Here is a 72,089-nt window from a genome sequence, read left to right as displayed (position 1 = left end):
TACAGAACACGTCAAACGTGCTGTTTATTAAACCGTATAGATTCAGATTCTGAAGACACTGCTGATATAGAAGAATTTACATAACCTCATGCTCTTCTCTGTATTTACTGGTGTTTGAGTTGGATGTAATGAATGGAAAGTAGATGATATGCAGGAAGTAGATTTCAGGCTGATAAAGATGTGAAGCTCATTGGAGATGAGCTGCGATTCTGCACCAATTAACTGTTAGATCAGCTGAGAGCATGGCGTTTACCCAGCATGCCCCTGGGTCTCGCAGTCGGTGGAGAGCGAAGCTCTAAAACTCTCGTGAGGTCATCGTTGCCCCACGGTGCATGACTTCAGAGTGCGTTGGGATCAAGTCGGACTCAAATCTACCCAGCATGCATTGGGCGGTTGATCGCCGGGGATTGACTCTGCGCAGGCCTTGCACATCTGGAACGAGCCTACTCATGTAATCCGGTTTCTTCTTCTCTTCCTCCTCAGTTGGGTTTCTTTAATCGTGTCCGGCCCCCCCAGGAGGACTGCACCGAGAAGGAGCAGCTGCAGCCGGAGGAGAACGGAAACACCGACGCCTAGACGTCCAACTGTCGGTTCAGACAGGATGCATTCAGGGTACAACGGGCGCGCAGAGGGCTTCACTGTGTTCACTGTAGAGAGGCAGATTATGGTACTGGCTTACATTTCTATAAGGGTTGTTTTGTTTTTTTAATACTCGTCATGTTGTGTTTGTGCCAAAAGAGAAGCTCCACCTGAGATGCACTGGTGACAGATGAAATCCTCAAAACTCCCAATTTAATATGTTAAAGTTAACGCAACGTTTTGGGAAAATTAAACTTATTTGCTTTGTCTCCAAGAGTCTGTATAGTCAATATGAAGATAAAGCCTAGGTTAGCTTAGCATAAAGACTGGAAACCGGGGGGAAGCCTGGCTCTTACACGGATATCTGATAATCTGGATACAGCGTTGGAGTCGCAGCCCCCTTCATTCCTCTGAAAGTTGCCCAGTGGCGCATGAAGCCAAAAAAGTTCAAATTCCTCGTATAAAATGACCCGAACAATCGGTGTTGCTTCCACACTGTGTGTCCCGTAGAGCCGACTACTTCCTTTTCAGCGCTTCGCTAACTTGAATGCGGATTAAATGATCTAACCGTGCAGCTCTTTCCAAATGTTATCGGAGTTTTGGGGTTGGGCCGAATCCTGAATCCCCTGGTTGAGATTGTGTTGACTCCTCCTCCCATCCTCAGTCCATGAACCCAGTAAACACATGATTGAAGTAAACAGGGACTGTCCTTCCTTTACCGTACCTGAAGTTGCTGCATTCTGGCTGCTGTCTGGAGATTCCTTCATGCACAACTCGTATTCTTTCTGATGTTTCAGACCAGATGTTGTAACAGCGGCCATGTTGTGTATAGTTTAGGGTCCTCGCCACCACCAGACCAATCAGCATTGAACAGATTGAACATGTAGCTGGACTAGCTCCACTTCCTCACAGCCTGCTGCATTGAACAGTCCACCTACGTAAACACCTTCCCGTAATCAACGGCGCCGTCGCTACGGCGGCCAGCGTAGCGTGCCTCGTGCAAGCGTAGGGTTCGGTTCCCTGGGAAAAATCCTAAGGTTTGGCAGAAACCAGAACCCCGTCATAAAGCCCAATATTCAGCCAAATCTGAAGTCCAATCCTGGATTTGGTGCATCCCTGGAATGGATCAAACTCTGATAATGAATGAGTCATTTTGCGGGGGTTGAGACGCTCAAAAACACGTCTGCAATGATTTACAGATGTCTCTTTCTACGTGTACTTAAGGCTATCTCTCACGAGAACATTTCCAGGGTAGGTCACTACTTAAGATAAAACTAGGGCTGTCCTCGACTAAAGAAATTCTTAGTCGACTAACACTTATAGGATTTTGTCGACTAATCGATTAGTTGATTTAATGGACAGAGCTGTGCGCTTTGAGAGGTGGTTAAGACTAGAAAAGCACAATATAAATGTAGTTAATTAACCATCTGTAAAACTGAGTTTCTCCACAATTAATCCTGCAAAAGCATCACTTTAAATCTGGTGTTTACCATAAATGTGCTCAGAAGTTTCTTGGAAATGAGTAATTAAGCATGAATAAGCATAAAAAATGACTAATGGACTAAAGAAATCTTAGTCGACTAAGACCAAAACGACCGATTAGTCGACTAATCCACTAAGAGGTGGCAGCTCTAGATTAAACGGTATTAATCCCGAGGGAAATTGCTGTCCAGCAGATGCAAATACAAAGTTGTAACAAAAAGTTTAGCACATAACCGCCTGTGAAAACACAACTTTTTGTTTATATGAAAGAAAGTAGTGTTAATCCGTTAGCTTTTAGAAGCGCTCATAGGTGGATTTTCCTGTTTCCAGTCTTTATGCTAAGCTAAGATAAGCAGAGCTAACTAGTAACAAGCTAAGTTTCATATTTACCGTGCAGACACCTTAACTCTTGGAAAGAATAGTTCCCAAAATGTCGAACCATTCCTTTAACCCTTGTGTTGTCTTCCATTGGACCACGCACTTGTTGTCCTCCCGGGTCAAAACCGAAAATGTTTTTTTTTACCCTTTTGGCGCCACTAACACCAACGTTTTACTAGTTTTACTCTTATTTTTGGAATTTGGAATATCGTGATATTTGATTTTCTCCATATCGCCCAGCCCTATGTAGACGTTTAGAAAACGGGTCAAATGTGACCGTGCAACTTTTTGTTTTTCTGGGTCAAAATTTTAACTTTTTGGACATCTTTTTCACCAATGTTTTTTCTGCACTATTTGACGTTTTTATGTGTTTCCCCCCACATTTTTGAAACTTTTCCCGACATTTTTGTCACTTTTTTCAACGTTCTTTTATAAAAAACAAATAATAAATTCAAATGTTATGAAATTTTAATAAAACTTGTGAAGAGCATCGTAGGGAGCCATCCACGTTATTTCTTTTAAAAATTTGGTTGAAAGAAACCCAAATTTGTGATATAGAGACTTTTTGAAAATGGGTCAAATTAGACCCACCGAGGACAACGGGAGGGTTAAAAGATCTCTGAATGTTTTGGTCTGATATTTAATTTACACTTCTTCGTTTTTTTTGTCCAAACCCAAAAAACGATGAATGAACTGTAGGTACTTGTTGCCCAGAAAGTCCAGAACTGCTGATAAATTTAACTTTAGTAATTTTAGTTATGTGTTTTTTTTGTTTTTTTTTAAAGAATCTGAACTGTTGCTCCTGTAGTGGAACTTGTGTGGGTTTGTAAAGAAGAACGTACTTCCGTTGATCCAGACGAATGAAAAAGCAATAATTGTAAATCAGCAAAAAAGTAAAATGAGAAGTGTCTGCGCCTCTATTTTTAGATAAAGATGGTTTAGTTTGCTATGAGATTGATAAGGAGTGTTACAGTAATATATTTACCCTGATATATTCTTTGTGCTTTTGTGTGTGTGTGTGTGTGTGTGTGTGTGTGTGTGTGTGTGTGTGTGTGTGTGTGTGTGTGTGTGTGTGTGTGTGTGTGTGTGTGTGTGTGTGTGTGTGTGTGTGTGTGTGTGTGTTGTTGGGGGAGGGGTGGCTGGTTGGAGTCGTTACTGCTCTGCTTTGGGTTGCTGGTTTTGGTGTTTTCAGTATTCTTTTGTGCGTTTTCTACCAAACCATGATGATAATTACAACGCTGAGTTCGGCTCATTTCAGCGCATCAAGAAACTGTTTTAGAAAAGGTTGTCTTTGTTTTGTTTAGAAAATGATGTTTGGGTGGAAAATCAATGCTAGTGATGAGTTTATTTGTAAAAAATGACTGTTCGTTAAACCCCGCCTTCCCGAATAGTGTTATAGTCCAATCACAGCTAGGCACCACAGCTCAGTCGGCGCATTCGTGTGCTCCTCGGATGGTCCGAGTTTCCGAGATCGGAAAGTTGTTCTTCCGACTTCAGTGTTTACATGCTCTCAAATCAAAAAGTCTCTAAAATCTGATCGTGGGTTCCAAATTTAACATGCGCAAGTTTAGGTTTCCGTAGTGACCAGGCGCTTGTTGTGTTGCAGCCTTGGAGCACAGTAAGCGGAGCTCTAGTGTGGCTTTATTTTACGTTGATAAAGCCCCCGTCAAACTGCAACCCACCTTTGAATCAAAATAAAACTTTCCTCTTATTTGTGAAATAAGCACGTGACCCGTTTCACCTACACCACTCAAAGAATCGGAATCGAGAATCGATGAGAACCGAAATCGAAAGGAAGAATCATAATTGGAATCAGAATCGTTAAAATCCAAACGATGCCCAACCCTAGTGTTTACGTGCTCTCAAGTCGAAATGTCGAAACGTTGAACTAATGGTAATACCATATTCAAAATTATATTTGAGCAAAAAGTTGATATACAATACGTGAATTAATAAATATGTAGTTTGTTAACATTACTAAAGAACCCAGTTTTCCCGCCATGCTGATGACCCACATAACGTCAAGTCAGCAAGTCGGCACCAAAATCTTCCCCGAGTTTCCGAATTGTTCCGAATTTTAACTACTTTTAAAATATGAAGTCCAAAGGGAGAGCGCTGCATCGCTAAAACTAAAAACATATAATCCAAAACCACCAGCAAGTATGTAAGAATGCTAAGCAGCCAAACAAAGTTAGGTTAGCACGATTCTATATACTCAAAATACTGAGCTAACTCGCTCTACGATGCAATACAACAATGCTGATTCTTTATTTCCATGTTTTATACATCATCAACGGCTGACAATGATTTTACCTGAGACCTGTTAGCTTTAGCCAACTCCTAGAGCTAACGTTAGCTTAATAAGCTAGCTAGCTACAACGACAAATTCCTGCTAGAAATGAGAAGCTGCTTTTCGTTTACTCCTGTCGAAAATGGAGGAAATTACTACGAATTGTGACGGTAAATCTGCCGCAGTTACCACCGTAAACTGTACGCGTGCCGTTTTGATTGAGATTAAGCGGTGTAGCAACAGTAACTAAGGAGGGCGGGGCTTAACGAACAGTCAACTTGTTAGCATTATTATTTAAATTACTATTATTGTTGGAAACTGGCAGAACAAAGATGCGTAAAACAGGTTGCCATTTTATGTGTGTGTGCGTGTGCGTGTTAAAAAAAACAACTTTGCTATGCATTTACCCATATTGGGTTTGCATCATGAATTAATGTTTAAGGTTAATGATAATTTTGCGAAATATATTAATCAAATTAACAATCACACACACTTTAAGCAGATTTAATAGTTTTTTTTTCTCTCGCTGACATCTTATTTACTGCCTTCGTGTTTGTCATCCCGCTGAATATCCTCCGCCGCTCTAGATGTCACTACTGCAACGTTTATTTTGTTAGCTAGCTCTTGAGTTCAACAGAAGTTTAGGTTGTATTAATGCTGTCGGTACGCGATCTGTGCTGCCTTCACGATCCGAACATGCGCCGATAGTAATCCTACTTTATGACGATCTGTTCCGCGCTTTTTGCACATTTGCACCGCGGGAATTTCATTCATTTCACAGTGCTCTGGCGTTCGCTTCGATGTTATGTAGGCCTAATACCATGTAGCAATGAATCGCAAAGGGAGCGTGGAGGAAACTGAAAGTTTGCAACATTTATAACCTGTAACAACTCTTATATTATTTTTGGATTGGCAACCACGTAAACACCTCGTACTGCATAGCTTTAACTCTATTTAAAAACATCACAATATCCCCACACTACATGTCACACCAATAACAATGTGGCCACGGCGTAGTACACAAACGTTCGGATCAGTGACAATAATTACTTAATTTAAATATCTTAATAAAACAGACCTGCCGTGAACTGCATAATGAATAACGTAAAATGTAGCCTACCAAAATATGCCGCCAGTTTTGCCGCCTGGCCGGCAAGTGGTTCAACGCGTGTGTGATACAAATAGTGTAGGGAACCCGTCGCGTTTTCTACTACGTATTTATGCACATATCGGATCGTGCAGGCAGCACAGATAGATCGCATACCCACAAATACTACTGGTGGACATCGGTATCCCAGAATACTCCGGATACAAAACCTTAATGTCAGCGTTCACAGATAGAAAGCAACACACAACTAACTTTTGCTTTGTTTTTACTCCGACTCTGATGCTCGCACTGAAGCTAATTCCTGCTGAGAGTCAGATGTTCAGATTGATACCACTCTCGTGTCAGTACGCAATTATGAAGCTACAGCCAGTTAGCTTAGCTTAGCATTAAGACGGAGTGATCTGAACTCTGTTGTTGGGTCTGAGGGGTTTGTAACTGTTTTATATTTAATTGCACATCTGTTTTTCTGTCTGCCATAAGAACATATGGATTATTTTTGATGTATGTATTCTTTCACTTAGAGAATTAAACAAAATAACCGTTTCATAAAGAGATGATTTCACCTTTGAACTGAAATAAACTGATTTGTTCACATTTTACATGATTTGTTGTTATTTTTTGAGTTGCAAAGTTAATATTTTAAACCAGTGGTTCTCAAACATAGTGTTTTTTTTTTAAGCCAAGTACCTCCCTGACCAGCGCAAAACATTTTGGTAGAAAAAGAAGTCTATATAAAAAGGTAAATACAGCGCTGACAGTAATAGATTTATAGATTTGTCAAAGCCCAAAACACCCAGGTGAACAGGTGAAGCAAACAAATATGTTATCACTTCCGCTCAAGCCGCGATGAACACGGCCACCACCTACAATATAATAATCAATAAATAATATAAATGAGACCATCACAACATGCAGTATATTGCTCCTACAACAACCTTGTAACGGATAAACATTTAAATGTTATGGTTCATTTCAAATGTTTCAAATCCATCACTAAACTCAGGACGTAGGAATTATGCATGACTTATGTATTTAAATTAGCATTCTGTAAAAATAAATCACACAAACCCCCTTGTAGTACCCCTAGGGGTACACGTACCCCCTTTGAGAAACATAGATAGATCGAGAGAACCTTTATTGTCATTATACAAGTGCATAATTAAGCTTTGTCTGGTATGTGTATATATATCTAAACATTTAATACAAATATATATGATGCATCTGTAAAAATTGGCATTCAAATGAAAGTGCATACAGTGCATATTAACTAGAGATGTTAACCCTTGTGTTGTCTTCCCGTCGACTACGCAACTTTTTTTTTTTTTCGTTTTTTCTGGGTCAAAATTTTAAATGAAAAATTCGAAACTTCCGATGTTTTTGTTGATTATTTTCCAGGTTTTTTCTCACTATTTTGTATCTTTTTTTTTTTTCAGCAATTGTTTTTTGATGTTTTTGTTGATTTTTTTTTTCTGCGTTTTTGAAGCTTTTTCCAACATTTGTATCACTTTTTTTTAAACGTTCTTTTGTCATTTTTTTTTTCAAATGCTATAAAATTAAACAAAACACCCAAATTCAATAAAAGTGATCATTCATTTTACCTGTGAAGAGTAATGGTTGTATGGAACCATCCACGTTCAATATAGAGTGTGGTGTAGACCTACTCTATCTGTAAAGTGTCTCAAGATAACTCCTGTTATGATTTGATATTATAAATAAAATTGAAAATTGAAATTTCTTTTATAATTTGGTTGAAAGAAACCCAAATTTCTGAAATGGAAACTTTTTCAAAATGGGTCCTGAGGACAACGGGAGTAATCGATATTGGGAAGCAAAAAATGGAATCGGACCATCTTTAATATTAACACTGTTTGATAACTTAACAGAACTGTGGATTTGTTTTAAACTGATGTAACTCACATACAATACATTATACAGGGCTACTAAAATTACGTTTTTGTCAATTAGTGGTGTTGCTGTAAGCACAGACATGTAGACATGTGTGCATACGTGTTTACTGGTGTCTAGATGTGTGTACATATATATTTTGTGTGTACATATATTATATATTTTATATTTCACATAGTTTATGTGTTTACTTTGTTGAGGGATAAGTGAGCAATTTTTGGAGAGTCTTGTATGAGTGAATGTCTTGTTTGTATAAGTTATGTATTATATATTTTTGCACTTACTATTATTGTAAAGTAAGTTGTTTTTTATTGTTGTTTTTTTCAGTTTGTCTGCCGCTGTAAGTTTACTGTTTATTTTGGTACCTGAACTAGAGGACCCCCTCGAAAACGAGATGGTTCATCTCAAGGGGTTACTCCTCTTCAATAAATAAATGTCAAATAATGTGACAACACATATGTATAAATGTCTGTGGCTAGTGTTTGCAGACAGGGAGCAATACACTGTCTGCGTATCTGAAAAAAAGAGAGCAATACTTGCTCAGCTGTGTGCCGGAAAGCTGGAAAACAACTAATGGTAGAAAACGTCTCAAAATAGTCCTGAAATACGTAACAACATAAATATGTCGACGCTACGCTGTGTGTTTAATTGAAACCCCAGCTGTGGAGAGAGAGAGAGAAAAGTTCTGTGGAGTTAGAAGCAGGAGAAACTCCGGTGAGTGAAGCACAAGGGGGTAAGCTTCGCTTCAGAGCTCGAACCTCCGATGGCGCCATTTTGTTGCTACAAAGCGATCACCTCTTGTTAGCATTCCACTGACTGCCATTTTTTTTTTACGTCACTTGACAGCAAATAACTTTACATCTGAAGCGTTTAAAGACTGTTTGTCCGTTGTTTATTTCTAAAGAAACACAACAATGTATAAAAGGCTCCATTACCTTGTAGCTCACGTTATGGCTCCGTAGCAGACGTTTTTGTAAAAATAGGCTAACGATTGGGTCATAACCATGAGACTTACTGTCACACAGTAGAGGAATTACCGTATAGTACAGGAGAAGCTCACAGGCAGTTTGGACTTCCATTATCTGTTTAGGTTTAATTACTAATGTTAACTAGCATGTTAGTTAGCAATAATTAGCCTGTGTCTATGTTATCTCCTTACATATACCTACACTCTCCGTCTCTGTAAGATTGGGAATGATTGAGATTTCTCTCGGCACAGCTACCAGAAGACTTCACACTTTCAGACACGTTGCTCACGTCACATCTACGTTGTCTCTGTCAGTTGGAGGCTGTGCAGTAAAGCAAGAGATCACCGGAAAAGTGCTTCTAATATCCTTCACTGGTCTCCGTCCAGAGACACGGGGTCTATTGGTCCATTATATATATGTCAATGGTGAAGCACACAATGCTAGCTAGCCTGTTGTTAGCCATTAACCTAGCCTGTTGTTAGCCATTAACCTAGCCTGTTGTTAGCCATTAACCTAGCCTGTTGTTAGCCATTGTGAGGAGAGAAAACATCGTTTTTGGCTGTTTAAATTCAGAAACATTTCATATAAAACCAATGGGAGTTATGAGAATGTTTTCAACGTACGTTAGTTCATACTGTGTCACTGTAAAAACGATCTAAAAAGTTCGCTAATGCTAATCGCTAGCTAGCGCCAATTGCTGACTCATGCTGTAAGCTAGCTAGTAATAGCACAGCTAATAGCATGATGAAGCATTAAAGGTGCATTGCCAACATTCTGTTGATAAAGTAAATCGTGTTTAGTGTAGTTGAGACACTTTAATGGTTGAAATCATCTACATTGTGATTTAAAGGATTTTGGTTATTTAAACATTTTATGTGTAAGTTGGTAGTGATAGTGTCACTGTGTCCACGTTTGGACACTTTTTGTCTAACGTTCTATCAAACAAAGTCTATATAATGAGGTACAATACAGCGCTGGCAGTGATAGACCTACTAAACAACAAACTTGTAAATGAAAAACATATACTTTTTATACTATGTATACTGTATTATGTGTTATATGGACCTGGGTCTGCAATAAAGCTTTATTATTTAAATGTTACATTTCAAATGTTTCAAACTACCGGACGGATTTTTCACGAAATAACGTCCCATGGCGGTCCCCCGAAGAGGACGGAATTCACTTCTGTTTATAGTTTTTCTGCTGTTAAACATGGCCACCGTTGACTTCAATGCGTCAAGACTTTTCTCCGGTTTTTTTTCTCTGTTCACCGTGGAAGCATAAGACTAACAAAGTTTTCTTCACAAATTCAAGACAACATTCGGGAGGAAATTTTGTGTGTAAGTATTCATTAATTACAATAATATAATTCTGAAATGGATCATTCTTCATAATAAGTACCTTTACATTTGGTCCCTTAAGTGTATTTAGATGCTATTTTACCTTTACTCAAGTAATATTTTTAATGATTGTCTCTAATAACTAGTAATAGTATTTCTGCACTGGTGGTTTTAGGTACTTTTTCTTCCACCGTGTGTCACTATACCTCGATACAGACCTACATAGATGGTTTTGTTAGCAGCAGGTCCAGCAGGCAACCCCAAACTTAACCCTAACCATTTCCCGAGCCACTTTAACCAGCTCTGACTGGGTTGTAGGTTGTAATTGCTGCTGGAACAACTCCTGTGGTTTTTCAGTGGGTAGGACATTCTCTTGTAAATGGATGTTTTAATTCAGTTTTGCTGCTGTTAAATATGGCCATTGTTTACTTAAATGCATCAAGACTTTCACCATTTTTTTTTGCAATCAAATGTTTTTATTCAGTATAGTCACACAGGGTGGCAGAGCACCATCACATGGGGCTCTTTCAAATTACAAACGATATGCTGAGACATAAGAATGCATCCCAGGACCAAAAAACACAGAGAGGAAAGACGGGAAGGAGGGAGACATAATAAAAACACAACAGTAAGAATGATGTCTGCAGCCTACGAACAAGACATACAGAAGCAGACCTACACAAACAAACAGACAAACAAAAGACACTGACAGAGAGACAGACATAAGACATAAGGGACCAAACACATGCACAAATAGAAGTAAGAAGGCTATAGCACAAGTATACAGCATGGATTTCAAGGATTCAGCAATGTTGAGCCACGTGTCCAAAGTCCTTTCTGACACTCCATGTATGCGAGCTGTAGAGAGCTCCATATATATATATGACATCCAAAGGAGGAAAGGGTCCATGTACGAATGGACAAGTCATGAGGTGGTTTCCAACGGGTTGCAATCATTCTCTTAGCAGCTGTAAGTCCAACAAATACAACATGTTTTTGAATTTTAGAGAGCACTTTCTCCATTTTTTGTTTTTGGTTTCTCAGTTCACCGTGAAGGCATGAGACAAAAACAAAGTTTTCTTCACAAATTCAAGACAACAAGGGGCAAGTAAAGCTATACAAATGATCATTTTGGGGGTGAGGTATAACATTAATGCATCAATAATTACAATCCAAGAGAGAAAATACTTTATGATCTCATTATTTAATATATTTATATATGTGTTTATTTGTATTTTGGATTAGTATCCTAATTTGTTCTTTTGTAATTATTAAGAAAAAATGATTATTTGTCCGTTTTAAAGAAAAGAAGAGTGAATAAGTCAGGACCAGACAGTATGTCTTTTAGTTTTTAATTCTTATTGATTATATATTAAAGGAAATCAGTTGAATAAAGAACCCAACATACCAGAAACTCCTCTTGTGTCACAGAAAATTCTGACAAAATTTGGATTTTATTTTTAAAGATTATTTTTTGGGCATTTATTTTTGACAGGAGAGCTGAAGACATGAAAGGGGAGAGAGAGAGGGGGGGATGACATGCGGCAAAGGGCCGCAGGTTGGAGTCGAACCCTGGCCCGCTGCGTCGAAGCGTAAACCAGCTCTACCAACTGAGCTATCTGGGCGCCCTTTATTAGGACATTTTGGATGAGAAGATCATCACCACTCATGTCTGGTAGGTGGATGTTGTTACCTTTGGACAGAGCCATGCTAGCTCTTCCCCCCAGTTTCCTGTCTTTATGCTAAGCTAAGCTACGTTTTGTTCAAAGGGAACTTCATAATTAATGTACAGACGAGAGTTGTATCGATCAGAACATTAACTTTTAGAGAGAAAGCAAATAAGTGTGTTGAAGTTTTTCATATCAGATCAGTGGACGCCGTTTATAACAGACAATAATCAGGAAACTCAAATGGAAAAGATTTCTGAGTATTTTAATGGTTTCTGTATTTCATTTAGTGTTATTCACTGGATTAAAAGTCCAATTACTGATGATGTTTTGGCCAGTTAATAGAGTCAGACTGTGCATGCTTACATGTTCACCGTTGCACAGGTATATTTCAGGTTTGTTAATTTCATCTGAGGTAAGTTTCATTTATCTCTACAGTTAAAAACAAATCAAACCATACTACTGACACGGTAAAAAGCTGTTTGTCTTCCCCTTTGCCACACACCTGTACCTGTGGCTGTTGATTCCTATAAGCATCTCCTGTGTCAATGCTCCACCCGGTGGTCACACACAAAATAATTTTATCCCGTAAGAGAAAATTCATGACTCAAAAGAAAAAGAAACACAACCCTTTAAAATAAACTTTGTTATTATTTAATCTTGTCATCAATGTGTTTATTTGTATATTGGATTAGTATCTTAACCTTGTTTGTACTGTAATTATTTAAGAAAAGCAAAAACATAATTCACAATTATATGAATATTTGTCACTTTAAAGAAAACAAGAGTCAGTAAGTCAGGACCAGACACTGTGACAATATGTCTTTTATTTTTGAATGCTTATTGATTATAAAGTGAAGGAAAACAGATGAAGAAAGAACCCAACACACCAGAAACTCCTATTGTATCACAGAACGTTCAGACAACATTTGGACTTTTATTATTATGTATGGATTATATTTATTTTCTATTTGGACATTTTGAAGAGAAGATTGTCACCACTCATGTCTGGTAGGTGGATGTTGTTACCTTTGGACAGAGCTGACAGACAATATTCAGTAAATTGGAATAATATCACTGTATTCAAATGTTTCTGTATTTCATTTTGTTATATACTAGATTAAAAGTCCAATAACTGATTATGTTTTTGTCTAGCTCAGAGAGTCAGTTTCCTTCTAATGTTAAAACTCAAATGTGAACCGTTTCCTAACTCTTCAGATAATAAACAAGAGAAAGTGAGTCTGTCAGCAGAGAGCTGTTTCTGTCTGCACAACAAACTGAAAGTGAATCAATGAAAGAGATTATAGATGAGCTGTAGTGAGATCATGATGGTGGGAGGCCTCACAGCTTCTTGGAGCACAGGAAAGGAAATATTTTGGCACACCAATCGTCATTCCAGGTCATTCCTGGAGAGACAGTTTCCAGAGAGTTTTAATGTCTTAACTTTTTATATTTCAGACCTGAACATACGACCAACTGCAATAAGTTTAGAAATCATTTTTGGATCATCATGTTGTTTTTTACCCAAAAAGTTCATGTGAAGACAGTGCTCCACCAGAAATAAGTTGTCAGGGAGCCCCACATGCCAGCGTCGGTAGTTGAATGGAGATCCATCAGACCACTGCCACACGCCCTCCTGGAGGAGAAAGATTGCTTCAAAGTCAAAACAAAAGAGGATACTCCTATATTCTGTTGTATTATTATTATTGAGTAATTTTCCTCTTTCTGTTCTTTATTTCTTTCATCAAATTTCATTTTCTCAATAGCTAGAGAGACGAGTGACATCACTTCCTGCAATGATAAAAATCTCACCTGCACTGAGTCAGAGCCTCCGATCCAGGTCCGTCTGTTTAAACCGCTCACTTGTTTAATGAAGGTTCTGAGGAATTCATGTTCCTCTTCTGAGTGGACTGAAGCCAGATTCCCACCGGCGGCCTTGCAGAAGTTCTAATAGAGACAATATAATAGGTTAAGAACATTTAAGAAGAAAACATAAACCCAATCACAATTTTAACAGATGCACTCTCAGGACATTTAATTTTTACTGACATACCTTTGGACAATGCAGGATCTTTACTGTAACAAAGTATTAATACTTTTAGAGACTGTCCTCCCCCAAAAACTGTCCCATAAGTCGTTTGTTCAGGCAGCAATTAGGACTCATATTTAGGTTTATAGTGGTTTTGCCCTCTAATGGCTGTAGTGGTTATGACTAGGGGTGTCATGATACCAAAAATTCAGTAGTCGGTGCCAATACCGGTAAAATAACAATTGTCAATGCCAATTTCAATATCATGGTAATAGAGCATAGAACAACACAATAAAGTGCAATTAATGGTCATAGTGCAACAAGTAGTGTCCCCAGATATATTCCAGACTTTCAGGCATCTTTTCAAAAGGTACTGTGCAAAAACAACAACAGTGTTTCTAACAGTTGCGTGACCAGAGACGTTGGCTAATGTCCTCCCGAACAGGTAGCTAAGCATTAGCTTCAGGCAAATTTATCACGGCTACAAGGGACGGGCATTTTATGTAATTTCAACATCTGTGTACTCACATTGAATTATATAGCGTACCCGAGTTGGTCACTGGCAAAAAACAATTGAGACACTGCCAGTAAAGTGATCCCGACGGGTCCTGGCTAACCGTGGTTAAACGCAGCCATGCTAACCCTGCTAACGGCTAACGTTACCGGATGAGCAGGCAAGCGGGCCACAGCTGTTACAACGTGTAGCCTGTACAGCGGCCGTAGCCGACAACGGTGAGTTATTTGAAGCCAAGAGAGAGGAGCTGTAAAGATAGAGAGAAGAAAGAGAGGACCGCGAGTTTGCAGTAAACCGGCCGTATTTTAGGTCTGGTAGAGTTGACTCTTGGCCACTTCTTCGTGACCTCCTTCTTCTGAATGTATCGACCGGCACACTCTGAACCGTATACTGCCCCCATCAGTTCCGGAAGAGGTGCAGCACCGATGCTGCTAACACTGGCATCGTCGCTAACGGTGCCTACAGTGCTTCAAAAAATGGGCATCGTCTGTGTTTTGTCATTTTATCGGTTCTCGTGACATCCCTAGTTATGACGGCAGCAAAGCAGGAAGTAAAGTGATTTATTTTTTGCTCCCGTCATAACTACTATGGCCACTAGAGGCCACTAGAAACATAAATATAGGTCAGGACAGTCTTGATAAAACTGCTGTACCTCTGCATCGGTCCAACTCTTTCTCTGGATGTTGAAACTGAAACAGCGAGAGCCGAACTGAGTCCAACCAGGAGGGCAGTGACCTTCAAGACAATGTTGGAAAAAAGAGAAAGTTAGATTCTTGTTACGTATCAGTTTATATTTTCTGTTGCGTGTGTGTGTGCGTGTGTGTGTGTGTGTGTGTGTGTGTGTGAGGGGGGGGGGTGTGTAAATAATCTGACCTTGGATTTTGTCTCTACATTTAGAAATCTTCTGGATCAACGTTTTGTGAGTTTATCTAGGAACATTTGAAAACACATGTCCGACTTTTGTTTTATTAATTATTATGGTTTATTGACTTACGTATCCTTTTAGCTTAGGTTGTACTGATTTAAGGGATATGAAACATCTGAAGATACTCCAAGAAATGACATCACAATAAGCTCAAATACCAATTTATGCACTGAAGTACCATCTCTATTGCAGAGTTCAACGGGTTACAAACAACTATCCTCACAGTTCACAAAGATACCAAGTAGATTTAACATCCAAATTCTTTATTGAAATTAATGAGACTTATAACACACAACAAGCCCACTCACAAAGTGTGGGCGAGGTCCGACTGTGAAGAGCCTTTCTGCCACACAGTGGTCTGCCAGAGCTGACGCAACAAATTTTCTGAGATTTGGCTACAAAGCTATTCAAAATGCGTGCCACAGAGATTGTGTCCCTGCGCATGCGGATTGCGTCCCCGTGTGGCGGTCCGTCCCATTGTTGTCGCCGGCGTGTGGCGTTGAATTTCCCCATAGTTACGTCCCCCAGAGCAGCCCAGTGTCATGGCAGTTCGTGAAATGGTAACGTTAATATCAGTCACGTTATTAGCAATGGTTTGATCTAAAAATACCAGATAAACGTGATATCACATATCGCTCACTGATATGGTTGTACATTATGCGTAAACAGTTTACCATATTTTCACACTTAGTTTTTTCTCTCATATAAATCTCTCCAGTAGTCCACAATCTCTCGAATTTCAGCTTCTTTGACCATGTTATCACTAATCATAGCATCATACATTGCTCGGATCTTATCCGTCACATCTTCTGCCGTTTTCAACTCGTACAAAACTGTTTCTGCTACCTTGGATTCTATCCTCATCAGCACGGAGATGTTTCAAGGCCAGAAAGCGCTGTACAACAGAGATGAATTTATCGGCCAATAGTCTTTTCATAAGTTGTTCAAAGTGGCGTACATAGAACCATTCTGGGATACTCCCTAAGCAGTCATGATGTTTCTGGCTTGGATGATTGATCTATAACCTTAACACACTTCTTCCCAATAACGATAAAGTACAATGTTAAGCAGATGTAAAGACGCCGTTTTAACACCATCTATAAACAACGCTGACACCACTCCGTCTGTCTGATCCCCCTCCACTTTGTCTGAACAAACATCAGCACCTGTCGGTTGTAATACAGTGGATGGCCATGCAGATGGAGGCGGGAAGTGTTCAGGTGTTCTAGGTGACGATGATGATGATGAAAGTGATTGAGTAGAACCGGTTGCAGTCAGTGTAAACAACCCATGTGGGCTAGGAGGTGCCCCAGGGGAAGGATAACACCTCTCCAGACCTTCTGGGAAAAAAAAAAAAAAAAAAAAAAAATCACACATTACAGTCAAAGTAAACAAAAACCTTTTTAACTAACGTGCAATTAAATAACACATACAAATTAGACCCACCGTTTGCTAGTCATTGTGTCTGACGATTTTAGGTCTATAAAGTGGCAGGGGCAGGGTCTGTTGTCCACCATCATCAAATATCAACCTTTTTCTTATGGTCTCATAAGAGCTCCTTATTTGGTCTCTGCTGATGGTATCAAACTGCTTCTTCAAAATCTCCCAATCACACCATTGTGTAAAGAAGACGTTTTTAAACCACTTGTATTCCTCATTAGAAACCGGATATGGCTTTAACTTCCATTCTTCACGACCTCTGGCAGCAACTACCTTCTCCCTTTCTTTGCATACGCTAAAAAGGAAAAATAAAATCCTCTGTAGATCTGGTTAAACTGTCTGCTTCCACACAATAGATTTTGGTCCCTTTGTCGCTGTCCCACTGCTACACATACACTATCTCAGGAAATCCAGGATTGTCAAGGTCCGGGCAGACAACCTCACAAAAAAAGGTTCCCGTCTTTCACTGAGATTGTACACTCTGTTTTAGCTTTGCTAGATAACTTCACAACAACACTAGTGTACACAGCTAATGTCACATATCCCGCACTATATTGAATAGAATAACAGTATCCATTGGCCAAGATTCCTCTTGCTTCACCAAAAGAATTAAAAAGAAAAAAGCACAGTTGGTTGTTGAGATGATCTTTTAGTGGAGGAAATAGTTTGGAAAAAAACGAGCTTACAAGCTAGCTAGCTATCGAACTAAAAACAGCAGGGAAAAGAGAGCAGACAGCCTGAAACACAGACTGTTAAACCCTACAAACCACACCCTGTATGGCAGTTTGACACCCCAACCCTAACCCTGAAAAACTAGTCCATGCATTTGTTACTTCCAGGCTGGACTACTGTAATTCCTTATTATCAGGATGCTCAAATAAAACCCTAAAGACTCTCCAGCTGATCCAGAATGCTGCAGCGCGTGTTCTGACGAGAACTAAGAAAAGAGATCATATTTTTCCTGTATTTGCTTCTCTGCATTGGCTTCCTGTAAAATCCAGGATTGACTTTAAAGTCCTTATTCTGACCTACCAAGCTCTAAATGGTCATGCACCATCATATCTTGAAGAGCTCATAGTACCTTATTGTTCCACTAGAGCACTGTGCTCCCAGAATGCAGAGCTACTTGTGGTTCCTAGAGTCTCCAAAAGTAGAATGGGGGCCAGAGCCTTCAGCTACCAGGCTCCTTTCCTGTGGAACCAGCTCCCAATCTGGGTTTGGGGGGCAGACCCCATCACCACTTTTAAAGAGTAAACTTAAAACTCTCCTCTTTGATAAAGCTTATAGATAGGGAGTGAGGAGTTGCAGCGTTCGCCTAGATTGGCGGTGGAGGGTGTGTAGCCACAGTCATGGTGCACCCCCTTCCTACCTTAATTATGCTGTTATAGTTTTAGACTGACGGGGGACTTCCTTTGACACACTAAGCTTCTCTCTCCTCTCTCTTTCCATCTGTGTGTCTGGGTCTGTCCAAGGTTTCTTCCTAAAAAGGGAGTTTTTCCTTGCCACTGTCACATTTACGCATTTATGCATGCTCTTGGGGGAAATCACTGGAATTGTTGGGTCTTTGTAAATTCTAGAGTGTGGTGCAATCAGTCAATAGCAGATGTACAGGAAGATAACATCTGGGCGTACAGCCAGGGACAGCGAGGTCAATGGCCTTATGTGGTACCTAATGTTAAACACGTGATGTACTGATATGGCCTCCATCCTCCCAAATGTATAAATGACTCACATGCTAGAGAATGTCTTCAGTTCCTCTGCAGAGTAACTCAGGTCTTTGGTAGAATTAAGATCTTATGTTTGGCAACATTTTGTTCCTACTGAAAATACCTTGATTAGTAAAATCAAGGAAGTTGAAAAATCCAGAACAAACCAACATGGAGAAGAGAGGAAAGAGGCACACACAAATGCACTCAACAAAAAATACAAAACCCTACGTAACATTATATGAACAAACAAGTCAAATACAATCAGAGCAACAAGTCAGAGATACTTTACTGACCTGGGCAGGAGGGTCGTCCATGACACTGTGATCACAAAAAGACGTATTAAACACGAGCAGTCTAATTACAGGACTACTCAACTCAACTTTATTAGGGCCCGAGCGCCGAAGGCCCTATTGAAACTGAAGGAATTATTGTTTCTTTCTTTCTTTCTATTATTTTCTTTTTTATTATTAATAGGCGCACAAAAATGGCTTGCGCCCCCTAGAAAGTTAAGAAAATTTAGCCCCTGCAGTGCGTTTAACGTAGACTCACGAAACTTGGTACACATATGTAACATGTCAAGATGTACAAAAAACTTCATTAGAGCCATACCCTAAACCCAACAGGAAGTCCACCATTTTGAATTAAATGTTCGAAATTAGTGCGATTTTGTCCATTTCCACATGTCGTACTTTAACGAACTCCTCCTAGAGATTTCATCCGATCAACTTCAAACTCGGTCGGTGCCATCTTACGACGTTGAAGATGAAAAGTTGTTAAAAGAAAAACTTTTCGTCATAGGGCGTGGCCGTGGCGGGGTGGCCATTTTGTGCGTTTCGCCACCGAAACAGGAAAGGGGTGTAACTCGAGTGTACGTTGTCCGATTACCTCGAAACTTTTCAGGATTCATAAGAGTCCAACCCTGAGGACAAATAAAGGCCGATATTTACTTAAAGTCATAGCGCCTTCTAGTGGCAACAGGAAGTAGGCCTAAAAGTCAAGGTGCTATACTTTAACGAACTCCTCCTAGAGATTTCATCCGATGGACTTCAAACTTGGTCTGTACCATCCCAACACCTTAACGATGAAAAGTTATTAAAAGAAAAACTTTTCGTCAGACGGTGTGGGCTTGGCGTGGTGGCCATTTTGAGTGTTCAGCGGTGAACAAAGAAGTTGTTGTAACTTGAGTGTACGTTGTCGTGTCTGCCCAAAATTTCTCACAATTGACAAGGGTCCAGGCCTGAGGACACCTACAGGCCAAAATTGACTTTTGGTCATAGCGCCCCCCGCTGGCAACAGGAAATCTGCCTTATGACAAACATCATCCGATTTACATGAAACTCAGAATGTGTGGTCTACGTGTGATACTGAGCCGCCCCCTATAATATGGCCACGCCCACTTACTCAGGCCAACATTTGAACCATTTAAGGTAGAGTCTTGTGTGAGGTGTCATTGAACTCAGCAGAGACTTCCTTCTTTATCGGTGATAGTTTGGCCCGCCGCCTATGTTTAAGCCACGCCCCCTTTTATTACTAATGGCCCGATTGATGTAAACACTTGTGTGAGGTGTCACTGAACTCAGCAGAGACTTCCTTCTTCATTGGTGATGGTTTGGCCCGCCCCCTATGTTTAAGCCACGCCCCCTTTCATACATGCTGACCCATTTAAGGTAGAGTCTTGTGTGAGGTATCATTCATCTCAGCAGAGGCTTCATTTTTAATTGGTGATGGTTGGACCCGCCCCCTATGCTTTAGCCACGCCCCCTTTCACAGCTAATGAACCGTATGACGTAGAGTCTTGTGTGAGCTATCGTTGAACTCGGCGGGGAGTTCCCTTTTCATTGTTGCCCATACATACACATATGTATATTCATACATATATATACCTACATATACATACATAATATACATATGCACACCTACACCCAGGGATGTAGTGGAGGCTAAACGCACGTAAACTCCGTTTGCGCACCTCCCAAAATTCGGAAATAGCATTTACCCACCTCCAAAGTGCGTTTATCCACCTCTAAATTGCGTTTATCCACCTCTAAATAGCCTATAGTTCCTAAGCCATTTTAAATTAAGCTTATGTCGTTTTAGTTTCATATTGTTAATTATTAGTTTCATAGGTTGTTAAACCTAAGACAAAGTCTTTCATATTGCGCTGCATTACTGTCAGTGTTGACCAATCACTTGGTGTTTTAAGCCCACAATATCGCTGCCTGGAAGGCACTAGGATTAGGCAATGGTTAGGTGCCTTGAAGTCATGAAGTCAATGGTCGCAGCGCTGCCTTGAAGTCAACGTTGGGGGCTTAAAACACCATCGAGCATCTCTTGCATAGCCAGCAGGAAGCAGCAGACTGCATCAAGATTCATCAGTCACTAGCCCATACTAGCCTACATGTCTCATGTTATGATGAATGCATTGTAAAAATGGATATCCGGCAATTTTTTAAGCGCCGTCAAGACAGCAGCCCTCCTCCTGATGCCAGCAAACGGCCTCGGCTACAAGCCCAAAGTGAGTGAGCTCGGAAAACACTACTAAACTTCATGTTTTTGAGGTTAATTTGGTTCACGGTAGATTCATGCCACTGACTCAACAAGTCACCTCTACCTTTTCCCATTAGCCCATGTTACAAGTACAATTCAGCATACATTATCAGATAAATAACTGGATGTAATTATATGCATTCTCTGGCATTTAAACCACTGAAAGTTTGTGACAACAAGCTCCCTTTGGTAGTCAGCTAGCTAGTTCATGTTATCGCTATAGCTGTTCGCGGTTTCGCGTGTACAGTAAACGTTTCTATGGTAACAGCGAGTTGGACCAATCAGAGGCGTCACTGTTAAGCTTAGGACTGTGGGTAGTGTAGTTTTTCTCCATAAGATTGCGGATAAAAACATGTTTTTCTTGTAACAAGGTTGATTTCATACAGACCTCTAGCTTCTACAGAAGCAGAAACTTTCGTTTCACTGAGTCTACCTCAGATGGTTCAGACAGTTTTACTTAGTTTGGTGAACGTGTCCGTTAATGTCGGCAGAGATTACGCTTATGGAAACTACAGTGCAACTTATATTGTCTTTCTTCTGTTAATTACACGTAAATAACCGTATGAATCAAAACATGATAGTATGTTAGTGTTGTTAACTTAGTGAATAGCCTTCTTGACGTGTGTTGTCACAGTTTAAAACGTTGGCATCACACACACACTAGCACTACTCTTAGCTAGCTGGTGAAGTCAGTGCTTTTTCTGTTAGGCTAACGTGGTGTGTGAGCAGTTGTGATTAGGTTTCTTTTTGTTATCCAATACCAGATGTTTGAAATGGATATCTGAATATAATCTGTTAAACTTATGTGTTTAGAACCACTGTATATTATGTAACTGAAGCAGCTGTAATGATGCAGTGTATTTTGTGTTCAAATGGAACATTTTTGGTTTTATTGTTTTTTTAGTTTTGCAAAATCGTCTGTTAATGTCGGCAGCCACTACGCTTGTGGAAACTACAGTGCAACTTATATTGTCTTTCTTCTGTTAATTACAGAAACTGAGTTTTCTTTAAATTAAAATATGTGGCACCAGATTCATCCTTCTGTCATTAATCTGCAGGTCTGCTACATTAGCAATTGGAAAAAACTGTAATCGACAACTATTTTGATAATTGATTAGTCGGTTTGAGTCATTTTTTAAGACAAAAGTAAAAAATTCTTTGATTCCAGCTTGTTAAATGTGAATATGTTCTAGTGTCTTCTCTCCTCTGTGACAGTAAACTGAATATCTTTGAGTTGTGGACAAAACGAGACATTTGAGGACGTCATCCTGGGCTTCTGATCCACATTTTTCTGACAAATTATAGATCAAACCACTAATCGATTAATCGAGAAAATATTCAACAGATTAATCGACTATGAACATAATCCCAAATCCATAATCCCAAATCCATAATCATTATGTACAAGTGCATTGCATTGGAAGCCCTGGATATAAGCCTCCCTCTCTATCTCTCTTAAATATTTTTGTTCTCTCTGTTTTGTCATTTAGTAAACTTTATAGATTTCAACCATATTATTCCTTCTTGAATCTTTTTAAGAAGAACTTAGATTAATGTATGAATTGAATAGTGATTGTGTGACCTTTGATGAGGGAACAACCAGTGATAGCCTTGGTAGTACCATCAAATGATAGCCTATAGCGATGTCATCAGGATACACATACACCGGTAGGTGGTGGCCCACCTTACCGGGTGACCACGTCGTGGTCCAACAGAATTTATAGTTTACCCACCTCTTTTTTTACCACTACACCTCGGCCTACACCCATACTCGCATGTATACACATATATAAAAAAGGACAAAAAATATCCCGAATATTTGGGTATTTTAAAACAAAAGTCCAGTCACACATGATGAAAACATTTACAGCAACAGTTTCCATGCAAGTAAGTAAAGAGCGATGTTTTGAAGCTGTGCAAAGAAGTGACAGATCTTAGAGACCCACGCAGGCTATTCCAGTCTGAAGGGTTTTTAAATTTAAAGGTACGTCTACCTCTCTTTGTAGATGTTTGGCACAGTGAAGAAGGGATATTCAGTGTGTCTCAATCTATAGCTGGGTCCATATGGAATTAAATATTCCTTCAGGTAAGAAGGATAATCAGAGTACACACATTTAAAATATTAATATTTAACTGAGATATTAACTGTGACACAACTGTTAACCTAATCAATTGAGTGAAACAGTTAATAGAGCAATACAATATTTGTAAATTACAGTTGATCTTTTTCACAACATAATTAATATGACACCTAAAGGAGAGTTGTGAATCAAGCCAAAGGCTCAGATATTTAAGTTTATCAACTTGTACAAGTGGAGTATCATTCAGTAGAAGGTGGTTGGATTGGAACCAAAGTTGAATGGCATTAAAGTTAGATTGTAGTGAATCTTAGAGACAGACACATTAGATGTGTAGACACTGTCATCTGCATATAGATGAATAAAAAACAGTCTGAGCAGATTTGAGGAAGATCATTGATAAATTAAAGCTGCAAGCAGCATTGGACGTGCCCTCGCGCCTCTGCGTGCGTCGGGGTTACTGGCGGACGCTGCTCCTTGCGACCGTGCGTTTGCCTGGCACTCAGACACTGCCAATCGTCACCAATGAAAAGGGAACTCCCTGCTGAGTTCAATGATACCTCACACAAGACTATGTCCTACAGTTCCTTAGCTGTGAAACGGGTCATAAGATATAAAAGGGGGCGTGGCTAAAGCATAGGGGTCGGGCCAAACCATAACCAATGAAGAAGTAACTCTCTGCTGAGTTCAATGACACCTCACACAAGAATCTACCTTCAACTGTTCAAATGGTATGAAAGGGGGCGTGGCCTGAGTAAATGGGCATGGTTAACATATAGCGGGCGGCTCAGTATCACATGTCGACCACATCCGATTTCATGTAAATCGGATGATGTTTGTCATATAAGGCTGATTTCCTGTTGCCAGCAGCTGGCGCTATGACCAAAAGTCAATTCTGGCCTGTAGATCTCCTCAGGCCTGGACCCTTGTCAATCGTGAGAAATTTCGGCCAAACTGGACAATGTACACTAAAGTTACGATAACTTCTTCGTTCATCGATAAATGCTCAAAATGGCCGCCACGCCACGCCCACACCGTTTCATATCATTAAGGTCTTTAGATGACACAGACCAAATTTGAAGGTCGATCTGATGAAATCTCTAGGAGGAGTTCATTAAAGTATAGCACCTTGACTTTTAGGCCTACTTCCTGTTGTTACTAGGGGGCGCTATGACTTTAAGTAAATTTCAGCCTTTATTTGTCCTCAGGGTTGGACTCTTATGAATCCTGAAAAGTTTCAAGCCAATTGGACATTGTACACTGGAGTTACACCTACTTCCTGTTTTGATGCCGAAACACACAAAATGGCCGCCCCGCCACGGCCACGCCCTATTGACGAAAAGCTTCTCTTTTAATCTTTTCATCTTTAATCTTTATGATCTTTTCATCTTTAACGTCTTATGATGGTACAGACCAAATTTGAAGTCAATCGGATGAAATCTCTAGGAGGAGTTCGTTAAAGTATGACATATGGAAATGGCAAAATCACACTAATTTCGAACTTTAAATTCAAAATGGCGGACTTCCTGTTGGGTTTAGCGTATGGCTCCAAGTACGTTTTTTGTACGTCTTGACTTGCCTCATGTGTACCAAGTTTCATTAGTCTACATTAAACCCACTGCAGAGGCTCAATTTGTTTTTTCACTTTATAGGGGGCACTAGCGAGCCATTTTTGTGCACCTATTCTCAAAACCCTTAAAATACGTAGATTTTCAGCAGGATTGATGCGACCGCCAATTTTGGTAAATTATTGAATATGTTAAGCCCCTCAAAAAGGTGATTCATTTGCCGGGAAAATAATTCCTTCAGTTTCAATAGGGCCTTCGCCGCTGTCAGCGCTCGGGCCCTAATAAAGAAAATAGGAGAGGCCCTAAGGAGTTTATCTGTGTTTTAAGCCCCCATCATCTCTCCATTGTACTAGGATTAGGCAATGGTTATGGTTAGGTGCCTAAATCAATGGTCGCAGCGCTGCCTGGAAGGAGACGTTGGGGGCTTAAAACCCCATCGAGCCCCTAAGAAAGAAAGGGTTACCTTTTTCCATTATTAAGAACTGTGATACACAACCATGAAAAGAGACACACTGACGTCTACAGTGAAGATAAGAATTAAACCAGAGAAGAGATTGTTTAGAAAAGCCTATCACATGTAATTTGTCAGGAAGCATATAATGATCGACCATATCGAAGGCCTTAGTGAGATCTATAAATATTGCACCAGTTGAAATGTTATTGTCTAGCGAGGATCATTGGTACATTTTAGAAGAGCAGTAGTTGTAGAAAAATTTGGTCTGAAACCAGAATGATTTGGTGACAGAATATATTTGAATATTTTTTTAGTATTAGTTTTTCAAACACTTTTGCTATACTACTGATGATGGAAATAGGTCTGTAGTTGTTAAGATGAAGTGCATCGCCTCCCTTGTGTATTGGTGTAACTCTGGCAGACTTCCACATTCATTGAACCACACAGGTGGATAACAATAAAATAAGTAAATCTGATAAAGGAAATGCCAGTACATGAGACGCAAGCTTAATAAACTTGATCTCCAGGCCGTCAGGATCACTACCATTGCCTGACTTTAATTCAGAGATTGCCTGCTGAACGTCAGTAGGATTTATTATAGCAAATGAGAAGGAGCTGCAAAACCCATCTGCCAGATTAGAGTAGGAGAAGTTAGAAAATTGAGCTACAAATAGAGGAAAAGTGTTGGTTAAAAGCATTGGCAACCGCAGAAGGATCACTGATAATATCATTGTTAACTTTGATTTCTAAAGCAATCGGGTAGAACATCAGATTCAGTGATTCTGTCAGAGTGGGTGACCAAATATCCCGTCTAATAGAGATTTGGATCTGTGGTCAACCCAAGTAGGTTTTCTGATTAGTTGAGTCAGGTTTAAGCTTTCAAAAAAGTTTCTGTTGTTTAGAGATGAACAATCTAACCAGTTAATGTTAACCCCTTAACGCCGACTGTCGCTAATTTGCATCAAACCCCTTCCATTCCGACTGCAGGCGAGATAGCGTGTGTATTGCCCCCAATGCCGGTTTGTTTACATGCGATACATACCTAGGAACCTTTTGCATGCACTGGTTTCTCGTAGGACCGGTCGGAGTGGGAGATACATCCACAAAATTACAAAATTAACCCTAACCCCGAACCCTAACCCTACCCCATGTATTTGTCATTTACAGTTTAAAAGTTCTAACAACTTTGTGACATGAATGAAATCTACTATGTGTTTTATTAATTTTACCATTTTGTAAAGAATTTTACCATAATGCCTGTTGTCGCTATTTGCATCATACCTAAATTTATATCTATTCCATATGCTATAGACAAATTAACAATCAACTTAATTTAGCATCAGCTCGGAGCCAGAAACACACATATTTTGTTTATATAATTGTGAATAAATTCAGGCGTCAAGGGGTTAAAGTCACCAAGGATAATCATCTCTTTTACACTATCAACAGTATTTATTTAATAGCAGTGTATTGACTCTGTAGGGGAGTTAGGAGGTCTGTAGATGTTCCCTATGGTCAGCTGTTTATTTGTGTAGACAAATTTTAACAAAAAGAAACAGGGTTTACAATGTTTTCCCTTGAGGTTACAAGCTTGGATAATAAATTTGAGGAGACATAAGGGGCTATTCCTCCTCCACTAGCACCCCTATCAACTCTATACAAAACATGACCCAGTTTGATTTCCTCATCTGATAGGTTATTATTCAACCAGATCTCAGACAGTGTGAACACTAGGTTTATTATAGACAAGCCAGGCCCTTAAAATATCAATTTTAAGTGGCAAGCTCCTAATATTCAGGTGGATGACAAATAAGCCTTTTGCCCGTGTTGACTATTCAGGGACATAGGAGAAAAGGTGGACGGGGGGAGCTGCATACACACACACACACACACACACACACACACACACACGCTCGGGCATGGATACCCATGGGTATCGAGTTCATTCATTTGCTCACCAGAAAGGGGATTTTAACCCCGACGTTATTCATTTTATAACGTGGGCCCTGGAGGTAACGAGTCTCCCCTGGATTTCTGACCACGGTCGGAAACGCAGCAAGCAGGAAAGGTTAACACATTGAACATTTTAACAGCTTATTAACGTGCGCTTGTTGCTCCGTGTGATGCCTCATCTGTTGACATTTCCGAATGTATGAGAGGCCGTATAGGAAGTAATTCATACTTCTGTCTTACACACACTACCATAATCTTGCATATACACCACTATACCCTCTCATACATACATGTAAAATGATTATAATAGTGTGTGTGTATGAGTATAGTGGTGTATATGCAAGATTATGATAGTGTGTGTAAGACAGAAGTATGAATTACTTCCTATACGGCCTCTCATACGATTGCCTTCCTACAGTTGCTTAATAAAAGCTTTCCACACACAAACGTAGCCTACATGTGTCATTAGTATGAGAAAAAAGAATTAGATTTTAACTGTGTCGGGCTCGGACACAAATTTCTTAATGCCTGTCGGGCTCGGCCCGGGCTTGGTCACGGCTCTGTCGAATGCGGGCCCGACTCAGACAGAAAAATTCGGCCCGATCCGGACTCGGACTCACACAACCACACACACACACACACACACACACACACACACACACACAGAACATAATATAATAATACAGATACCATCTGCTAAATTTCTCACTGTAGTTACATGAGGTGAAAGCCTAAAGTTAAATAGTTATTCATGCAGAAATAATCATGAGTCGGGGCGGTCTCTAGCTCACCCAGTAAGAGCATTCGCCCCATGTTGGCTGAGTCCTGCAGGGTTCGGGACCTGCTGCCCTTTGCTGCGTGTTATCCCCCAGCTCTTTCCCCCTTTCATGTCTATCCACTTTAAAATAAAGGGAAAAGACCCCAAAAATAATCTTAAAATAAATAAATAAATAAATAATCATGAGTCAAGTTAAATCCCATCCTGTAATGGTAATAAGATTAGTATTGGCCAATATCATTCTAGTAAAGAAGAAACAAAAAACAGCTCATTAAAGAGGTAGCAGGCCTAGTTAAGTTAACCATTCATCAACCATGGAAGCTCAAAGAAAAAAACAGGAAAAAAATATTATCATGGCCAAAATTAGGCTAGTGGCCCGAGAGACAGGTAGCCCGACTACTCAGATGAGATAATTGAGTTCACTTCAAGAGATATATAAGCCTTTCATGCCACAAATAACAGCAACATCGAATCAACATCAAATCAGTTATCAGTCTTATACCTCACGTTAAATGAGACGAGTGCAATCAGTCATTCTGGGAGTGATATAGCACCTTTGATACAAACATACTGCTAATCTAATCTAATGTTTAAGTTTACAGTCAGCCTACATTAAAACTAGTAATATTATTTAATAACTGTCTCATACTCTTACAGGTTGGGAAACCACTGCATTATTCTTCATGTGCAACACATAGAATTGTTTTTTAAATTAATAGTTGCATAGTTTTTACTTACAGATGGAGCCAACAGTCCGATGGACAAACAGAGCAACAAAGCAAACGGAAAGCCTGATGCCATCTGTGGAAAGACGTTAAACAAAGTCAACATACTGCAGACAAGGATATAAATGCAGACAATTAATGACTGGGATCAGTGAGCCATTTATCAAATTAAGGTATCCTGCTAGTTATAAGTGTATTATATAGGCTAATATAAATATGGTTTAATATTTAGATTAATATTTAAAGTATTGTCAAAATATAAAATGTCCTCTCGATGAAATTGTGATAATAAATTGAAATATAATTACCTTTGCTGAGGTGATGATTGATGAGCTGACACAGAGAACAACAAGCTGATGACTGTCAGTAAAGGAAGATATTCGCTCTTTTGAATCACTGATCGATATTGGTGGTGCTTGGAGAGGATCAAGGAACAAGTAAACACTTGTTACATGAATTACTTTCCAGTTAGAGGTGAAACATTAACAAATTGCAGCCTACATGCCAACATAATTTTGGGTTCAACATTTTTTTTTTTTTTTTTTGTTAGGGACCATGTACAATTTTTAACATAAATTTTGCCATTTGATGCATTGTACCAGAGTTAGCCTTAGGCTAAATTACATCTGCAGTCCCTACTTTAATCAAGTATTGCCTTTTTTCACTGTATACACATACTCCACCAAAACTCAGAGGGAAATATTGTACTTTTTACTGCACTCCATTTATGTGACAGTTACTTTTTACACAAACCAATTATATGAAGCTGTACTTATACTACTAATCTAGACAGTAGTATACAAAGTATCTAACTAAATTGACTCCACGTTAATAAACTACAACATTGAAATGCTCTTACGTGATACAGAAAATAGGATCTTCTATAATAATATAACTCCTTTAAAAAGGAGCTATTCTGCATATTGATTATGATGATGACTTTTGATTTGTAGAATATTTTCCTAAATACTTTTACTTGAGCAACATTTTGAACAGGTTATGTACCACAGTCATTTAAAGTAGCTGTGATAAAACCTCTGCTTGAAAAAGCCCTTTTGATCCAGAGGTCTTTAGAGCACTGAGACAGCACTGGTGAAAATTACAAAAATGACCTTCTAACTACTTCAGACAAAGGACCTCCTTACTTGTCTTATTAGATCTGAATAATGCATGCAACAATGACCATCATATCATATTACATTAACATAGAGACATTTATTGGCATTAAAAGAACTGCACTAAGCTGGTTTAAGTCCTCAGTTTGTTCATGTTCAGTGTTAGGCAAGTTACTCAGGGAGTGTCATATTTAACTTTTTTCTTATTACTCCTTAAAAAGTATTAAAATTACCTTACTTAATACTTAGTATCGAATGTTAATTCTACTTTATTGGAACAATAATTAACCTTTCAGTAGGAGTCAACAATCAGCCAAACTGCTTAACTGCAAACATTCTGCATTCAGGCTGTACACAGGCCTATTGAGTTCGCTCTGCTCACAGCGACATGTTTATTCACCAAATAAAGTATCTGTTTTAGAGAGGGCCCAAAACAATGAAGCATGCCTAGTGTAATCTTTCCATTTAATATGGCTCTGCCTCCAGGAAAAGTTCAGGGTGCACAGACTGTGTGTATGGGGGTGTGTGGGTGTGTAAAGAGTCTGGCCTTGGATTTTGACTCTACATTTAGAAATCTTCTGGATCAATGTTTTGTGAGTTTATCTAGGAACATTTGAAAACACACGTCCAACTTTTGTTTCATTAATCATTATGGTTTATTGACTTACGTATCCTTTTAGCTTAGGTTGTACTGATTTAAGGGATATGAAACATCTGAAGATACTCCAAGAAATGACATCACAATAAGCTAAAATACCAATGTAGGCACTGAAGGACCATCTCTATTGCAGAGTTCAAAGGGTTCATTTCCAATCGACTATACGCACAGTTCAAAGATACCAAGTAGATTTAACATCCAAATTCTTTATTTAAATTAATGACACTTAACACACAATTCTTAGTAGTGGGCAAATGTGCAGCTGAATGTTTCCTACAACCAATGTCATTGTTTGGGTTCATTCAAAGCCTATACAACTTTTTCACAGCTTCGACACAGCTCGGGGAGATTTTAACAAGCCCACTCACAAAGTGTGGGCGAGGTCTGACTCTGAAGAGCCTTTCTGCCACACGGTGGTCTACCAGAGCTGACACAATACATTATCTGAGATTTGGCTAGAAAGCTATTCAAGATGCGTTGAATGAAATAAAAGCTGACAATGGAACCCCTAAAGATGCGCAATATTAGGCATGTCAATTATTAACAGGGATGAGCAATCTTGAATCTCCTGTTATGACCGTAGTGTGGGATGACCTTCTCAAAAGAATCAATTTAACCATCAAAACATTGCAGCAGGTGCAAATTGATATCAGTCATTTCACAGTCCCTATCCTGTGCAATTCACTTGGACAGTTGGAAAGACCAAGAACAATTTTGACGCCTATGAAACAGTGGCCAAAACTCCTACAGCAACTGATGAATACAAGGCAGATAGCCAACGCAGTCGAGTGAAGAAAGTACCGTTCAGTGAGACACGTCTTACGTCATATGTGACTGCTTGTCACAGGAATTGCAAAGATGTACGGACGCATACAAAAATGTGTAGGGGAAATTTGGTTTCCTTACCAAAGCCAAAGTCATGGACATGTATCAGAAACTCAGAGAGCTTGGCCTAAAGGATGCTTTTTCTAGTGTGGATACATTACCAATAAAGTGTTCCAGAGGACTTTTTCTTTGTAAAGGAACACGCCGACTTATTGGGAATTTAGCTTATTCACCGTAACCCCCAGAGTTAGACTAGTCCATACATACCCTTCTCATCTCTTATTGGGACTTTATCTTATTCACTGTAACCCCCAGAGTTAGACTAGTCCATACATACCCTTCTCATCTCCTTGCGTGCTGTAACGCTGTCTGATGGCTCCAGCATTAGCTTAGCTTAGCACAGATCCTGCAGGTGACTGGTTCCAACTAGCCTACTGCTCCCAATTGTGACAAAATAACGCCAACATATTCCTATTTACATGTTGTGATTTGTAGAGTCACAGCGTGTACACAAAACAACGTAACATGACACACAGCCATCTTCTAACAGTAAACAAACCGGGAACTATATTCTCAGACAGGCTTGCTGCAAGCATATCACTCAGCCCAAGTACTATATTCTTCCGCCTGAGAATATGGTTCTTTACAGCCTGAGACTATGGTTCGTTTGTTGTACACAGGAGCTTTCTATAAACAACATGTAAATAGGAATATGTTGGAGTTATTTTGTGACTCTATAAATCACAACATGAACCAAATAGGAATATGTTGAGAAGGTTATTTTGTCAGTCTAATGGGGGGGAGAATAAGATAAAGTCCCAATAAAGAGATGAGAAGGGTATGTATGGAACCAGTCTGGGGGTTGCAGGATAAGATAAAGTCCCAATAAGAGATGAGAAGGGATGGACTAGCTGGGGGGTTACAGTGAACAGATAAAGCACCAATAAGAGATGAGAAGGGTATGTATGGACTAGTCTAACTCTGGGGGTTAGAGTGAATAAGATAAAGTCCCAATAAGAGATGAGAAGGGTATGTATGGACTAGTCTAACTCTGGGGGTTAGAGTGAATAAGATAAAGTCCCAATAAGAGATGAGAAGGGTATGTATGGACTAGTCTAACTCTGGGGGTTGGACAGTGAATAAGATAAAGGACCAATAAGAGATGAGAAGGGTATGTATGGACTAGTCTAACTCTGGGGGTTACAGTGAATAAGATAAAGGACCAATAAGAGATGAGAAGGGTATGTATGGACTAGTCTAACTCTGGGGGTTACAGTGAATAAGATAAAGGACCAATAAGAGATGAGAAGGGTATGTATGGACTAGTCTAACTCTGGGGGTTACAGTGAATAAGATAAAGTCCCAATAAGAGATGAGAAGGGTATGTATGGACTAGTCTAACTCTGGGGGTTACAGTGAATAAGATAAAGGACCAATAAGAGATGAGAAGGGTATGTATGGACTAGTCTAACTCTGGGGGTTACGGTGAATAAGCTAAATTCCCAATAAGTCGGCGTGTTCCTTTAAAACATGTGAAAACATACCTGGTATTGACCATGAGGGGGAAAAAACTGAACACCTTTGCCCTGCTTTAAATTGAGAATGGATTTCCAACCTCCCAGGACTTTGATAACATCATTGAGGACTTCACCTCATTAGGTAGGCTAGTACTAGTTTTTAGTTAATTTAGCTTAAATAAATGAACAATTTGCATTTGAACGGTTACATATAGCCTAAATTAGATGCATTAAAATATCTGAATAAATAAGTTAGTATGATAATCACGTGGCAGTTTAAAGTAATCTTGTTAATTCACCAAATAACAAAGTATCTGTTTTAGAGGGGGCCCAAAACAATCCAATCCACTTTATTTATATAGCATAATTTAAACAAACAAGGTTACCAAAGTGCTTCACAGAGATAAACATAAAAAAAAAAAGGAACAACAAAATAAATAAAATAACACTAACAATGACAGCGACAACGAAGACCACAGCAGCTCTCACGGTGAATCAAAAGCCAGGGAATAAAAGTATGTTTTTAAACGAGATTTAAAAAGGTGTGGAGGGTGGGCGCAAAAATTTTAAAAGATAACACAGGTTTAATTTTAGCTAAAAGCCTCAGTTGATAAAAACTGGATTTAACCAACATGTTTATCTGGTTGTCAAGCTTAAAATCACTGTCAATTTGAATGCCTAAATTGGTAACAACTGGCTTTACATATTGCTGCAGGGAACCAAGGTTTACGGGATTGGAGTCACAAACCCCAATGACCTCAGTTTTTTCTTCGTTTAAATTCAAAAAATTAAAAGACATCCAGGTTTTAATATCCTTGAGACATTCAAGTAAACGAGTCAGGGAACCGTTTGCATCTCTGCTCAGTGGTACGTAAATTTGCGAGTCATCCGCATAATGATGGTAGGAAATACCATGTTTTTTAAAAATATTTCGAAGAGGGAGAAGGTACAATGAGAACAGTAGTGGTCCAAGAATTGAGCCTTGAGGGACTCCACATAGAAGGAGGGCGATAGATGATGTAGAGTCACCAAGTTTTACAGAAAAAAATCGTTCAGATAAATATGATCTGAACCACTGCGGGGAGTATCATGGATGCCTACACAGTGCTCTAGGCGAGAGATAAGAATGGCATGATCAATTGTGTCGAAAGCAGCAATAAGGTCTAAAGCACAAGAATAACTGCGTCCCCATGATCTGTAGTTAATAAAAGATCATTAAAAACTCTTAAAAGTGCAGTCTCAGTACTATGAAAAGCTTTAAAACCAGACTGAAAAATTTCTAAAATACCATTTGTATCTAAATAGGATTGTAATTGTGCAAAAACAGTTTTTTCTAGGGCTGTCAATCGGTTAAAAATATATTAACTAATTAATCGCACAATTTGCTGTAATTAATCGCGATTAATCGCTTATTTAAAATTGAGACTGAAGCTTGTAGTAATGGATATTTACATGCTAAATCACTTAACTTTACAAATATGAATAAAAAACATAAATAATAAATTACAATCTAGGCAGTACTTAATATAATTATTATAATATACATAGTGTTTAATCTGAATGACTAAGCAAAGCACATATATCTAAACACAGAAATGCACATCAATATCAATGTTACACATTAAACCAGTAATCCAAAACCACAAAGGTGTATGTTGGCCTAAAGTGAAAACAGTGAGTGTAGTTTTAGATAGCGACGCTGTGCACAGCAATCCATTACCAATGTAAAGCGATTGACTACATTTCCCTTCCAGCACCGCAACCAGGAAGTAGCTTGTGTGACAGTGAGACGCACCAATTTCAAACATTTGCTGGAATATAGTCACGGATACTATCGAGTCGACAGCGCTAAACATCAGACCGCAAATAAGGTTTTATCAGCGTGACCAACGTAACAGTTATCAAGCAAACAAATCGCGCACGTACACATCGGCAGCACAGCAGTAGCGCAACAGACAAACAAACTTAAACCGCAGCTCAATGTAGCGAAACAGCAGCTTACCGGTGGCGCATCTCTCCTGACGAGACAACATGTCGGGACTAGTCCTCGGTCCCGTTTATAGCCCGTGCTCATTCATTTCTGGATTCTAACACATCGTCTTTTTTCTCTTTTGGGATCTTACTGGTCCATGTTTCAACTCTTGACTGGACGGTACTTCAATCAGGTAAGTCCCTCCCACCTTTTAACCTGCGGTACATTGCTGTTGAACACCCGTGACGTAGTGAATGCTACAAATACAGAGTAGCGCCGCCTGCTGTTATGGAGACGTATTATGTTTCTCAGCCGCCACATGAAGTAAACAAACACAGCTGCGTTAATTTCGTTAATTTTTTTTATCGAGTTAAATATTAAAAAAAATATTTTTTTTAACGAGTTAAATATTAAAAAAATAACGCAAAAATGAACGCGTTAATTTTGACAGCCCTAGTTTTTTCTAAGATTTTAGAAATAAAAAGGAAGCTTTGATATCGGTCGATAGTTAGCTAAAATGGTAGCGTCCAGATTTTGCTTTTTAATTAGAGGTACAACAGTTGCCTCCTTGCAATAAGCTGGGACAACTCCTGATGTCAGACTGCTGTTAATCATTTTTTGGACAATTGGCTCTATAGTGGTCCAGACCTCTTTAAAAAGGCGAGGGGGGATAATGTCCGTAGGACATACTTAAGGTTTAATTAGGAGAATTCAGAAGAGGCTTCCAAACAAGAGGATTGGGGTGAATTTAAAATTGAATCAATAGTTTTAAAAAGGGCACGTGGTTTGTTTAAATTCCAATTCTATTATCATCTCCTTGACTTCACTCTTCACTTCATCTGTTGGTTGGACATCTTGCTCTAGCCAAAAGCGTGTTTTGCGCGCTTTCTTCTATGGTGGCTAAGAACATTTTTGACATTCAATAATACAGTCAAAGATATTTAACTTTTTGGATTAAATTAAAGCATGTCAATAAACCCGTACATGTCTGGCCCTTGGTGTGATTCTCATTTTCCAGTGTGGCCCTTAGTGAAGTTGAGTTTGACACCCCTGATGTAGACAATGTCCCCAAATGGAAGATCTACTGCCACGTCACTGGAGTCATCCATTTTTACACTTACAAATATACCCTTAAAGCGCCGTTGAAGGGACTTCTGCAGGGCTTTCACTAAACCAACCAGGTGGCGAGTAGCATTCAACATCCTGATGAGATGGCTGTTAAGTGAAAGTACACAAGGGAGGGCTGCACTAAGGGTCACAACTTTCTCCCCTTGAGTGAAGTCCGTTTCTTGAAGAAATGGGGCCAAAATGTCCACAAGTTCTTTCAGCTGACCCCATTCTCTGGCTGATAAACACAGGTCTTTATGACCTTGGGTGTCCAGGAGTGTATTCAGGCTTTGAAGATCCAAGTCACTGACTGCTTCAGCAAGGGGCAGAGTGCTGTTTTTTATTTATTGTTATTTAACCTTTATTTTACCAGGGGGAAAAATATCACACTGAGATTAAAATCTCTTTTACAAGTGAGCCCTGACCAAGAAGGCAGCACATCAAAAATGTTCCATCTTGTCACTACAGCAGAGGGGATGCTACAGTTGGCTCCATACTCTGATCATCATCTTTGCTACTTGTAGCAGAGGGAAAACAAACCGTAAAGGCTTTCTTCATGTTCAAAGTGTTGTCAGAGATAATGCAATCTAATTTGTGCTTTATGTTGAAGTTATCACATACTTCCTAAAATTTTTCACTAATCCTCTCACCAGTGGCGGATCTAGAAAATTTTACATGGGGGGGCAAAGGGGTAGAGAGATGTATGTAAACTGCTATGCCCTAAACTGCTACTCTATATCTGTATATCTGTATCCATCTGTATCTAACCGGCAGTGGCCACCAAGACCCTGGGTCTGTCTGATGTTTCTGCCCAAAAGGAAGTTTTTCCTCGCCACTGTTGCACCAAATGCTTGCTCTTTGGAGAATTGTTGGGTCTTTGTAACTTAAAGAGTGTGGTCTAGACCTACTCTATCTGTAAAGTGTCTTGAGAAGAGTGAACTGTTGTTGTATATGTAAATATTTACATATCTAACCCTATAACATATACAACAGAATGGAAATAGCCAAAAACTGAAAAAAGGTCATGTCACGACATGTTATGTTACTGTACTGCAATTTATATGTAAGGAGAATATAAACCAACCATATGGTCCAGGGGTAACTGCATGGTCGCTCCAGTCTTTGCCGGGATGCAGGGCCACCGCCCCGCAGCAGACTCGCTGTGTGCGAGCCAGACTGGGCGAACGCCGCTCTGCACGTTTAATACAGGGACGTAGCTGAGTATTTGAGGGGCAGGGGGCTAAGGTTACATCTACAATTATTATGAATTAATATACATTAATTGTTTGTTTCAATGTTGTAAGAAGCCTGTGCACATAGTGGCAGTTTGTTTTTACAAGCAAAGTTTTTTGAACACCAAAGTTAGGGGGGCAGCTGGGGGGCAAGGCCCTACAGTGGGGGGTCAGCTGCCCCCCCCTTGCCCCCCTGTAGATCCGCCCCTGCCTCTCACCAGTGTGAGACCCTGTGAATCTTTCACAGCTTAATAGAACTGACTAGAAAATTCTGAAGCTGGGCTTGTCAATCAATGACAGTGGCAGGTTGCATTAAATGATGAGTTCATTAATGATTGATTCAGTGATGGCCTTCTGCCTAGGATGTCCCTGATGGGGTTACATGCCGCCACTCCGACATGCTTCTATTCTGACACGCTGCTATTCCCTAACCCTAACCCTAATGGAAACAAAAATTGATGGAGTGGTGGGACATTTGAAAACAATGGAAGTGCCGCCACTCTGACAATTAGACGTCAATGTCGGAGTGGGGGTATGTCGGAATGGATGGCGGAACCCCCCTGATGGTACAGTTGCACACCTCTTGGCTGAATAATGAATGACTCAATGCTGCTCTGTCCCTCTCCAATAGTACCTTTTTTAGCACTGGTGAATTCTGTAAACCTGTAGATGGACATGGGAAATTATTTTGCTTGCCACTAATACAATCTGCATGAAACTGACATGTGTAGTGTTCTGTGGGGGAAATAGCTAAAGTAATACTTAACGTTTCTATCAAATATTTTATTCTGAAATAAAATGTGGGCACTGCAGCGAAGAGTGGATGTGAATTTGTGACGGGAAAAATATAATCTATGCTTTAATGGAGCTAGCTTAATTTTGTTACATCCAGAACTTACATTGGGTCTCCAACTTAGGACATTGTATAGTCTAATCTTCTGCTACTGGTGAAATATTAACCTAAGTCTGTCACATCATATGGATACAACTATAACGATACAATTTGCCTGTTCCCAGCATTAGTACAACACTTTGCGATGGTTAGCTTGTTACCTGTGGGGATATATGCTACATTTAACGTCTCTTTCACATTAGCAAGTGACTGTCAGGGTGTGTTTTGAGATGCCTGATGAAGTTCCACGTTGTTGATCCGGCATGATTTATCTTGGTGCCACACCCCTTGCATATAGCTGTTCGCTTACTGCCACTGTTTACAAAGTTATTGTAAGCAAAACTAATGACAAAAGGCACAATTGGAGGACTTGGTGTCGCCATTGTCAATGCATTTTTTGACGTGCGCACACATAAGGCATAGCACATACGTAACATTGCACATTACGGCAAAGGGCAGGGGACACGCAGCTCATCATGCATTTCCCCAACCATTTCCAACGTATATGCGCCAATAAAAGAAAATAGAAATACATGAATCAGTTTAGATTTAGAAGTCTTTAGGGTTGAATCGCAAGTCAAGTCTGAAGTCTCTTGGGTCGAGTCCAAGTCAAGTCTGAAGTCAGCAGTTTGTGCGACTTAAGTGCGACTCGAGTCCGAATCTCAGACTCGAGTCCCCATCTCTGCCATATGCGTATGTAAAACTGGACTGGCATTCTCAATCATTGACATCTACTACTAAAAGAGGAATTATGAATAGGAATTTGGGCGAGACATTTTTAGGCAGTTGAGAAGATTGCCGTCTGTGGGAGAGAAAGCTACATTTGGAGAGAAATGTGTTTTTTGTAGGCTACTTTATACATCTAGCCTATTAGCCTACAAAAAAACGACATAACACATTGACGGGGAAAATCTTAACAAAGCATGATAGATCCACAGAATACTAAATCGCTTTTAATGTTCAGGTCACTTTAAAGCAAATTTCTGCATTTGCCAAAATAATAAGCCTACTTGGCAATAATATTTTAAAGTTTTCCCTAGCAACATCTGCGGTTGTATTAAGCAGTAGTTTTTTTTAAGTTGCTAGGCCTATAAGTTATTCCCCCAGTGCGTAAAAGCTTTGTACATGCAGGAAGCAGCAAGCAAACTTTTAAGAAGTTCAACACTAATGCTGCATGCACCTAAAACACATTACGTTTGCTCACCTGGCCATATCAGTTGTCCGTTTGTGTTGTAGGCTAACAACAGATGTAGCAAAAAACGAGTCAAAGGGAAGAATCTTGATACAAATCCAAAATTGGTACACAGGTATCAGGAGAAAGGTAAACAAAACTGCAAGGAAAATGCAAAGGCAACTATATAGCTGTCAAATCGGAAGCTGCGAATCAGAAGCCAACTTCAGCGTTGTATAGCCAATCGAGGATGCAGGTGAAGAAGTTTTCAAGTGAAGTCAGAGAAACGCACACTTTTTGAATGCTTCCGTATGATTTTCTCCATGTCTCCCTTTACTTTTCATTACATGTTTATAAAAATAATTTGAAGCCTGGAACCGAGCCAACCAGCTACGAGATGAATCGTGACAATAAAACATTTTATTCAGCGCAGAAGAACATTTTGATAATAATAATATAGTAACAATAACAAAAATTATAATTATAGTAATTATTGTAATCATAGGCCTAATTTTAATAATCACAATCATAACAAATGTGCAAAACAGGCTTGAGGTTATACAAGCAATATTACACAAGGAGACCAGGCGACCAAAACATGGGGGAAAGGGCATATGGTTAAAACAAAGACTTATCTGCCTACATTTTTAACAGTTATCACCATCTGCAAATCTTCACCAGAATATTATTATCCCCAAGGAAAAGTGACTTATGAGGGTTGGAAGTTTATATCTGAAAATAACCTGAACAAATAAACCCCATGAGGAAGGACTTCAAGATGATCAGAATAACCTTTAATGACCAAGTAAGTGTGAACACATACTCCAGCTTTTTGTTGCTCTCAACATGCATACAGTACACAGAAATAAGAATACAAAAATAGGACAACAAAACTGAACAGGGTAAAGACTTTATGTACCAATATAACTTTGTATATAAAAAAGTGAATACATATATTTATACACATGCATTAACAAGGCTATTTGAAGAGGGTAAACAAAGACATTACGACCATGCAGAAGTGTAAATGGTGCTGTAATATATAAGAATTATTATTATAACAGGTTGCTCATATATCTGAGGTTGCAGTCTGTTCCTGTCCTGTTTGGTGGCTGATCCAAACCACACGGTGATGGACGTGCTAAGAAAAGGCGGGATGATTGCAGAGTAAAATCGTATCAGCAGCTCCTTAGGCAGGTTGAACTTATTCTACAATACATCCTTTTACCCAGCCTCACCTGCTTTCCTTCTGCCTCTCAGGAAGTTTGTGATCCATTAATAGCTGGGGATTCGGACAGTGAGTTGGGTGAGTTTGGAGCACAGGATTTCTTGGGTGATGGTGTTGAAGGCTGAGCTTAAATCCACAAACAGGAACCTTGCATTTGTGCCTGGGGAGAATGATCCATAGACCAGTTTGCCCGGTAGGCATACTACAGGGGGCCCAGCAGGGGTCCTGTGTTGGTGGCTCAACACCAGTCTATCAAAGGAAATGAATGACCACAGATGTCAGTACAACAGGCCTGTAGTCATTTAATCCTGTTATGGAGGATGTTTTGGGGACCAGGATGATAGTGGAGTGTTTAAAGTATGAATTGACTTCACACACCTCCAATGATCTGTTGAAAATGTGTTTGCAGAACTTTATGATTAATGGCTCATGGATTTTGTCTCATGTCATAACAGTGTGCTTCAACACCAACGAAGTATTAAACAGAAAAGTACTGACAAAAGGCAAAATAATAAATTACATTAATAATGACCTCATTAACAACATGAAGATAGCAAACTATATGAAATAACTAACATGTTTTAGACACAAATTAATACAATTAAAGTGTAACCAAGTAAATGGCAACTTCTTGCAATAAATATTGAAAAAAAAACTACCTAACTAAGCCTACCTATATTTATTATTAGGCTATATCAATAGTAGTACCAACAATGATATAAAGAATACCTATAACAATAATACAAAAATAATGCCAATATCAAACAGATCTGGGTGAATCCAGTAACCACACTGACAGCTTCAATACACAGGAACACACAATGGCACCACCTAGTGGACAAAATCAAAAATAGAAGTTTGCTCTAAAACATTGGCAAACCCTTTTGACTTTTATATTTGTGTGTATATATATACAGTATATATATATATATATTTGTAAATGTCTGATGTGCCTATCATTAAGAAGAATAAACACAATTATATGTAGTGTCTAAATATTAATTTAATCAGTATGTATTTACATTTATAGCAGTGGAAGAACTCAGATAGACCTACCACTGAAGTAAAAGTAAGTTAATGATACTATACTCCACCACAAGTAAAGTCCTGCAGTCAAAACGTTACTGAAGTAAAAGTATGTTAGAGGCTAGTATCATCCAAATGTAGCCATTTTAGAGTTTGAACAAAATACATGTAACAAAAACAAATATTAATGTAAGATCTTTACATATATTGTATACTTGCTTTGATGATTAACTTGGTAGTGACTGCATTAAAACTACTTTGAAGTTGTGTGTAATTGAAAGCAAAGCCCACCTTTTTGGAAAATTTTAGATAGTGACGACGTGTGTATCACACATTTGTAAGGCGATGTACTTAGTTCAGACGTCTTTAGTAAGCGAACATTTTTGATTTTGTTATTATCTCATATGTTCCTTGAAAAGTCAAAATTTACTTTATTATCCCGTAAGCGTAAATTCATGTGGTTTTACATGTCATGTCAACACTTTCAACAACAAATAAACTTTATCTTTTTACCTAATCTATTCATCAATGTCTTTATTTGTATTTTGGATTAGTATCTTAGCCTTGTTTTTCACAAATATAGAATTATTTGTCCCTTTAGAGAAAAAAAGTCAGGACCACCCAGCCAGCAATGACATGTGGGGCCCAGATGGGTTAAGTTCCATGGTTACTGTGATGGCATGGGCTTTGGCTGGGTGAAATCAGCGGGTCCCATGTAGGTTTTGTAGTATGAGACCCACATAGGAAGCCCATATGAGCTGATTACATGGGCCCCATGAGGGACAGGCATGGGCCAATTGGGCATGGGTTTGAACTGAGAACACATATATGGGTCCTGCATAGCATATTTATGGGCCAAGTGGGCATGGGTTTGATCTGGGAACACAAATATGGGTCTTGAATGGCATATTTATGGTCCAAGTGGGCATGGGTTTGAACTGGGAACACATATATGGGTCCTGCATGGCACATTTATGGGCCGAGTGGGCATGGGTTTGAACTGGGAAAACATATATGGGTCCTGCATGGCACATTTATGGGCCAAGTGGGCATGGGTTTGATCTGGGAACACAAATATGGGTCTTGAATGGCATATTTATGGTCCAAGTGGGCATGGGTTTGAACTGAGAACACATATATGGGTCCTGCATGGCACATTTATGGGCCGAGTGGGCATGGGTTTGAACTGGGAACACATATATGGGTCCTGCATGGCATTTGTATGGGCCAAGTGGCCATGGGTTTGAACTGGGAACGCATATATGGGTCCTGCATGGCATTTTTATGTGCCGAGTGGGCATGGGTTTGATCTGGGAACACATATATGGGTCTTGCATAGAATGTTTATGGGCCAAGTGGCCATGGGTTTGAACTGGGAATGCATATATGGGTCCTGCATGGCATTTTTATGGGCCAAGTGGCCATGGGTTTGAACTGGGAACACATATATGGGTCCTGCATGGCATTTTTATGGGCCAAGTGGCCATGGGTTTGAACTGGGAACACATATATGGGTCCTGCATGGCATTTTTATGTGCCGAGTGGGCATGGGTTAGATCTGGGAACACATATGGGTTTTGAATGGCAGAGGCGCAAAGTAACTATGTAGGCCTATTGAGTTATGTAATTACTTACTGTACAATTTTTAGTAACTTGTAGTAACTCTACATTTAGGCTAATCAAGCATGTTGAGATTTAGTAATTGTAACTCAATACATTTCAAGTCACACTAGTCACCAAAGAACAAACATTGCATACATGTAGATCTTTTGCCAAAACAATCCATCAGTCATTTTTGTTAGTCGTGCAGAAAAAGAAAAATGTAACTTCCCAAAAATGTAAAAAACATCAAAATATGTCAAAGTTTACGCTGTGTTGAATTATGCTGATTAGTGGACTCTCAGAAAGGTTGCAGGCCTACCGTAACACTTCAAATAATAGCCCAGTCCCAGACGCCTGTCCCTTGGGGCAGAAACACATATTTAGACAAATAACTATGCTCGATATTATCGGCCGATTCAATATCAGTAAATATCGGTATCGGTTTTTGAAATGGTTTAAAATGACTAAAGTATGTAATTTTATACCTTATTGGAAAGCTTGTTTCCTCTCAAAGCGAATGCAGACAAAATTTGGGTGTAGGTTGTTGGCCAACCAGCATACACACAGGGTTTGTAGAGTAAATAAATTCTTGAGCAGGGCAGATCTAAGCACCAATGAGTGGAATGAGTTGAATTTGTTCTTGTGTGGCTATTTGTTTTCAGTTTACCTCAGTCAAAGAAATGTTCAGTTGGCATCTTCTCTCGAAGGGGTAGTAAGCACCGCACCCCAGTTAGCCTACCGGTTGCTGGCTAGTCCTTCAAAACATTCAAATCCCCAGTATCAAGGGAGTCATGGAACAGTGGGCAGTAAGCCTATAAACGATCATATGTTTCGGTATCTGTATCGGCTAATATCGGTATCGGAAATTAAGCATTGGACAATATTGGTATATCGGATATCGGTACAAAATCAATGTCAAGCATCCCTACAAATAACCCCATACGGTTATCCACATCCCATAGATGCCTGTCCCAATGGTCTATTTGATCAAATAAAACTCCGGGATCCTATTCGAAGTTTTACGGTACTTCATTTTTGAAGATGAGGCCAAATAGCTCACAGACAGCTAGTCCCTTGATGGAAATGAATATGATGCATTAATTACCTCTTAGGAAATTGTAATTCAATATTTGTTAGAACAGGACTTGCAGGAGGCCTCATCATCAATCTGTCTTCCACTAGATGTCCTTGGACCGAGGAGTAGCATGTGTTTCTATCAAGGTGTAGCTCATACACCAACAATGACTGATGTGTTGGCTGTAAAAGGTACAGTAGATCTGTTTGAGACAAAAATGAAGGAAAAACACTTGTTTTGTATCTAATCAATTATTAATGATTAATAAATTGTTGGCATTTTAACTTTTGGTAAAGGAAAACACACATCCAGCCCTAGTCTGGAGAAGTGACGGTGGTTAAAAGTAACTAATACTCTGAGTAGTTTTTTTGTTTTTCTTACAAATTGTACTTTTACTTGAGTATTTCTCTAACACCAGTACTTTTACTTGTAACAGAGTAATATTTTAGCAATGTAACAGTACTTGTACTTGAGTAAAGATTTTCAGTACTCTTTCCGCCTGTTATGCACACAACACCTAATTAGGCTCATTCATAATGAAGCCAGCGGAGCAGTTAACGTTTGTTAATTCTCTCAATTTACGAATTTTACTGTATTTAATTGTTATTTGGTCAGGCAGTTCTTAGAACATCTATAAGGGGCCTGTATGCAAAGGCCTTGTTTTGCGCTCAAAACATTAGCAGTCCATTCGGGAAAGCACTGCTGCTAGCTGTGACTTCAAGGAGAACTTCTATCAGACATTCACAAATTGAGGTAAGTTGAAATATTATTTTGCCAGAAAAATAACACTGCAGATTGTACAGTGGTCTGTATTTTTGATTTGTGCTGTTTAATCTGATGTAGAATCTAACCAAAAGGAAAAACAGCGGGAGAGGTTGGACAATAATTAATATATCACGATAGACGGAGCTCTGAAGCAGACCTGTGCGCTGCTTAGTGTTCGCTCTCTCTGGATAAAGACGAGCAGCAGCACAGACACCAGGGGCATCGCACCAGGGGTAAAACCAATACTGATTACCAGGGCCCAAGGGGAGAGAGGGCCCTTGAAAAGTCTGGAATATATTTTATTTTACCTGGATATTTTTATTTCCTAATAACATTTCATAATGCATATCAGATGAAATGTAAAGTCAGTGTATTGGCAGAATAACTTGGTTGATTGACTGACTATTTTGCATACAAAAAGGTCCCCCCCCTTGCTAATGTGCCAAATGGCTTAGTCCACCTGCACGCATTACGTTAGCTAGTTCAGTAGAGCGTCTGGTGGAGCGCAAACTTCTGCTGTAGAAATGTCTTTTCTCAAAGAAAGCCAAATCATGCTTCCAAAAAGAAAGGAAAGACAGGAGGAGGAGAGAAAACAGAATGAGGGGAAACAATTGGTAACTGACTTCTTTTCAAAGAAAGGTGAGCACTACCTAGAAAACGAAATCCATGGTGCTTGTCAGGGACCAAGCAGTTAGGCATGAGGAGTCGCGAGGAGATTTCAAAAAAGGGGTTTTTATTTTACCCACAAAAAATTCTGACAACAAACAAAAGATAAAGTTTGGGCCCTTAAAAGAGGTCAAACAAACAAACTGAACTTAAGCTCTGAACATAACAAACTCAAAAATACAACTGACCTCCTATACAAGAAACAAAGGGGACTTATAAACTGGGTGATCAGACCAGGTTTGACACCCAGGGGGAGACTAACAATAACACTAATATGTAAATTACAAATAACAAAAGAAAACAACTAAACACTTACTCCAAAAGAAATGTAATCTTAATTAACATTAACTGAATAAATGTACTAAAGACAATACAAATCAAAACTCAAATATCTTGAGGACAAATACAGCTATCTCCCCCCTGACATAACAAGTAGTGGTAGAGTCCAATTTAGCCAACACCCCACCCCTTTGTCCCTGCAGCCTGAATCCGCAACACTGGTAAGCTCAAAGAAAACAGTTTTATTAGAAAACCAATCCAAAACTAATAAAGTATATATGTAAACCAAATCCAGTGCCCTGTAAGTTATTTAAAACTAAATAAATGTTTACAACAAAATATATAATGTGTCTGAAAAGATATAGAAACCAATCTTAAGGAAAACAGCATGAACTAAGATAAATGTGAGTGTATGAGGTTACCGCCTTTAAGATGGCTGTGTGGCCACGGCTGTGGCCATCACAGTGCTAAACTGCTTGAATATCTCCATGACTGTTACAACTACGCATATTGCTGAGTGACACGTGAGCCTTGCTTATCGTGGACGCTTACACACACTAATGTCCCTGTGTGCTTGCGCACATACCGCGCACACACACACACACACACACACACACACACACACTTAGTGTCATATAAGCTGGTTATTTTATGTTAATTTGTTACTTATCTTTTTATTGATTGAAAGCTCCTTCATTAAGGTATTGTCAGCCAGGAGAGCGACAGGAGGAGGTGTACCCTGTTCATAAATATGGCGTAAGTTTCCATACATCGACCTTAAAGTTTCCTTTAAATGCTCCTGATATGTAACAAGACATTGACAAATGTTAATTTCAAATGCTTATATCACTGACTTATATCACAGTAGTTTAGCCAGGTTCATCTCATTTCAAAAGCAGAGGTGCAGCCCACAACTGATATTGTTTACATTTGATATTTGATAAAAGTTCCCAATAAGGGGGAGGAGGGCTGTAAAGTATTCAGAATTTGGGTGGATATTTTATTTAACCCATTTTGGCAATTTTTGTCAATTTCTTACATATGCAGGGTTTTACCTCCATAGAGATTTTGGTGGTGGCCGCCACCGCGTTATTTCTTGCCTCACGATGAGGAAATCCAAAAATAAATACTTCAAGCGCTGTCTGTTGGGTGCGCTGGTTTATTCTTTATTATATTTATTAATTTATATTATTCTGCGCGACCCATGCTATTTCTGGATCTTACGGTTACGCTAGCACCCCCCCACCCCCATCGTAGCTATGATTGCACCACGCCGCATGCTCCACGAGGGGTTACCGCCACCCTCCTTTTTTGGCCAAGGAAAAACCCTGATATTGCTCAATTAAACTTGATTGTAGTATCAGTTTTGGCCACAATCTTACATATGACTCCTTTAAACAGACCATCGCAGATTAGGGATGAGTCACTTTGGATATTAGAATATATTATCTCTGAGCCACAATTAATTTCACACACACGTGTGTGACAGTCAGCAGGTCTTTAACTTAAACACCTCAATATGTCTGTCGGTTTTATAAAGTATAAAAGCGTTGTCTGTTATAGATCCAAAAGAAAAATGGATTATGACGACAGTCGTTGGACTAAACGAAGACGTGTTAAAATGTACAGGAGACACAGATTCTCTGACAAACTTTTTGTCAGAGAATAGCTTATCCATTCACGATTTAACGTGAATCGGTAGCATTCTGTCTCAGAGGGGAAATATCTCTCGCTGAAAACGTAGCCTATGATAAGATACATTGTCTCTTTGCATTCGATTGTTTATAAGGTGTGTCAGACAGAAAGTTCTGATATGCGGTTTTGATCATTCAGTAGGCTATATTGTAAGACATTAATATTGTAAGACAGCTTATTCAAATCTTCATTTTCTCTTGCTCAACAATCTACATGGAGAGCATCTCGAGACCCATCGGAAACTTCTTGCAACCTCCTTGTGGGTCGCAATCCCCAGTATAAGAACCATTGGCCTAGGCTACGTTTTGTCGCACAATGATAGAGATCCTTAGGTCTGGTAAAAGGCAAACTCGATTTCAGTAGCCTAATCTCCCAATGAAAGCCGATAGTTATTGAGATGTGAATCTGCAGACTTGTATGATTTAATTAAAGTGTTGGAGACCAAGAGTTTGGTTAAATCTGATTTTAACCAAAAGGCCTCAGATTAAACTGACCTCTGGATACAGGACACACATGTGCTCAGAGACAAAGGAACATGTGACCAAGACAAAGGAATCTTCGCCTGCATGTAAACCCCAAAGCCGGAGTAATTCACACCTCTATGCGAAAGTGCCAGCCAGAAGGGAAACTCCTCACAACTGGCAGGAAGTCAAAGAACTACAAGATTGTAGTCTTCACCCTTTCAAGAGTTTTGAGTCTTCCTATTGGTTCAGCGGGACCATAAACACAGCAGGGGGTCTTAACCTATAAATAACCTGAACCTAGGAAACTCCCTCGTCTTCACCTGCAACTCCCGTTGCTGAAAGGAGGCGCGCAAGCGCTTGTGCTGAACTTCCATTTTCGGGAGAAAGTGGATTTTATTTCGGTGGATCCTTGAAAACACACCAGTGTTTTCATATCTGCAGTGAGAAGGAAACAACGTTTTTCTTCTCAAAGTCGACTAAACTTCCCCCTTGCTGCTTTTTTGGAGGGAAGTTTCTCCGTGGCCGCTGACGAGCGCCAGGGACACGTTCCGTTTCATTTCTGTGGAAATCTCTGGACAGAAACAAACGGACTGAACACACCGTGAGAAGGCTTACGTCTGGGCAGAGATAAGTAGTGTGTTTATTAATGAGCAAAAGGGGTTCGCTACCACTTGTTGCCATTAATGTGATCTGATTTAATCATGTACTGGTCCATATGTGATTATTAATCTGTGCTGTGAATGTATAACCGATCCCTATACTGTTTGATTTATGTGGTGTTAAGTAGCTTGGTATAACTGTAATCGCTACCTGCTTAAATCACTCCTTTCAGGAGTTTAGTTACTGTCTGCGATAGAATCGCGAAAATCAGCTGATTAGCTACTGGAGTAGTTATAGTGACGTTTTTCCTCAGCAAAAACAAAAGTCTCAGTCTGTCCTAAACTACACGTTAGCCCAGACCTGAGTGGCTGAGGGGAACTGGGTCATTATCGATAACTAAAGATCAGAGTGCCTTTTTCTTTACTCTTCTTCTCTTTCTTCTCTCTCTCTAACACACACACACACACGACACCGACTAGCCGCGTAGCAACCGAGCTAACGCTGTAGGCTAGTTTCACACGTGGAATTGGCTTACCTTCGTACAGACCTAACACAGGAACTAGCTACCATACCAGCTAAGCGTGATCGTTGCCTAGCAACCCCCGGCTTCTTCAGCCCCTGCCCGTGCACCCAGCACCACTACCGCCCTCTTGAGGCTAAATAGTTTGTGCAGCTCACAGGAGTAGCCATTTTGGGAGTTTGTTTTCGTGTTAGAACTACACTCCGACATCGCCCCCCCCTTTTCACTCACTCTCTCTCTCACACACACACACTCACACGGACACAGACGTGTCCGCCCATGCTGCTTTGTTTTTACTTTGTTTTTGGTTGTGATATTGTAAAAGGGTAATTAGTTTATTATTGAAGGATTATTGATTAGCTACTGATAATTGTGACGTTAATAAATCTTATTATGCTTAATTAGCAGTTGCTTGTGATTATTTGGGTACTTGTTGTAATAATTGCTGGTCGATCAGGTCCGTGCTTGGATTCACCCCTTCCTTTAATTCCTTTTTAAAGGATTACCACAGAAATGAGACTGTTCCACAGTTTGATTATTGGTCCCTGACATGCAGGGTGGTGCCCCGTTTTGATTGTTTGTCGATTTAATACAGTTATTAATAACCATATTCATAACTTTATTAATATTGATAAAACATCTTTGATAATTTGCCAATGATCAAATCTGTACCCTACGAGAATCCTACAAAAGCAACCTACACGATGGCTAAATTGCTGCATTTTGTATTTCGACAATGTAGCCTATATTTCTGCAGAATTATAAAGCCTATATTTCTGCAGAATTATAAAACTTCTAATGCTCCGCAATAGCCTTTGGTGATATCATGTAAAAAAGTAGGCTAGTCTCTGTATCCTAAGCTGAGACAGAACAATGTTCCTTGCAGCACAGAAGTCAGCATCAATTCTATTAAGCCAATCTAGCCGCATTCCCTGCAGATCGCCATTAACCACTCACAGTGCGCTACAAGACCCCAGTCTTTGACCTATGATGTGTTGGTCTACAGTAAATAATTCCATCATGTAGTAGGCTACGCTGGAGCAGTGTCAGTTGCAACATAATGATATTTTAGATTTTTTATTAATGCCGCCTCGCATTGCTTCCTGTGTGCAATGGATTTCTGTAATTTAGTAACACTGGAAGGAGTCAAATAGCTACCAGTACGTTAACGTTAATTAACGTTCCCATTGTAGCTGCTAAATGGATATTTAAGTATTATTCAACTTGTGCAACCTCTATCTGTAACTGTTTTGTTAATGGTGAAGGACATAAGAGAGGCTATGTAAGTATGATGTGTGTGTGTGTGTGTGTAAATATATATATATATATATATATATATATATATAAACTGAAAGGAGGACAGAGACAGGGATGGATGGGGGAGGGTGTGTGTGTCTGGGGTGGGGGCAGGGGGCTACAGCCTCCACATCCAAAAAAAAAAAAACCTGCTTTTTCATTCTTCATTCTTTTTTTTTAATGGTAGTGTTGTGTTTTTAATTTGCTGCACTTTTACCGGTATTTCTTCCTCTTAGGATATTGAAATGGTGTTAATGCTGTACTAAGCCACAGCCCTCGTGTGTCCCAGAGGGGACTCCGCAGCCATGATGTGTCCCAGAGGGGACTCAGTAGCCCTCGTGTGTCCCAGAGGGGACTCCGCAGCCATGATGTGTCCCAGAGGGGACTCCGCAGCCATAATGTGTCCCAGAGGGGACTCAGCAGCCCTTGTGTGTCCCAGAGGGGACTCAGCAGCCCTTGTGTGTCCCAGAGGGGACTCCGCAGCCCTCGTGTGTCCCAGAGGGGACTCAGCAGCCCTCGTGTGTCCCAGAGGGGAAGCCACAGCCCTCACGTTTCCGGGTGGCGGAGCAGGTCCCAGAGGAGCAGGTCCCACGGATCCCGCAGGGGAAGCAGCACCCACGTCACCGGGAGGCGGAGCAGCGCCCATGGTTCCGAGAAGCGGGGCAGATCCCAGAGGAGCAGATCCCGCAGGGGGAGCGGATCCAGCTGGGGGAGCAGCCCCAACGTTTCTGGGAGGGTGAGCGAGTTCACAACGCCTGATGTTACAATGCATTATGAGCTTGTAGATCTGCCATTTCAGTATTTGTATTAGTTTTTTTGTTTTCGTTTAGAGGTATTGAAATGTTCTTTAAAGTCAAAGTTTCTGCTTCCAAATTGTACAGGTAACCAGGGTCAGCCCAGCAAGACAGAGTCTGACCCCGAGAAACCCTTGTGGGTTCCTCACAAGTGGCCTCAGCATGAGCCTACTTGACGGCAGCCCCACCCCGTCAGCCCAGTTACTGCGTGGCCAAAGTTTAGCCCCCCAAAACATTGACTGTTTTGATCGTTTCCAGTTTTTTTCTTTTTAAAGTGTGAGGACTTTTCTATATTGTTGCTTTTTAATACCTTAAGTACATATTTTTATGATACTTTTTTTAAACTTAGGTAATATTTTTAATGGAATATTCCTGGTAACAGAAAATGTTTACAGTTTGGAATCAATACTTACTTTATCCACTATAACTACTTGTATGAACCTTGTTTAATTGACTAACCCTAATGTAGCAATATTTTAGAATCAATGATGACATAGATCAGACTTAGAAAAGCTGTGTGTTTAAATGCTCCTTTCTTACAAAGGCTCAGAACAGCCGAGAAAGGAAACACACACACACACACACACACACACACACACACACACACACACACACACACACACACACACACACACACACACACACACACGAGACAGTGATAAAGACTTGTTTCCTACAATTTGTCAAGTGCTAGTGGACCAACCTCTGACAACAGAAGAACATGGAAGACGCTATTTGCAAATGTATAATATATATATGTTTATTGTGATTAATTTGTATTCAAAAGAGTGGAATGTAATGGCAAAATTACATTTAAGCATGATTCTTTATATTTTTGTCGTATTTCTTTTTTAAGTTTCTCTCACAATGCTGAAAGGGAGTTTATCTCATTCCCACATGTAGATTCTGATTCTCACTAAACTAAGTGAGAATCACAAAGTCTGGAACATAATGTGAGCACTGTTTGTCTGAACCGATACAAGTACAAGGTCACAGTAAACTATCTCTATGTGCAGATTCAGTTTTCCCATGCCAGTTGAGATGTAACCAGGGGGGTGAAAGTTGTACAGGGGGAGGAGGCGAAATGGCTCTGAGATGTCTCCTGTGTTTTAGATTGTCTTTCTGTATATCAGATTGCCTGTGAGAAATGCAGAGTCATGTTAAGCCACTTAACATGTGCTGTCACTATGAAGATGTATTTAAGCTCAGTGTTCCTGTTGACTCGTGGAAGAGACTTTTTCACACTGTGCTGCTGTGCCTTTTGTGAAACTGTGTCACTCCTATATTCTTGCAAGTTTATAATAAAACACAAAAACCTAACTTGGTTTAGTCTTCAACTGTCTTATTTGTTTCACTTCCTAACTCTCTAAAATTCACTCCTGCTGCAAAGGAAACTTCCACCACACTTGTTACATAAATTATTTTCCAGTTAGAGGTGAAACATAAACAAGTTTGAAGTTACTGCAAGTCTACTGGAGAACAGAGGACAAAACTCTGCGGCCGCGGTTATTTACAACTGCCCAACCACTTGCCAAAATTATTAACATATGCAGATGATAATAAGCTGTTCCTTTATCAGAATTGCAGCTCTGTTTCATTCATCTTTCCAGTTAAACACATCAAACAATACCACTGACACACCACGCTGCCACGGTAAAAACATGCTTGCCTTCCCCTTTGCCACACACCTGTACCTGTGGCTGTTGATTCCTATAAGCATCTCCTGTGTCAATGGTCCACCCGGTGGTCACACACAAAACTGCAAAACCATTCATGACACCAACCTGCTATTTAGAGTAACCGGGGATTTCCACTGGATGCGTAACGGCTGCGGACCGGCTCCGCTGCGTGTCTGTTGCGTGCTCCGCCGTCCGTCAATACCCACCGGGTCCGGATTTGTTGCGGAACGGCTGCGGCCGTGACTGACAGCTGTAGTAACGAGGACCCCACGAGTTCTCGCGAATTCACGTAGAATAGAACCACAAAACCAACAACAGTTTGTTTCAGTCCAGAGGAGTAGAGGGGAGACGACTCTGTGCTGTGTTTTCAAGGTGTAGTAGCAGGGAGATATGATCCGCCGTGAGCACGGTGTATTTTATTTTGAAAATTAACCGGATATTTATTTTGTTGCTGTGCTCCACTTCCTGTCCCGCACTATCTGCCGTGTGCTGAATTGCTGCGGAGCTCTCCGTCGTCCGTCAAAAATAGAAGCTCTGCGTATCTGCTCCGGAGGGCTGCGGACTGACGGAACTGGGACGGAGTCGGGACGCTTACGTTCTGCAGTCAGTGGAGATACACACACTGACTTTCCAGTGGAAATTGCCGGTAAGCCCTGACTGCAGTACGCAGATCGAGGAGTGGCTCAATGTGGGTGGAGCTAAACGTGTGACTCCGACCATTTGCCAAATAGCAATTGGCAGAGCCATTTCTCTATCACTCTGGTCTGAGGGGAAAACACAGGACTTTCAAGCTGACCGGAGATCTTTTCCCTTTTTTTTAACCCAACCGTCCGTTGTTGGCGTCCCCCAGAGACATGGGCTCGTTTCCCGCGAATTACGTTTGCTTTCCCCGTTATCCTTTTCCTTAACCCAGCGGCGGAGTGGAACCAAAACATCTACCGGGAAATTTTGTAGACCACCGGCCGGTTAGTGCGTCCAGACTTTCCCGATTGCCACTCCGCCTTAACAACCGTCAGTTGTTGTCTGGCGTTCCCCAGAGACCAGGGCTCATTTCTCGGGAGTCATGTTTGCTTTCCCCGTTCTTCTTTTCCTAAACCCAACCCCGTTCTTTTTCGTTTTGGACATTTTTTTCGACACTTTTGTTGCTTTTCCACCCATGTTTTTGTCACTTTTGTCACACCTTTTAGACTTTTTTGTGTGTTTTTTTTCAGACAGTTTTGTCACTTTCATCAACGTTCTTTTATAAATATTTTTTTTAAAACGTGTGCTGAGCGTTGTCGGGAGCCATTCACGTTATTTCTTTTGGACAATTTCGTTGAAAGAAACCCAAATTTCTGATAGAAAAATGGGTTAGATTTGACCCGAGCAAAACAGGAGGGTTAAACAAAACAAAGTTACATTATGGTACATTAAATGTATTTTGATGCTGATTTTGTACCTTGTAATATTTTCCTGATTGTCTCTAATAACTAGAAGTAGTATTTCGGCACTGTGGTTTCAGGTACTTTTAGTTCCACCGTGTGTCACGATACCTCGGTACAGACCTACATGTTTTTCTCTCATACATTCCTTAAAAAGTCAATATACTTTATACTTCACACTTTATTATCCCGTAAGAGTAAATTCATGTCGTCTTACATGTCTCCTCAAAATAAAAAGAAACACAACACTTTCAAATAAACTTTATTGTAATTATTTAAGAAAAAGAATAAAATATTATTCACAAATATATCATCATTATTTATATATTTGTCCCTTTAGAGAAAACAAGACACTTTTTATGACAATATGTCTTTTATTTTTGAATGCTTATTGATTATATAGTGAAGGAAAACAGATGAATAAAGAATCAAACACACCACAAACTCCTCTTGTATCACAGAACGTTCAGCCAACATTTGGACTTTTATTTTCCATTTGGACATTTTTGAAGAGAAGATCGTCTCATGTCTGGTAGGTGGATGTTGTTACCTTTGGACAGAGCTGACAGACATTATTCAGTAAAGTAAAATGGAAAAGATGTCAGAGTATTCAAATGTTTTCTGTATTTAATTTTCTAATATTTACTAGATTAAAAGTCCAATAACTGATTATGTTTTTGTCAAGCTCAGAGAGTCAGTTTCCTTCTAATGTTAAATCTCAAATGTGAACCGTTTCCTAACTCTTCAGATAATAAACAAGTGAAAGTGAGTCTGTCAGCAGAGAGCTGTTTCTGTCTGCACAACAAACTGAAAGTGAATCAATGAAAGAGATTATAGATGAGCTGTAGAGAGATCATGATGGTGGGAGGCCTCACAGCTTCTTGGAGCACACAAAAGGATATACTGTTTGACACGGCCTGTCGTTCAACTTATCTGTAGAGAGAGTTTCCAGAGAGTTTTAATATCTGACATGTTATCTTTTTGATACTGCAATATATGACAACCTGCTATAAGTTTAGAGATTATTTTTGGATCATCATGTTTATTTAGAAGACAGGATGTTTTATATGTTGTTTTTTACCCTGATAGTTCATCTCAAGACAGTGCTCAACTCGTCCGGCGTTGTCAGGCTGCCCCGTAGCCCACTGTTTGTAATCAAAGTTAGATCCATCGGACCACTGCCACACGCCCTCCTGGAGGAGAAAGATTGGTTTGAAGTCAAAGTTAAATCAGATGTTGTTGTAATACTTATTTCAGCCACAGGAGGATCCTCTTTATTTTCTACTGTTTTTTAAAAATTTCATTTGGAGTAATATTCGTTTTTTCTGTTCTTTTGTTCTAAATAAAGTTTAATTTTCCCAACAGCTCGAGACGAGCGACATCACTTCCTGTGTGATGATATATTGCTGCGTTCATGCCACCTCGGAATAACAGGCACCGCCCCCCTGGTTACGTTGTTTTTCCGACTGGCAGCGTTCACATGGTCGGGATGCGTGTTGCGTCGGGATAATGTGTTGTTTTTTTACACATAGGCCTATTTATGAATAATGTTAAACATATTATGTCTGTGTATGTTTATTGGCAGAGGAATTTGTCCACAATAAACAGTTTACTATCATTGAAATATGTTCAGTGAACCAAAGTCGCCTCCATCAAACGTCAGTTGTCAACAACGCGTCACCAACTGGGGAACATCGGGTATCAAAATCCAGCCTGAGTTTCCCACCTCTGATTCCCACAGGAAGTTACGTGAATGGTGACGTTTTCACTCGGAAAAACGTTTTTTCCGATGTCCAAAGATGACGGAAAGTCTCACCTTTACTGCGTCAAAGCCTCCGATCCAGGACTCTCTGTTTGCACCGGTCACTTTGTAAATGAATTCTCTGAGGAAAAAATATTCCTCATCTGAGTGGACAGAAGCCAGATTCCCACCGGCGGACATGCAGAAGATCTAATGGAGACAAGATAATCAGTTTTTTGTTCAGAAACAAACAAAAACACTCTTATACTTCCTCACCTTACTTCCTGCTTTGCTCCTGTCATAACTACTATGGCCACTAGAGGCCACTAGAAACATAAATATAGGTCAGGACAGTCTCGATAAAACTGCTGTACCTCTGCATCGGTCCAACTCTTTCCCTGGATGTTGAAACTGAAACAGCGAGAGCCGAACTGAGTCCAACCAGGAGGGCAGGAAGCTTCAAGACAATGTTGGAAAAATGAGAAAGTTAGATTCTTGTTACGTAGCAGTTTGTTTGTTTTTGTTGTGTGTGTGTGTGTGTGTGTGTGCCTCCTCCCTCCCTTCTCCAGCTTGGTTGGTGATTGCTTGTGCTCACTCAGCTCCCTGGATAAACGAGGGAGGAGACCCCGCGACTTATTCATCTTTTCCTTTGTTTTTCCGGCCTCCAGCTTCAACATGGAGAAGAGAGGGACGAGGCGCACACACACACACACACACACACACACACACACACACACACACACACACACACACACACACACACACACACACACACACACACACACACACAACAAACAATACAAACTCCTACGTAACACTGTATGAACAAACAAGTCAAATACAATCAGAGCAATGAGTCAGAGATACTGTACTGACCTGGGCAGGAGGATTTAGTTTCTTCACAACACTGTGATCATAAAAAAACATTATTTTTAGCATTTACACAAGCAGTCTAATTAAAAGATTACTCAACTCCACTTTATTTATATAGCACATTTGATACAAACAGGCAGCCCAAAGAGCTTCACAGAACAAACATATCTAATGTTTCAGCCTACATTAAAACTAGTAACATTATTTAATCACTGTCTTATTATCTTAAAGGTTGGGAAACCACTGCATTATACTGCATGTGCAACACATAGAGTTGTTTTTTAAAAGTAAATAGTTGCATAGTTTTTACTTACACATGCAGCCAACAGTCCGATGGACAAACAGAGCAACAAAGCAAACAGAAAGCCTGATGCCATCTGTGGAAAGACGTTAAACAAAGTCAACATACTGCAGACAAGGATATAAATGTAGACAATTAATGACTGGGATCAGTGAGACATTTATTAAAGTATCCTGCTATTAAAAAGTGAATTAAATAATATAGATATGGTTTAATATTAAATGGATAAACTAATATGTAAAATGTCTAAATATAAAATACAGTGAAGTTTTCTGAAAATATAAAATGGCCTCTTAATGAATACAGGATTATACATAATAATTGATAATAAATTGAAATATAATTACCTTTGCTGAGGTGTTGGCTGACAGAGAGGAGAACAAGTTGATGACTGTGATTAAAGGAAGATGTTCGCTCTTTATATAGTTTATCAAAACGCCCCAGTCTGTCTGCTGCCTGCAAGTGACGCCCCTGTCTTCCATTCCGCAGTGAGACCCTTATCAAGCACCATGGCATCTTAAATATTGAAACATGATAACATGTTTGAATAATGTATTGACATTGAAGTGCTTATGACAAGGAACAAGGAACAAGGAAACACTTAAACACACAAACTACAGTCTACATGCCAACATACTTGTACTTTAGGAAAATATTGGACTTTTTACGGCCCTACATTTATGTGACACTTAAAAGTTACTTTTTACTTTAAAAAACGCTGATATGAAGCTGTACTAATAATGCTACTCTACCCAGTAGTATACAAAGTAAACAAAGTATTTTACTAAGTACAAAAAGCATTTTAATGTAGTTTATCAAAGTGATTCCACTTTGATAAACTACATTAAAATGCTTTTACTTGATACAGAAAAATATAATATTGTATAATTGTATTGTATAATATAATACTGTGAAAGAGGCCATTATGCATAATGGGTACTTTTACTTTTGATGTACTTTTGACTTGAAGAATATTTTTCTAATACTTTTACTTGAGCAACATTTTAAACAGGTTTTGACGAAAATTTTAGAAGTTCAAATGGATGTGTTTTGATAAAGTGAGGTAATAGTCATAATTATAATCAAAAAATGTAATGTAAGTGCTAGAAGCTTGTAGGATTGGCTTGCACCTAATTTACTTCAACCTGATATAGTTCTATGTAGCCTACATAAACAAACTACGGTTTTACTAGAAAAATGCTTTAAGTGCTTTATGTGGATGAAATGTCAATGTTGCACTGTGTGTTGAACTGGTATTTGAATTTGCAGTGTGATAAAATGTGATAGAATGATAACTGTGTATTTTAGCATACTGCCCAGAAGATAAAGAGTGTAATATACAGTGTTTAATTTTTAGTGTTTATTGATGGGAACATGGAGCTGTACTGGGACCAGGAGAGGACCCGTCCCTTTCCTGGGCCCTTGTTTCAACAACAAGCAAACCCAGTGGCTAGTTACCACTTGGACCAGGGGCTCATGACCTCGGTTCACTTGGTGCAACCTGATCTCACAGAATTCCGTGAAATGAACACGGCCCCTTAACTCAAAATCTGTGGCAGCTTCACGGAAAAGCAAAACATTCCTTGATGGGCCCACGGAAGAAGTCTGTGAAATGAACACGGATCGCCGAAAAACGCGGGAAGAAGGGAAGGTTGGGTTCAGGAAAAAGTTGTGGGTGGGCTTACGGTTCCGTGACTATGTCCTGTACCATGTCATTGTTTTGTGGTGAACTGAGTAGTATTGAATGAGTTGATCAGAAAGATCAACACTTCCCATATTCCTGTTGTATTCTGTGACAGGGGTCACCCTTCTCTGAACTGTGTTGCCAGAGGGCTGTCACGGATCCACCTGATGGTGCCCCTCAGATCCTTTTTCTTTATGGCATTTGTGGTCATGCGGTCCTCATCTGTTGTCCCTGTAGGTGCCAAATGCTCCAAAATTCACCGGATCCTTGAATAACATCATAAACATTGTAGACACTGCCTAGGTGTGGTTTGTTTATGATGGACATAACAGAGTCATATGCCAGTCCTACACCAGAAGCAAACACAGACTTCCCTGTGTATACAACAAAGTGCAAAGTGTACCCAATGATGCTGTCTGCCAGTACAAAACGTTTGAAGCCCCACTTGGTTGGCTTCGCCTTCATGTATTGTGTCATGCCTGTGTGGGCCTTTGTTGCCACCATCCTCTCGTCCACTGGAAGGTTCTGCCGTGGATGGTAAAATGCTCTGCATGACTGTCTGATGTCATCTAAAAGGGGCTTCAGTCGAAACAGCCGGTCATTAGATGGTGTCCCTTTCTTCCTGTCATTTTGGACATCTTCATCAGGGTCACTCATGTGAAAGTTCCAGGAAATGACCTGATACCTGTCACGTGCCAGCACTTAGTGGGGAAACTGTTGGCCGAAAATTAAATTTTTCCTCCAGTAGTCCCGGATATTTGTAAGTCTCACCAGTGCAAAAAAACAAAGTGAGTCCTAAATATTTGAAATATTCTTGAACGGTGAGGTTTGTCCGAGAATAGTTTTTGCCACTGGCAATGTTTTTTGCAGCGTTTGTGTTATTGCACAAAGTGGTTGCTACATTGCCACTGATAAAAAGTTTGAAAATGTCCAATGGTGTGTAAATGGATGAGTTGCTAAGATGATTTCCTGGCTTTCTTGCTGGGACGAAACTTTTGGGCACTGGAGAGATGTCTGGCTATCTCTCAGTGTTCCGTGATAGGGTTGAGTCCTGCATCCTCTAGATCTAGTCGACCCCTCAAGCTGCCAGATCTGGATCTGGATCTGGATCTCCATCCATGACCCATTCCTAGCAGCTGCTGGGATGCTGTAGCAGAAGTTGAAGGGCCCTCCTCATCAGACAAATTGGAGCTTTCTTCTCTCGCTGTAAAACAAATGAATAAAGCAAAGTGATGTATCTCTTAGTAAACTCACTAAACCTCTGATAAAAAATAGCTGGGGGACAAATTGAAATCCACAACTCTTACTACTCTGGAACAAACATAAAAAAACGAAATACTACGTTTACAAAACTACTTTTTACATTTACAGAAAACGCTACTGTACACATTTCTATTTTATCGTATTATTTTTTATTATTATTTTTTTAATTTATTTTTATACTTTTACAGTAAATAAATAAATGCCACTTACTCTTTAGCTGGGTCAAGACCATCCTGGTAAGCCAGCTCCTCATCGGTCAAAAAACTCTTCTCCCAAAGGTCCTTGATCCTCCGTACCATAAAACATTTCCAGTGCTGCATTTACATCCATAGTTCTCAGAAATTCCATTTTTCTCCATGTTTCTCCATATCTTCTCAAAACTACTTTGCCCTTGGTCTTTACTCTCTACTATATTAGAGCTGTGGTTCATTTGCAATGACGCACACTCGCATGGATGACAGACCAGTATTCCATTAGTTGACAAAACATCAACAAACTCTCGCAAAGCATAGTGGGATATTCAAAATGACGGCTAGCATCAAAGATAGCGGCAGAAATGACCGAAAAATGTATAAATTATGGACACCAAGTGGATAAATGTTGGATGTAAGAGTTTGGATTTATTGCTCAACGACCCTGAAAAAAGGCACAAGTTCCAGGCTGGATAGAAAACCTCCTGTAATGGCTACAGAGACACCAAAGACCCCCCCGTGACGGCTAGATTGTTGGCTTTTAGCTGCAAAAGACAGTAAGTCGCTATCTCTTATGGCTATGAAATGATACAAATATGAATCAGAGGTGCTGTTTGGGTCGTATACGATCCTTTAGCTCTCCGAGGGAAAGTATGCACAACATAATCCACAATATGTATGCTCGATCCAGGTATGGAAGGCAAAGATCCAGAGGCAGGCCTGGGAAGCAAAAGACCCACATCACACAAAATGGTTGTTCTCAAAGCTTCAAAGTTTATCACAGGAATCACCAGTGGCAGTTTTTGGCACGGGCGAACCGAGCAGCTGCCCGAGGCGGCATTTTTTCATGTCACATGGGGGGCGGCACGAGAACTTAAAAAAAAAGAAAATCCTCTGCGCCGCGAAGCGTATTTCTGTTTTCTGTCCTTTCACTGTGTGGGGAATCGGCAGATCAGCAGCTGCAGGTGCCCTGCTTGCTTAGAGAGGTCAACACCCCCCACTTTCACAATGAAATGGACTAGTCCGTAACAGTGCGCCGCAGCGCGAAAGATAAACACACGGTGACAGGAGAAATGGGAAGTAGGCTACACAGAGACTAAACCTTTCTTTTATGTCAATGGTCTAAACGCCAAAATGAAACAAAGTCACCCAAGCGGCTCAAATAAAAGAAAAAAGCGAAAAGACATGTTTTTGGCAGTAGCGGGACCTCCATCAGCTCCCGTGGCCGATGATAGTGGTGCTGGTGTCGGCTACAGTGACATGCACAGTGAGGAGGAGACTCAGGAGGAGAGGGACAGAGATGAGGGAGTGAGGCTACATCCTGCGGTAAGCACAACTCCCTTTAAAAGACTTAACCCCTTGATAAAACTGAGTGGTGGACAAACTGTTGATGAGAACACTACAACAATAAAAAAGTGGGAATGCTTTACTGTATCATTGCATTAGTAACCTATATAAAAGTTGCACATCATGCAAATGTTCTTAACGAGAATTGATGCTTTTCTATCTGCATTGACAGACAAAAACTCATAATAGACCTCTTCAAATTATAGCATAGGGCCTCTCGAAATGATATATATATATAGCTTGTTTTATGATTTATTAGAAGTATACAGTTTTAGTGTATTAATAAATGGCACTTTGTTGAAGTATTTAATATGTCAACTCTCACTGATTCTTGCTTACTCATTACATGGCGTTAGTAGTTTTAGGAGTAGGAGTTGGTATACATATCCAGGGGAGTGCAAGGACGGGTACAACTTTATCAATACTAGTTAAACAGTTGTACAGTTTTATTCCCAACGTGTATATATTTTAAAGTATTTGTTCTTATATTCTATCCTATTATTATTTCATGTATATTGTATCCTATTATTTCATTTATATTCTGTGTGGGCAGCGTGTCTGATATTGTGCTGCTGCAACACTGGTATTTCCCATTTTTTTGGGATCAATAAAAATCTATCTATCTATCTATCTATCTATCTATCTATCTATCTATCTATCTATGTATCCATCTATCTATCCATCTATCCATCCATCCATCCATCCATCTATTTGTGATCTTATGTGGTGGGCCGGTCTGGGCCAAAATGCCAGGGCTGATTTTTGGTCCCAGTCCGTCCCTGAACAAAAGGGTGGCTGGGGTGGCTCAGTGGTAGAGCAGGCGCACATATACTTGGAGGTTATGCCTCAACGCAGAGGTCCAGGGTTCAAATCTGACTTGTGACCATTTCCTGCATGTCTTCTCTCTCTCTCTCTCCTTTTTCGCAACTAGCTGTCCTGTCAAATAAAAGTGGAAAAGCCCAAAAAAAAAATATGCATGCATCTACTAAACCCAACAAAACAAAAATGTAGAGAGGCTTCAAGAGAAACTGCAGTGCAAAACACAATCTATGATCAATACAATCACTATTGTCTGTTATATAAGGGCAGAGCTGACACATATAAATGAATGCAGTTTCTGTTATTCCACGGGATGTTAGTGTTTTTTATGACACTGTTCTATGATTGACTAAATCTTCCTGTTGGGATAGAACATGTGTTAGTGTTTTGGAAGAATTATTTGATTTTGAGACATGTTTGCTTTGTTTTGGTAAACATAGTACATTTTGTTAGTGTATTATTGTATTTTGAAAATTACTTTTGGAGTTTAGTTTACAATGTGTGATTTTGAGCATGAAATTAACTGTTTTGCCAATTGTGTGTTGTAGGTGTGTTGGTGTGTTAAGAGTTTAGGAAAGTTGTTAAAAGTATTGAAAGAATTGCCATAGCGATCGTGAAAAACTGTTACATATGCAGATGATAACAAGCTGTTCCTTTATCAGAATTGCATCTCTGTTTCATTCATCTTTCCAGTTAAACACATCAAACAATACCACTGACACGCCACGCTGCCACGGTAAAAACATGCTTGCTTTCCCCTTTGCCACACACCTGTACCTGTGGCTGTTGATTCCTATAAGCATCTCCGGTGTCAATGCTCCACCCGGTGGTCACACACAAAACTGCATATCCATTCATGACACCAACCTGCAATATAAACAAAACAAAGTTACATTATGGCTCTAACCTGTATTTTGATGCTGATACTTTTGTACCTTTTACAAGTAATATTTTCATGATTGTCTCTTATAACTAGAAGTAGTATTTCGGCACTGTGGTTTCAGGTACTTTTAGTTCCACCGTGTGTCACGGTACCTCGATACAGACCTACATGACGTTACACTTGTTTTGGGTTTGATTTTGTTTTTCTCTCATACATTCCTTAAAAAGTCTAAATTAACTTCATTATCCCGCAAGAGTAAATTCATGTGGTATTACTTTAAAATAAACTTTATTATCTTATTACCTAACCTATTCATCAATGTCTTTATTTATCATTTGGATTAGGATCTTAACCTTGTTTTTATTGTAATTATTTAAGAAAAGGAATAAAATATTATTAGTTTAGATTACATAAGAGTCAATAAGTCAGAACCAACCGGACACTGTTTGTGACAATATGTCTTTATTTTTGAATGCTTATTGATTTATAGAATGAAGGAAATCAGATGAATAAAGATCCCAACACACCAGAAACTCCTCTTGTATCACAGAACGTTCAGACAACATTTGGACTTTTATTTTCTAGTTGGACATTTTTGAAGAGAAGATCGTCACCACTCATGTCTGGTAGGTAGATGTTGTTACCTTTAGACAAAGCCATGGTAAATGTTCCCCCTGTTTCCAGTCTTTATGCTAAGCTAAGCTAACGTGACCAATCTGAACAATAACTCTCAGAAAGAAATCAAATACGTGTGTTGAAGTTTTATTTTATTAAATCAGTGGATGCTGTTTATAACAGACAATATTCAGTAAACTAAAATGGAAAAATATGTCAGAGTATTTCAGTGTTTTCTGTATTTTATTTTGTGCTATTTATAGATTAAAAGTCCAATAACTGATTATGTTTTTGTCCAGCTCAGAGAGTCAGTTTCCTTCTAATGTTAAAACTCAAATGTGAACCGTTTCCTAACTCTTCAGATAATAAACAAGAGAAAGTGAGTCTGTCAGCAGAGAGCTGTTTCTGTCTGCACAACAAACTGAAAGTGAATCAATGAAAGAGATTATAGATGAGCTGTAGAGAGATCATGATGGTGGGAGGCCTCACAGCTTCTTGGAGCACAGGAAAGGTTTTATGTCGGTACACGGCCTGTCGTTCCAGTTGCCTGTAAAGAGATTTTAGACAGTTTTAATGTCTAACTTTTTATCTTTCAGATTGCAAAATATGACCGCCTGATATAAGTTTAGAGGTCATTGTTGCATCATCATGTTTATTTAAAGGACAAGATGTTTATGTTGTTGATTTTTACCCCAAATGTTCATCTCAAGACAGTTCTCATTTTCACCGGCGTTGTCAGGCTGCCCCTCATGCCACTGTTTGTAGTCGAATGTGGATCCATCAGACCACATCCACACGCCCTCCTGGAGGAGAAAGATTGGTTCAAAATGAAAGTAAAATCAGAAAAGAATCCTGCTTTTTTCTCTTGTTTTATTTAGTCATTTTCCTCTTTCTTTCTGAGACAACTGACATCACCTCCTGTGATGATAAAAGTCTCACCTGCACTGAGTCAAAGCCTCCGATCCAGTTTGATTTGTTTTCACCAGTCACTTGGTTAATGTAGGTTCTGAGGAAGGAATTTTCCTCTTCTGAGTGGACTGAAGCCAGATTCCCACCAATGGACTTGCAGAAGTTCTAATGGAGACAATATAATAGGTTAAAAACATTTAAGAATAACACATAAACCTAATCACAATTTTAACAGATGCAAACTTAGAACATCTAATTTTTATGCTGACATAACTTTGGACAATGCAGGACTTTTACAGTAACAAAGTATTAATACTTTTAGAGACAGTCCTCCCCCAAAAAACTGTCCCATTAGTCGTTTGTTCAGGCAGCAATTAGGACTCATATTTAGGTTTATAGTATCAGCGCCCTCTAATGGCCATAGTAGTTATGACAGCAACAAAGCAGGAAGTAAAGTGATTTATGTTTTGCTCCTGTCATAACTACTATGGCCACTAGAGGACACCCCCACTAGACATCTAAATATAGGTCAGGACAGTCTTGATAAAACTGCTGTACCTCTGCATCGATCCAACTCTTTCCCTGGAAGTTGAAACTGAAACAGCGAGAGCCGAACTGAGTCCAACCAGGAGGGCAGGAACCTTCAAGACAATGTTGAGTGAAGCATGTGAAGTTGATCGACCTCTGCTTGTCAATAGCCAGCTTGCTTTGTTTTTTAACTTCTGTGAGGCAGTGTTGCATGTCTTCTGTTTGTATTAATAATAAATGATATAGATAATTTTGCTACAAGCTTCTCCCATCCTTCCTTCAGAAACCTAACAATTCTTTTCTCCCTAATCCCGATCAGGATGTAATATATCCTTCTGAGTGATGCAATCAGTCAAGAGCAGATGTACGGGAAGTTAACATCTGGGCCTACAGCCAGGGACAGCGAGGTCAATGGCCTTATGTATTACCTAATATTAAACGCGTGATGAACTGATATGGACTCCATCCTCCCAAATGTATAAATGACTGGCATGCTAGAGAATGTCTTCAGTTCCTCTGCAGAGTAACTCAGGTCTTTGGTTGAATTAAGATCTTATATTTTGCAACATCTTGGTCTCCCTGAAAATTCCTTGATTAGTAAAATCAAGGAAGTTGAAAAATCCAAGACAAACCAACATGGAAAAGAGAGGAAGGACGTGCACACACACACACACACACACACACACACACACACACACACACACACACACACACACACACACACACACACACACACACACACAACAAAAACTACAAACCCCTACGTAACATTATATGAACCAACAAGTCAAATACAATAAGAGCAACAAGTCAGAGATACTGTACTGACCTGGGTAGGAGGTTTGTCCACAACACTGTGATCACAGAGAGACGTATTAAACACGAGCAGTCTAATTACAGGACTACTCAACTCAACTTTATTTATATAACACATTTCATACAAACATTCAGCCCAAAGTGCTTCACAGAACAAACTTATCTAATTTTTCAGCTTACAGTTTGCACTCAGCCTACATTAAAACTAGTAAGATTAATTAATAACTGTCTCATAATCTTACAGGTTGGAAAACCACTGAATTATACTGCATGTGGAACACATTGAGTTGTTTTTTAAATTAATGGTTTCATAGTTTTTACTTACAGATGCAGCCGACAGTCCGATGGACAAACAGAGCAACAAAGCAAACAGAAAGCCTGATGCCATCTGTGGAAAGACGTTAAACAAAGTCAACATACTGCAGACAAGGACATGAATGGAGACAATTAATGACTGTGATCAGTGAGACATTTATCACATTAAAGTATCCTGCTAGTTATAATTGTGTCATATAATATAGATATGGTTTGATATTAAATAGATTAATATTTAAAATATAAATATTAAATACACTAAGTTTTCTCAAAATATAAAATGATAAAATGTCCTTCGATGAATACAGGATTAGATTAAATGTGATAATAAATTGAAATATAATTACCTTTGCTGAGGTGATGATTGGCTGACAGAAGAAAAACAAGCTGATGACTGTCACTGATAGAAAATGTCCAGTCTTTATAGTTTATCAAAGCGTGTTGAAAGCACTGGAAGATCCTTCAAGTTACGCCCACACTTTCATAGTTACATAAAACATTCTTCCAGTAAGAGGTGGAACATTCGGGTATTCCCTTTTTTTCACTGTATACTTCTACTCTACTAAATGTCAGAGGTAAATATTGTACATTTTCCTGCACTTCATTTATGTGACACTTAAAGTTACTTTTTACATAAAAAACACTGATATGAAGCTGTGTAGGGACCAGCAGTAGTGTTTAACTTGATTTTAAACAAAAAAGATCACAGAGCATCTGATTCTGAGACAAAAGAAGTCATGACCAACATGTGCTTTTCCTGAACAAATGATTTTGGGCCTCCATGTAAACTTTTCAGCCTGTCAGCCAAACTACTACGAGTTACGCCAAACGAGTATGTGTTCCTTCGTATTCGTGTTCTCACATGGAGTGGTGAGGAAAAGTTATCTCGAGACACTTTACAGATAGAGTAGGTCTAGACCACACTCTATAATTTACAAAGCCCCAACAATTCTAATAATTCCCCCAAGAGCAAGCAATGCGACAGTGGTAAGGAAAAACTCCCTATTAGGAAGAAACCTCGGACAGACCCAGGCTCTTAGAAGGCAATGTCTGATGGTACCAGTTGGGGGTGTAATGAACAGTGGCGATAATCGTCCCAATAAAGATAATGGAACTATGACTAGAAATAGTAGTTGTAGTAGTTCATGGCATAGCACGGCACTGCCGGCGTTACAGGGTGTAGCAGTGCACTGCAGGATGTAGCAGGGTGTAGCAGGGCACGGATCCAGGGCCACGGCAACAGCTGCTACCATTATTTAGGTGCCACCCTAATCCAAGGAAAACGAAAAAAAAACATAAGGACTCCGGGGAAAAAGCTCCCCAGAGCTAGGTTAGTAAAAAGCATTTCTGGTACATGGATGCACACACAGGGAAAGACAGAGGAAAGAGGGGCTCAGTGTGTCAAAGGAAGGAAGTCCCCCGGCAGTCTAAAACTATAACAGCCTAATTAAGAGCTGGTGCAAGGCAAACCTGAGCCAGTTCTATAAGGGTTGGGAGGTGAATGTGACAACTATGAAGAGAAACAGGTGCAACTCCTCACTCCCTAAAAATAAGCTTTATCAAAGAGAAGAGTTTTAAGTTTATTCTTCAATGTGTTAACGGTGTCTGCCTCCCGAACCCAGACCGGGACCTGGTTCCACATGAGAGGAGCCTGATAGCTGAAGGCTCTGGCTCCCATTCTCTAGTGGGACAATACGGTACTATGAGCTCTTCAATATATAATGGTGCTTGTCCATTTAAAGCTTTGTAGGTCAGGAAAAGGATTTTAAATTCAACCCTGGATTTTACAGGAAGCCAATGCAGAGAAACTAATACAGGAGAAATATGATCTCTTCTTGTCTGAACACGCACTGCAGTATTCTGGATCAGCTGGAGAGTCTTAAGGGACTTATTTGGGCAACCTGATAGTAAGGAATTACAGTAGTCTAGTCTAGAAGTAACAAATGCATGGACTAGTTTTTCAGCATCATTTTTGGCAATGTTACGAAAGTGAAAAAAGGCTGTTCTTTTACATTGCATGTCATTTAGCTGACGCTTTTATCCAAAGCGACTTACAATTGCTATATATATTTCACGCCTCTGGAGCAACTAGGGGTTAAGTGTCTTGCTCAGGGACACATTGGTTGATGTATTGCAGTGGGAATCGAACCCAGGTCCCCCACAACAAAGGCATGTGTTAGATCCACTGCGCCATCACCACCCCTGTTCTTGAGGTTTGTTATAAGTGGGTGTTTAAGGATATATCCTGATCAAAAATAACTCCTAGATTTCTGACATTAGTGCTGGAGGCCAGGGCAATGCCATCTAGAGGAGATACATCTTTAGATAATGAGGTTCAGAGGTGTTCAATCAGATCAGTCGATCAGATCTGTAACACGTTAGCTTAACCAGCTAACATGCTAACTAGCCATGCGGTCTACCTGACCGCCATCTTGAATCTTGCAGAGGTCCGCCTCATGATGTGTATGATTAGTGCAGGGTTTAGCTACGCCCGCAGTCTCCTCACCTCCCCCCTCCTCCTCACACGCTCACACACACATACACAGAGACATGCTCACCACATGCTTGCTGTTTGTTTTGCCTTTTTGTTTTAGTTTGTAAAAGGTATATAGGTTTTGATGATTGAGGAATTATTGATTGGCCACTGATCATTTTGAAGTTAAATAAATTCTGTTATACTTTAAATAGCAGTTGTTTGTAATTATTTGTGTAGCCTATGTGTGGTAATAACTGCTGGTTAAACAGGCCTGTGCTCGAATTCACCCTTCTTTTGTTCCTTCAAAGATTCCAGAGAAATTAATCAAATTAATTCAGATCTGTATTTTAAAAAAACAATGAGACTATTTCACAGCTCAGTTACCGGTCCCTGATTCCAGGGTGGTGCCCCGTTTTGATTGTTTGTCAGTTTGGTAAAGTTATGAATACACATATTCATAACTTTATTAATATTGATACAACATCTTTAATAATTTGCCGAAAATTGAATCTGTACTCATACCAATTCCCAACAGCTGTTCTAACACTACTAATGTACCCAGTAGTATACAAAGTATAATTAAGTAAATTATACTTTGATAAACTACAAACCTCATATACAAAATATGATAATTTATGATGAGGGATTTAATCATGTGGCTCTTCTACACTTTCCAAATGTTATCAGACTGAATGGGTTAAATTCTGATAGTGAAATGTCTCCATGTCTCCTCTTCCTCCGCTGTACAAAGTGAAGCCAAAATCTCCCAGATGCATTATTATCGATATTATATATTTTAGGGGTGCCACTAGCTATGTCCATAGGGAATTGGGTTTGCACCATGGTTATAATCGTTAACGAAAGAAATATTGAAAACTAGGTGGAAAAAACATTGTTGTTAACTGAAATAAAAATAAAAACAAGGCGTTAGTAAAAAAACGAAAACTAAAACTGTAATGTCTGTTTGCAAAAATAAATGTCCTTAGTTTTCGTCTTTGTCCATACTTTCATAGAATAAATAACGTTATACCCAGAAATTCCAACATTCAATGTCAAAGTGAACACTACATAGTCCGTGCCCCTCACCTGGTGTCAAGGTGGTACCAAAAGTAAGAAGAAAGCGACAGAGTCTGTTCTCCTTTACCTTGTTAAGGTAAGATAGGTTAGCCTCCTTGTTCTCAAGGTACTTCTCAAATGTACTTTCAAATTTGTGGGATTTTTCCCTTTAATAGATTGTCCACATATTTTCCACCTTCCACTGCAATGCCCTTGCTTTTACCTGAACCAGTCATAATCAAATAGCAAAGCCCCCTTCCGCCGAAACAGAAGCTAACCCCAGTACAGGGCATGAATGTATGGGTACAGTGCCAGGCAGCATGACGGAGACAACCGTAGGACAGAGAACACTGCAGGAGGGCTTTCACCGGCGATGCAATAGCTGCTGGTTAGTAATTGCTGGAGAAAGGGAATTTTGGCAAAAAAGACACAGGCCCGTAGTCCGAGATATCTGACCCCAACTACTCTAAATCTTGCGCATACGTTTATGGACTTATGGATACCAAAACTCAAGGATCAACTCTGAGAAGATAGATTCAGCTTAAGAAAGGTTTATTGAGTCCAGCAGATAAATTACATACGTGGGTTCACAAAAGACACTGAGTATCCCTAGCATCAGACAAAGGAGTCGGAGCTCAGGCTAGCAAAGTCTCTGTCAAGTTGTGAGCCCTGTTCTTCAATATCCCTCTTAATCTAACCTTTATCCTTTTCCTTAATGGGGTGTAATTCTCCTGTCTCCGGGCAGATTCTTCTGTTGCCACATACACACACACACACTCACAGGGTTGTGTCCTCTGCCTGGTGCAATTTCCTCTTCTTGTTCTCGTGACCTTTAAACAATTCCCTTTTATGCCATATAAGAACTTAACTATTTTGATGACTTAAGCTTAACCCTTCCTCAATTTGACTGCACACTCGCCTATTTTTTTTTTGTGAGGGGGGGGGGGGGCAAATAAACAGAAATCAGCACTTCAAAACTGGGCAAAACAACCAGCAGTACTTTATTTAAACAACGGTATTCAAGAAGAGCAAGACAATATGATACAAGATTCAAGTTAAAAACATACCTATATCCTCCCATCCACTACCAAAAAGCATGTTAACTACTTGAACATAAATTTTGCTTTCCTTTCCTTCTGGCCAGCAAATTTCTCAATGACTCTCTGATTAAAGTCAGTCATCTCAGTAACAAGTCTCTTTTCCATTTAGAGCATGGCCAATGCATTCATCCTCTCCTGGGTCATGGTGTTTCTGAGAAAAGTTTTTTTTCTTTTCAAGGTTGAGAAGCACCTCTCAGCTTCAGCCGTGGTCATGGGTGTGGTATTGACAACTTTTGCTAGAGTCACAGATTTTGAAAACACTTCTTCGAGATTGACAGCTGGAATAGGTCCACAGAAACATGACAGGCTTTGAACTCTTCCTTGCTGTAGATGAGACTGAGCTCTGTCTTCTGCTTGCTTCCACTGAGCATTGGGTACGCTTTCATGGTGCTGCTCAATGCATCTTCAGGAAAGGTATCCTTGTACAGCCTTTGTTGGAACTGTTGGATGCTCCCTTTGATATGGACCGAATCAATGTTATTCTTCTGGAGCTTGGCATAGAGGAAGTCTACATGTGGCAGGATGTGGTGACGAAGTTCCAGAAAGAACTTAAAATTCTGATCCTCCAGTAGCATGGCCAGGGCTCCTGCTTCTCTGACAGTATTGGGGTCGAAGTCACCTGAGTCTTGTATGTTCTCAAAACAGAGATTCAAATCCTTTCTGTGCTCAAATGCTCCACAATATTTTACACACTCTATTATCCTGGACAGTAAGTGTCCTCTTCCTTGTGCTTTCTAATGCAAATCCTGTAGCCTTCATCTAGTTCTTCAGCAATGCTAACTCTGCCAAATGTTGTTAGCTTCATGCTATTATCAAGATGGCTGCGGCTAATTTCATGACGTTTGCATTTTCTTTTTAGGTAAGAGACCTAAAAAGAAAATGCAAACGTCATGAAATTAGCATCAGCCATCTTGATAATAGCATGAAACGGGGGTTAGAGTTTTACCCCCGTTGTTGTCCACAAAACCTCAGTGACGTCACTTTGAAACAAATTACAGGGAAAGCAAAGACATTGATAACATCACATCCAGCCAGCCAACTCTGTTTCGCATAATAATGTTTCGTGAAGCCCACGGTGAAGCCCACGGTGTAGCTTCATCCTCGGTCACTGGCCTGCTGCTGGTGGTCCGGTCCGA

General features: G+C 39.7%; 5 protein-coding genes and 1 long non-coding RNA gene across 7 annotated transcripts in view; 1 reads left to right on the top strand and 5 right to left on the bottom strand.

The window, feature by feature from the left end:
- Positions 1-1,274, top strand: part of itgav (integrin, alpha V) — a 71,125-nt gene extending 69,851 nt beyond the window's left edge. Inside the window, exon 32 of the mRNA XM_028590306.1 lies at positions 484-1,274. Within this exon, the coding sequence (XP_028446107.1) occupies positions 484-576 (93 nt within the window). The 3' untranslated portion in view covers positions 577-1,274. The remainder of the gene's footprint in view (positions 1-483) is intronic.
- An 11,250-nt stretch (positions 1,275-12,524) lies between these two features.
- On the bottom strand, positions 12,525-56,269 carry LOC114563529 (galactose-specific lectin nattectin). Of its 2 annotated transcripts, XM_028590314.1 has the most exons (9): positions 34,555-34,721; positions 28,746-28,852; positions 28,451-28,513; positions 18,628-18,652; positions 16,352-16,525; positions 14,913-14,995; positions 13,530-13,664; positions 13,242-13,353; positions 12,525-13,123 (listed from the first exon to the last, which is right to left on the bottom strand). In XM_028590314.1, exons 1-9 carry the CDS (start codon positions 34,583-34,585, stop codon positions 13,059-13,061), a joined length of 795 nt encoding a protein of 264 aa, XP_028446115.1. In that variant the 5' UTR covers positions 34,586-34,721; the 3' UTR covers positions 12,525-13,058. The 2 variants fall into 2 exon arrangements, 1 of the variants encoding a protein (XP_028446115.1); XR_003693634.1 differs by lacking the exons at positions 12,525-13,123; positions 13,242-13,353; positions 14,913-14,995; ... (3 more) ...; positions 28,746-28,852; positions 34,555-34,721 and adding an exon at positions 56,152-56,269 and having other exon boundaries at positions 13,620-13,664.
- LOC114563535 (galactose-specific lectin nattectin-like) lies at positions 54,744-56,134 on the bottom strand. Its single transcript, XM_028590325.1, has 4 exons — positions 56,054-56,134; positions 55,853-55,987; positions 55,118-55,229; positions 54,744-54,969 (listed from the first exon to the last, which is right to left on the bottom strand). The coding sequence occupies exons 1-4, from the start codon at positions 56,111-56,113 to the stop codon at positions 54,908-54,910; spliced, it is 369 nt and encodes a 122-aa protein (XP_028446126.1). The 5' UTR covers positions 56,114-56,134; the 3' UTR covers positions 54,744-54,907.
- Positions 56,270-56,635: 366 nt separating the features above from the next.
- LOC114563536 (uncharacterized) lies at positions 56,636-57,356 on the bottom strand. The gene is made up of 3 exons (XR_003693635.1): positions 57,299-57,356; positions 56,965-57,027; positions 56,636-56,684 (listed from the first exon to the last, which is right to left on the bottom strand). It is a non-coding gene; the product is annotated as an uncharacterized LOC114563536 (long non-coding RNA).
- A 6,367-nt stretch (positions 57,357-63,723) lies between these two features.
- The window catches only part of LOC114563533 (galactose-specific lectin nattectin), a 20,655-nt gene continuing 12,289 nt past the window's right edge, over positions 63,724-72,089 (bottom strand). Inside the window, exon 8 of the mRNA XM_028590322.1 lies at positions 63,724-63,782. The gene's annotated coding sequence lies outside the window, so the exon portion shown is untranslated. The remainder of the gene's footprint in view (positions 63,783-72,089) is intronic.
- On the bottom strand, positions 63,889-66,777 carry LOC114563532 (galactose-specific lectin nattectin). Its single transcript, XM_028590321.1, has 7 exons — positions 66,669-66,777; positions 66,332-66,394; positions 66,020-66,044; positions 65,221-65,303; positions 64,693-64,827; positions 64,445-64,556; positions 63,889-64,300 (listed from the first exon to the last, which is right to left on the bottom strand). Exons 2-7 carry the CDS (start codon positions 66,392-66,394, stop codon positions 64,239-64,241), a joined length of 480 nt encoding a protein of 159 aa, XP_028446122.1. The 5' UTR covers positions 66,669-66,777; the 3' UTR covers positions 63,889-64,238.

This window comes from Perca flavescens, chromosome 11, assembly GCF_004354835.1.
Source record: "Perca flavescens isolate YP-PL-M2 chromosome 11, PFLA_1.0, whole genome shotgun sequence".
Taxonomy (NCBI): Eukaryota; Metazoa; Chordata; class Actinopteri; order Perciformes; family Percidae; genus Perca; species Perca flavescens.
Note: the sequence above shows the minus strand (reverse complement) of the source record. Positions and strands in the feature narration are given on the sequence as shown.

Bases quoted from the DNA above. Each gene is read 5' to 3' on its own strand.
- LOC114563532 (XM_028590321.1), bottom strand. From the start codon at position 66,394: ATGGCATCAGGCTTTCTGTTTGCTTTGTTGCTCTGTTTGTCCATCGGA. The intron at 64,557-64,692 runs GTGAGACTTTTA...TTTCTCCTCCAG, and splicing joins GAGGCTTTGACTCAGTGCAG to GAGGGCGTGTGGATGTGGTC. The intron at 64,301-64,444 runs GTAAAAATCAAC...ATCTCTTTACAG, and splicing joins TCTTGAGATGAACATTTGGG to GCAACTGGAACGACAGGCCG.
- LOC114563529 (XM_028590314.1), bottom strand. From the start codon at position 34,585: ATGTTGTCTCGTCAGGAGAGATGCGCCACCG. The intron at 16,526-18,627 runs GTCAGTAAAGTA...TTTTTTTCCCAG, and splicing joins TGGACGACCCTCCTGCCCAG to AAGGTCTGGAGAGGTGTTAT. The intron at 13,124-13,241 runs GTAAAAAACAAC...CTGTCTCTCCAG, and splicing joins TCTTCACATGAACTTTTTGG to GAATGACCTGGAATGACGAT.
- LOC114563535 (XM_028590325.1), bottom strand. From the start codon at position 56,113: ATGTTTCTAGTGGCCTCTAGTGGCCATAGTAGTTATGACAGGAGCAAA. The intron at 55,988-56,053 runs GTGAGGAAGTAT...TGTCTCCATTAG, and splicing joins GGAGCAAAGCAGGAAGTAAG to ATCTTCTGCATGTCCGCCGG. The intron at 55,230-55,852 runs GTGAGACTTTCC...TTTCTCCTCCAG, and splicing joins GAGGCTTTGACGCAGTAAAG to GAGGGCGTGTGGCAGTGGTC.